Source organism: Seriola dumerili, unplaced genomic scaffold (genome assembly GCF_002260705.1).
Source record: "Seriola dumerili isolate Sdu_G_001 unplaced genomic scaffold, Sdu_1.0 BDQW01000149.1, whole genome shotgun sequence".
Classification (NCBI taxonomy): domain Eukaryota; kingdom Metazoa; phylum Chordata; class Actinopteri; order Carangiformes; family Carangidae; genus Seriola; species Seriola dumerili.
The window spans coordinates 16,304,547-16,376,635 of record NW_019174404.1 but is presented as its reverse complement, the minus strand read 5'-3'; the positions used below and the strand labels follow the sequence as shown (position 1 = coordinate 16,376,635).

The following is a 72,089-nucleotide window of genomic DNA, read 5'->3' as shown; positions in this document are numbered from 1 at the left end:
AGCTCAATAACAAAGAAGAATACGATATATCAGGACTTTGGCAAAGACAAGATTAGTTTGAAAAATAAAGAATATAACAAACTTCATCACCGGAGCCTTTATACTGTGGGTCTGTCTGTTGTGTCTGTGGCCACAGAGGTGGTGGAAATTACCATAGTCCAAAAAAGTTTTTTTTATCAGACGTCTTCATGCTGAAAGTCAGGAATACAGTGAGAGACATTTCTTGGCAATGTAAAGGGGGAAGTTTATGACGTTTAAGGAGCATGGTGGGACATTTCATGTAAATCACCACCATTGTGTAGTGGTGGTTTTGAATGTATGATGCAATCACGTTTTATAAATAACTTTTCTTGTTCTTCTTCTAGTACCATTAACAGTGAATTGGGCCCAGAGTTAATAGTGCATTTCCTCCTGTAAATAATACCACTCTTTACAAATGTCACTTCCATATCAAACCTCAGTCTGAGTAGGAGATTCATTACAGGCGGTCTCAAGGTGCTCTTTGACACTAAAGCTACTATGCAGCATACAGGTCTTTAGACTGGGGGAGAGTGGTGTGAGGGGCTGAGTGAAGCAGTACACCTACTCTGCTGGTCTGCACCCTTGAGCCCCACCAGTCATCCAGCCTGCCAGCCAGGGGGCCTGGGATGCATTAGACGCCAGGGGAGAGGCCGCCCTGAGTGGCCTTCATTAGGACCCCCCCACCTATCCACCCACACACACACACACACACACACACACACACACACACACACACACATACACTCTCCTTCCACAAAGGAAACACTGTATGTCTCCCTCAGAATAAAAGCCAGCCCTGGATCATAGATCAGACATGTGTAGCGCCTGCTGAGCCTGGTTTTTGACTAGTGAGGAGGGCCCGCCAGAGCTGAGGGATTCAGCTACACACACACACACATACACGGAGTCAGCGCAGGCATGCGTAGCAATGGATGACAAAGAGCAATGAGCTCTGATATTAAAGAGCACAGAGGATGAACGGGGAGGCCGAGAGAGACAGGGAGACTATAAAGTGTGTGTGTGTGTGTGTGTGTGTGTGTGTGTGGGGGGAGTCGAGACAGTGTAAGGAGCCGTCAAGAGTGCCCTGTGTCACCATCACCTCATAAAGCATCCTAATGGACGTCGCTCCTATTTGTCAAAGAGAGAGACAAATGAAAGAGAGGCAACGCGAGGGAGGGGAGAAAGAGAAAGTGAGAACGACATGTTGGAGAAAAATGGTGTGCGCTATTATGTTACTGGCTTTCAAAAGACTATAAAAGGCTTATGCACATATGCCTACATTTACAGTTACACGGACACACACAGACACAAGCACACACACAAACACAGACATTGGATTTCCCGAGCCCCCTTCCCTCATTCTAGGTCAGTAAAACCCACCGAGAAATGTGAAATGTGTGGGCTGTCATATGAAAGCAGGTCGCAGCTACACACACACACACACAGACACACACACACACACACACACACACACACACACACACACACACAGAAACTCAGGGGCAGAGTGATGCGAGGTATATGGTTTTGATGCTGCCCACTACACTGACTCTTTCAGACAAACATGCTCCATGTGCAGTTGTAACACTCTGATAATGAAGTGGATAAATATATTATTTATGCATAAATTAACTTGTTTACTTCACATAATGCATATACATTTTCATGTTGCCAAATCTAAAGGTTTCACTATAGTAGTCACTATAATGTGTAAGCTTTTTTTATAATATGACAAACATCACAAGTAGATTGAGTTATAACGGCTGTATGACCTTAAACAGATGCACATGAGAGTGATGATTAAAAATACATTTCTTTTTAATCATTACATTAAATTAAAAGATGATTAATTATGCTGATTAAGTCTTGGGCGTATCGCTTCATGTGAACCTCTTTGCCACAACGGAAAATTTCTCATGCTGTCTTTTCAAGAATAACTGGAAAATATAAATAAAATAAATATTCATGATAATTTGTTTTTAGTTTCAAATGAGAGCAAATAATAAACCACACCACTAAAACCAGCTGTATTTAGTAGTCTCTCACACAGAGTCAGGTGTCAACATGCTGCAAACTCTCACGTTATTTCTCACATGCTGGAACTGAAATCTAAAAAGCTGCAGCCACTGTGGTTTTACAAATTAATGCTTCACATATAAAACATATGATCAGCTTAGACAACCCAATACATTGTTATTGACTAAACCACCCCACAGTATGTTCAATAGTTAAAATTTGATTTGATCCACATTGACTAGCTACAATAATAAAATACTGCTTAGACATAAATGCATCAGTAATAACAATTACATTTTATTAGGCTACTTATAATAATTTAATGAAATTAGAAATCCTGCCAGCACAATGAAAACTTTTGTTTTGATACACTGAGTACATGTTGTTGATATAATCTCCGTATTGCACTGTATGGTACTGCAATTTTTAGTAAATGATCTAAATATGTCTCACAACTGTAACTATGCAACTGATCACTGCACATACAGTACACTTCTTACTGTGTCACTGTAATAAAGCTCTTTACATGTACCCTGGACATGTTTCCTTTGAACTTTTCCACAAGAACTTGTTGGACTGAAGTGGCTGTTTCATGCAGCAATGCAGCGACACGCTCACACGCACACGGCGCCTCAGTAAACCACTGTGCATCTGCTATAGAGGAACATCCTGCCCCACACAAACTAGCATATTTGCAAGCTTGTCTGTCACATCCAAAACCCATGTCTGGACCACAGGAAATGTGTATGCACACACATAGACACAAACACATGCATGAATGCACGCACAGGTAATAAAACATTGTGAGAGTGACACTCAGAGATTCCAACTGCATTGAAACACTCAGCTATGCAGAGGATACGCATTTTCCATTTGAGTTTCATTTCAGTGGCAAGATTAAATAGTGCAAAGAAAAGGAAAAAAGACGTTGCAACGCTGCAGCATTCCACCTGTGTTAGCTCAGAAGATCCTGGTGATGCACTGAGGTCAATGGGATCAGTTGGGTTTGTGGCAAGACCATGGTCTGCTCTATTCTGGTCTGGCTGGGGCTGAGCTGTGTGTGTGCTGAGCGTTGGGGCATTTGGGGTAACTGAGGTCTCGGGTTTACGGGTGCTTTTATATGAGGCTGCAGCACTTCACCCTCCAGCTGCTCTGTTGCCATGATGTGGTGCTTCTGCGTACCTCAAAGCCGAGTGTAAATTCACCACTCTGGTGAAGACAAGTGGTTCACAAAACACACAATGTGATAAGCATTGTGAACCAGAACATGATAAAATGTGAAGGCGCTCAGTGGAGTGCTCAGTTTGTTTTATTGCTCATCGTCTTAAATGGATTTAAAGTAAAACAGCCGCTGAATATGATCAACATTTGACAGTCAACAGTCACTTATGTTGTTTCTTATCACCAGCACTTGATAGCAGCATTATGTTATATCTAAAAACCAGATACAGGGATGTGGATGGAGGGTAAGTCCCACAGCTACTCAGTGGATCCAAGAGTCAATTTGACACCAAATTACAGAAATACCATTCTAAAAACAGACACACATTTCCTCTGTCTAATCTAAGAATAACTACATATGCTGTGTATGATGCTTTACTTATGTTTGAAGAAATTATAGCCAACATTTATAAATAAATATAGTGTCTATTAGGTTTGCTTGTAGTAAAGAGAAGGACTTAGATACAGGGGATATAATTGCAACTCAATTCTCCCTTAAAATTTTTCAGTTGAAACAACTTTTATTTTTATATTTTTGCACCTGTTTTCTCAGCTTCAGTTACGTCACCCTGACTTTTAAACACCACTAAATGGGATCAAATTGTAAAAAGTCATTCACACTTTTACAGCAATAGCTCATAGATGAAGCTAATGTAGCACATGACAAATGCAGGTATAGAAAGCTTCTTCTCTTTTAACAGGCATGACAGGAACTTACTTCATATGCACCACTGTTATGTACATAGAGAGGAGAATGGAGAAATATTCAGAGTATATCCATTTTTCAGCTAAAACTACATTTCTGTAAAATAGAAATTCTTTTCAAAAAAGCACAGATTGCAACTTCAAACTCCCCTTGTTCCTCTTTGAATATTTAAATCATTATGAATGAGGACTGATCGGTTGACTGATGTGACGTGATTGTGATAATAAAATATATTTATTTTGTACTGTAACTTCCCCAGGTACACAGAAGGAACTGTTTGACAGCCATAAATTGTCGGATTAGCTTAAACAGCTCGTTGCCAGTGGTCATGAGGGTTTTGAATCGACCTGCTGTGAAGGAAGCTGGATGCAGGGTCTTTGTGTTGGCACAGTTTCTGAGCAACAGGAAGAGCTTGAGTGAGGGGGGTTGGATGGGGGGAGGGGGGTGGGGGGGGGTTTACTACCTGTACACAGGGTGAATTCCTCTGCAGCAGGTGCCACAGGTACAAAGCTGCACTGAAAGAACACAGCTACATCGCTCACCTAGCAGACGTAATGATGTTGTGCATTTACTCATGATCTTCAATCTCATCTGTCCGCACACAGCTTATCTTTACGATCATCGCTCCTGACAGTGATCCCATGCCGTGTCGACTTTCTCCATAAATATCCGCGCAGCAGCGACAGTGCTCTCCTACTGTTACGGCCCATCGCAGCCTCTCTGTTGTCTCTCTGTTGTCTTAGTCCAGCCACAGGTTACTGTATACATGTAGCGCTTCTCAGGAACTGTGGGATACGGTCGGCTCAGTGTGTGGCGACATGGCGCCCCCACTCCCCTCCTCTCTGTGTGGTTACCAGAGTCTCCATGTCTGCTGGAGCCAATAAATAAATAATGGGCCCAGTGATCACTTCCAACTGTGATACTGCACGCTAAAACCACTGCATCTGGGAGTGCCTCGTTTACAATGACAACAACAACACAGACGCACACATGTAGACACACACACACACACACACACACACACACACACACACACACACACACAGATTAATGCTGAGCTGGTCACAGCGAACTAATTTCTCATACAGCTGCAACTTTCTAAGAACTCTGATCTCTTTAGAATAACACAATCGACTGTTAGGCTGCTGTTTATTTCAAATTTGACCAGTTGGGAATTTTTACTTTTTTGTTTCTTACACCGTCTTGTGCCTCTTTCCTCTGCGGAGGTCCCAGTGATTTGAAAAATACTTGAACTTAGCTTGAGAACTTGCAGAAGGACTCACTCTTCTTGTATCAGTGTGAGCTATGGATAAAAACTGCCATGTAGAGTGGGTGAGGACTTTGTACATCAAATCTGTGCATGTGTTAAAAATAGACTATGGGTATGCTGCACTGAAAGTGGACAGGAATATCAGTCAATGGAATGAGCAGTGTAATATAATTAGAAGGAAACGGCCAGGATGAGGTGTGAGTGAGCAGCCAGCACGTTGGACCTGTGTACTCGGCCCTAAAACGGGCTCCCATGGCCGATCCTAGAGGCAGGCAGGACCATGGTGTTTGATGCAATGACGGCCACTTCATTATAAAGGCCTCCTCAAGTCCCACGCTGCATTCCACGTTTATGGGGAACATATGGGGAAGCCTGCAATTTTTAGACCACAAAATAAGCCCCTTTGCAGCTGGACGCACGACCGCACTGGGTCCTTTTTGCCTCGCGAGCCACACCCGAGAGGCGTAGGACCACTGACAGTGATTAAACCACCACAGTTTTCTCAGCAAAACAGGAGTTATATTAAGCTTAAATACAGGGGCTTGATAAACAAGGCCTGGGCAGGGGAAAAAAAGAATTGAGTGAAAGATGGCCACAATGATCCTCAGACTATTTTCCCCTCACGGTCATGGGCAGTGCAAAGCCATGAGATAGATTTCAAAACATGAAGCAGATGTTTACCTAGACAAAGAAGAAAAAACAGAGCGGACTGAGGACTAAGGGAAAGGCCTTGACTCCAGAGCTTTCTTCAAATGTCAGTTTGGACTGCACTACAATAGAGCCAATTCCCGCTCTTGCACAATGCTGTGGGATGGTCCTATATTTGTTTTGCTTTTCTCTATTCCTCATTGAAAATCCAGATGCAATGTCTTTCTTTCCACAAGTGGACAAAACTAAGGAAATTGACAATAATCTGAAACAGTCCCCCCTTGTGAAAACAACTAGAGGAAAAATATATTTCTCACTTAAATGAAATCTGAAAAACAAAACAACATGAATTATTACCAGCAACAGGTCTCACTTGCACAAATACATGCACGTAAAATGATTATAAACTGAAACAACCACAAACCCCTGCGCTACGAAACCAGTACTCTGCACTCCCGAGCATCCCCTCTTCTAAACAAACACAGATGAGAGCAGAACTCTGCAGAGACCCTCCACCTCAAATGTACCAGACCTGAGGAAAGGCACAAAAAACAAAGCTGCAGATGTTTACAGCTTCCAGATTCTTTTCTTAAGCTAAAGAATCTAAAGAATAATTCAACACAAAGGTTCAGCCATCATGTGTTTGGCCTTGCAGAGAGGAGGGTTTCCCTGTGGGCCTGTGTGACAGCAGTACCTCACGTTCAGCAGAGACGCACACAACTGTAATCTGTCCCCGGCCTGGCAGGCCAGGGCCGAGGCCATGTCGGGAGGCAGCAGAGGTGTTAGAAGAGGAAGCCTTGCTGTGTGTGAGGTTAAGTCAGAGGCCCGTAGTGGCCGTGTGGACGGACTGATAAAAGCCCTGGGGCCGCGGCTGTGGCCTCAGCATTCGGCCACACTTGCCGACACGCCGTGTCATTTAGCCCGCGCTGCCGCCTAACTCAACGGCAACTGCTCATTTACAGGGCAGTGCGGGCTACCAGGAAGAGCGGCAAGCTCTCTCTCTCTCTCTCCCTCACACACACACACACACACACACACACACACACACACACACACACACTCAGTACATGGTACTGTATATACACATACAAACACATCCTGTGGTCCATGCAGCAGTTTTGTCCAGCAATTAGCAGAGGACAACGTGGGCTGACATTCATACACAAAACAGTGTGAAACAGAAACAGAACAGAAACATTCATGCAGCTACACACAATCTCACACTCAGACAGGTTTTCAAGGAAAGCAACTGGGTCACATGAATGACCAGACGGTGGTTTGGGTCTGTTGTCCCACGGCCAGACATGGTCAGTGTGTCACTGACAGACAGGAGAAAGGAGAGAGGAAGTGTGGATACCACAGGTTCACAAATGCCAATGATTTGTGCTCTCTCTCACACTCTCTCACACACACACACACACACACACACACACACACACACACACACACACGCACGCACACACACACACACACACACACGTAGAACTGCAAGATTGTCAGGTTAACAGTACAACAGCAAACAGCTAGTCTTTCTCTGTGACTGCATGTTTGTCTCTCTGCTCGTCACTTTGCTGTTTGAATCTGAGGCAATATGAATCATTTCCTGTTTTTCACATAACTGCAGAAGAAACTTCTAAATAAACAGCATAAAAAACTATAGAAATAGAAAAGATGATATTGGTCTCAAATCACATCTCAGGCTGATACTGTACAAATAGTACAAGTAGCCACATCAGTGAAAACTTTTCCGTTTTTAAATTCAACCTAGAAAATGAAAAAGTGTGAAAACCACAATCAGGTTAAATCGCTTTGCACTCTCAGAGGGGGAAAGACACTACACCACGCAACGAGCCCGCAAATACTTTTTTTTTCTTAGTGCAAAGGAAGCTCAGGTAAAAAAAATTGATCAGAAACACATAGTAAAGGTAAATGTTTAAATGTTTTCTCAAGCAAAGCAAAGTGAACCTGAACTGAAGTATATGCATTAGGTGTGTTCATGCTCGAGTGAGCTAAAATCTGAAAAAAAAGAGACAGACAACAAAAAAGAGAGAAACACTGAGTAAGAGATTGAAGATGAAAGATGAGAGTGAAGAGAGGACACAAGCAGAGCAGAGAAACTGGCAGCGCTGCTTCTAATAAGACTAAGATTATGATACTATCAAGTGGTAAGTGAGGGTGGAGGTTTTGCAGGCCCAAAACCACTGGTTCTTACAAACACAGATGTGATGTGAGTCAGACAAACATAAAACTAGCACAGGACATACATACACAGTCAAAAATAACACCCTCGGTGTTGTTCGTCAGTCAGACACAACACTTTCCTGTCTCCCAGCAGTGGCAAAGCCACAGCTATCTTTCATTTCTCTCTCTCTTCACCTCATTCGCTCGTGTCTCTTTCTCTCCTCCGTGTTTGCATTTGGACTTAATACATTTTAATGCCTCTCCAGTCCTTCTACAGCGGTTTCAGTGCTCTCTGTAAACCTCAGTGAGCCACAGTGGCGCAGGCCGCTGCCTGGTTTGAACTCAAAAGAAAATAGAATGTTTCCAAAACTTGGACGACCAATGAAAAGTGAGAGTGAAGACGGCGAGTCAGAGGAGGAGAAGCATGGAAAGTAAAAAACCAAAGCGGTGAAACCAGAGAAAAAGCAAAGACGATAGGAGAAGAGGGGAGGGAGGGTGTGAAGGTGGGAGGGAGAGGCCCGGTGACCTCACGTGACATGTGACGTGGGCTCCACCACTCACAGAGGGGAGTGTGTGTGTCTCTCTGTGGAGGATGGCGAGGAGGATGCAGATGTGGCTTTTAGCCTTTTACTAGCGCTGATGCTCCAGTCTGGCCACCACCATCGTCAGAGATAAAGAAAGACAGACCACGCTATCAAGCTAGCTGGCTAACCTCAGACCCTCAGCCCGCTGCGTGACAGAGGACCACAAACCCAGCCCTCCACACCAGCCTGCTTCCACCATCCGGGCTCTGTTAGGTGGGCCCCCTCTCATCTCCAGCCCTGGTGAGTCCACCTCAACACCTGGAGACACAAATTATCTCTTTGTAAACTGCTTCTCTCTCAACTCTTTCTGCTTTTTCTTCTCTTTCTCCCTCTGACCCTTCTCTCTCCTCTCCTCTCTCAAACGTCTTCTGGTGCTGCTGCTAACACATGCTGCTGCTCTCTCTGCAGGCTTGTGGCTTGAGATTCCTGCGGTAGTCACAAACCCTAGATTCTTGGTTGCAAACGGGCTCAGAGCTCCAGGAGTTTTGTCTTCTCGTGCTCTCCTTCCTTTGCTCTCTTCTCTCCCTCGCTCTCTTTGGTCTCTGCGTCTCAAATCCACCTTTCTGCCTCTGCAAAGGTCGGTGGAGATCGACTGCAGTGAGGGCTCCACACCGCTCTGGCTTCCCTGTCATGGCATCCAACAGCATCTTTGACTCCTTCTCCAACTACAGCAGCAGTCTGCTCAGAGGTGAGTGCTGATCCTCCCTTCACTCCCCCCATTTACACTCCACTCACCCCCCCCCCCCCCCCCCCCCCCCCCCCCCCCCTCCCTCCCTCCCACCACCATCCCACTTTCTGTCCAGTTGTTTTCAAGGTGCTGATTTGTCAGTTTGACAACTTGTTTCTTTTTGACAAAGAAAACAAACGTGAGCTCTGGGTGCTTCTTGTAGTGTGTGAATGCATTTATCTCTCTGTCCACACACACACTCAGACGTGTGCTGAGGGAGGTTTACAAAGGATCTGATTTGCACGGGAGCCCTCATCTAGTTGACTGATATGGCCCTTAAAGGCCTCTGCCTCTCCGCTCCTGTAGGCTTGATGGAGTGGCGCCATAATGGGATTCTCACCACAGACATTCATTATCAAGTGAAACTCGGCGCTCTCTCTGCGAGAATACGAGCTCGATGCTCCATGTGACTGGGCCCTTTACTGGAACATGGCAATACAATAAAAGAGCAAAGAAAAAAAAAAAAAACATATTAGGCTCTCTCACTCTGCCTTACTTCCAGGAGGTACTTTTGGTCTGTGTGGTGAGGTGAGTGCACTATACTTGGAGACGCTAAACGCTAGCCTCAATGAAGAAGCCATTTGTTGCCATGGTTATTCCAATCAGCCGGCTTTTACTTGCAATAGTGAAGCTCTTGAGTGAACGAGAAGCGGAGGAAGGTTGAAAGTTTTACCTGATTTTAAATTGAATACTTGTGTGTTTATTCCTGTAAGTGATGAGAAACACAAACACAGAGTGGTCGGTCTTCACAGAGCAGTTGTTAATCTGATGGACTCAGTTGTTCCCACTGTTTCTCACATAACCACTGAGACAGCCACCGACAGGCAGCAGGAAAAAAAAAAAAAAGAGCTCTCCTTCCCAATTAAGGCCTCGTTGCAGTGTTAATTAGAGACAGCCACAGGAGAAGCACTACCAGCTCCTAATTGTTTGCAGAGTATATCTTAAAATCTCTGGAGCCTCTCACACTCACACACACACACACACACACACACACACACACACACACACACACACACACAGTCAGACACAGACAGTCAAACACACACAGTCAGTACATCTGTGTCTCACATGAGAACAGTCCTCTGATATCCTCAGTGGAACCGCAGTGACAGGGGATGATGTTCCAGTGTTCTCACAGCTTCTACAGACACCCAGGCATTTATAATTTCCTCCTGACAAGGCTCAGGCTTTTCCCTCCTTTTCTTCTTATAACCGCTGGATCTGCATCCCTTTATCTCCTCACTGTTTACAGATCAGAGTGTCACTGACTTCAGGTTTCATGCATGCCATCTATCAGGCTTTGGAGACATTTTAACCTCCAACGTAATGTGATTTTGGGTGCCTGATTTTGATTTTGAGCCCCACTGGAGCAGCGAGAGACGGGATGTGAGACAGTGGGTCAAGAGGGGAAAAGAGAGACAAGCATTTAAAGCTGTAATCATCCATTGGAAATCATTAGTGAATATGCAATATCCTTTTACAATTCATTCTGTCAGGAGACTGAAACCGAACTGCGAGAGAACAAAGGCCAAGAGTCATTAAATCCTCCAGTTCAATCTGAAAGCATTTCAAATCGGGACTACCTCATGTAAGCAAAATACCCCAGCGGTTAGTTTAACAACTTGCATTACACAGGAAAAGCAATTTGGCCAAGGTTCTCTTTTTTAGACTCAAATCAAACTGAAATTAAGAGGAACGGTTACAGAAAATCAAGGAGACTGTTAAATGTCTGGCTTCCCGAGCTCTGACTTTAATACTGTGCGACATGAAGCTTATGGAAATAACGTATTCATCTCTTCAGAAGTCAGGAAATACTGCTGTAAGCAACATCTCATTCATTTGAGACATCACACAAAAGGAAACAACGCTCATTAGGTTTTTGAATTCTTAATAAGAAATAAGATTTAGCGCTGACACATTGTATCTATATTTGTGCAATACAAAACGCTATCAGTCAGTAGGTGTGATATCGGTACCTCTTATACATTTTCAGTCTCTCTCAAAGTGCAGACCGAGAACACATGTAAGCATGTGATGTGCAACATCAGATGCACTTCGCGTGAGAAGCGAGAGGACGCCTCACCTCAGAAACCTCAGTTCTGCGCTAAAGTTCAGGGAGACACACAGACACACTCACAAACACACACACACACACACGTAAAACATATGACACATGCACAACAAGTCACACAGAGAACAGACAGAGCAGCTGTCATTCTCATGGTGTCTATAACTCCGTTTACAGGACAAGAGAAGGCTAACTGTCTGACAGTTATTTGTGTTGTTGTGAGAGATAGCGAGATGGAGAGTTTTGCATCGACGAGGCATTAATCTGATGTAGACTACTGCTGCTGCACTTCACTGATAATAACCACAATGAGGCTACACCTGCTAACCTTCACACAGAAGCACTATTTAATCAGACAGATGCATTTCTGAGACACTTTTAAACTAAAAAAAAAAAAAAAAAAGAAAAAAAAAAGCAGCAAAAAAAAAAAAAGCACCGGACTTTCCCCCTGTGAAGCTGAGTTGTATAACCTTTACTGGGTTTTCCGATCCTGACATATTGGCAGTGTTTGCATCAGGTGGGGTACCTGGTTTATTGCAGCTGTGATTGGGGCTGTTTGGTGGGTCATATCCTTGGCTCGGTTTCTGTCACCGCATTTCCCTCCACTTGGAAGGGCCGCCATGTTGCCTGCAGGCTGTTTTATACTGGGGTCCGTTTTTTAGAGTGTTACGCTTTTGGGAGCCAGCTCCCTTTGTGGCAGAGAAAAAGGCCCTGGTTTATTAGGGTGGGAATGGTTTTATATGTTTGGCTTATTGCGCTGCATGAATGGAAGTGAGGGCTTGTGTGTGAGAAACGTGCCATGCCTCACCACAGTTGTAGCGAGGTTATTTTGGAGGATTCTGGGAGGTGGTCTGGTTTGTTCTACAAGTGTTGGGGAGGGAAAAGCCCTGAGAGACACATGCACAGTTTGAGAAAGAGACACTTTAAATGCATGCAGTGCTAAAATGAATCATTCACAGAGGATAAAACTCAAGACGAATTTTAAGCTCAATACCACTGACAAATAAAAAGGCGCTATACAGTAGCTCAAAAAAGAAAAAGACCATAAATTTAACAGAACACATGGCTGGCCTCTGGTGAATTTATTAATAACAAAGTCATATGGTGAAGATTTTTTTCCTCCTCTCTTAAATTAACATGCTTGATTGGATCCAATTCAAAATCCCGCTGAGTGTGAGGCCCCACAGTGACGCCAAAACATGAAGACTGGCTGAGCGGGCTGAAATCTGTAACCAGATATTAAGAGTTTCAATATTGTAAAGTGAAAGCAAATAATAGAAAACGCATGACAGCCACAGAGCGGCGAAATCCTGTCTCCAATTTAGCTGAGTATAATATCTATTTATAAAACTCTGAAGGCATATTGGATAGAAGAAACGCTCTGGACTTGATTAGGGCTGTAAACGTTTTTGGAGGTACTTATTTACTTTTTGGTCCGTCTCGCCGTTTTCACCGTCTGTCAACACGACTTTATGGGGAACACTTTCAGGGGTTGCCAGTAAAATGGCTTCCAGGTAGAGCATGCAGAGGGGTGTGCTGATTATGTGGTCGACTAATCCCAAACCTGCCTCCTCCCTTGTACACTTTGGGCTCAAACCACCGTGCTCGGCGTTGCGTTGGTCAAGGTTAAAGTCGTGCTAAGTGTAGTAGTAAATACAATTTTCTGGTGGTCGGCAAGCAACCACAGGGGCCAGATTCTTTTCAGCCAATCTGATAATATGGATTTATGCTGTAAAGGTTTCTCCGACTCGGAAAAAAAAAAAGTGTCTTGAAAGGTTGAGCAACTTGTATCAACAAATATTCCTGGAGGGGGTTTCTGTAATTCTTCTGGAAAGTGAACTGGAGGTGCGTCGCCTCTGAAGCAGCATCCAGTGAGGAGCGAATGTGATCTGAGTCTGGGGTCCAGCCAAGCAGGGAAGAGGCAGGAAGAATACTCGGCCTTGGTGTCTCAGCGCCCTTTAACACGGTTCATTCAGAGTTAGCCTGCATTTTAAACTCTGTGATCTGATTGTGCATGGCAGCTGTGAGGGCATTGGACTCAGTGGATGCATGCAGAACACATTCACTGAGGTCATCCTCACATGAAAAGGAGCGAATACGAACTATAGTCTTACATGATTATTAAAGAGTGGTGGTTAAATAATAACTGGTATGGGAGACACAAATGTCCAGATAGTGATGTCAAAGGAATTTATAATGTCTGGAGCAGCTTCTTCAACTGACGTGAAGAAGAAATCGAAACAAGAACAAACTGCATGTAGGCAGGAAAATATGCAGACTTTGAAAATGTTTGCATAATTGGATAATGAGGTGGAAATGGTCACAACATAAAATTCTTTAGCTTGATTTTTAAAAAGTAATGCGCATACCGGATGAGGCTCTTCTATGTCTATGACTCATTTCTTAACGGTTCATTTGTTTCACTTACGAGCTGATAATATTTCATATAAACCCTTACGTTAAAATGATTAAACCCACATCACTGTTATTAGACTCTTCATGATCTCATCCGTCCTGCATGGTGGACGACTAAATTAAGGAAAAGCCTTTCTCGCAATTTTCTGTTTCTTAATTTTGTTTTAAACCTACGCCCTAAACCACAGGCCAGCCCCACAGCTTATTACATGGTAAGGCTGGGGTTGTAGAATAAACACAAGAATTATTTTAAGCTAATTTATGGATTATTAACCTAAATTTATGCAGCAATTACACTGGTATATGGAATTTGGTAGCAAAGCTGGAAATAAGATGAAGAATTCAAAGTAAAACGTGAAATAAAACATTTGCTCCATCACAGGTTTGGTTTGTTTTCAGTGACTCCGGCTACAATTAGAGAGAGCTGTGACCTGAGTTTGACTCAGATAAAGAAGACTTATTGTTTGGACCCCTCCCTGTATCGTTAAACAGATGTTGTCAACAACATCCTTTTCTGTTGCAGTGAGAAGCAAAAGCCAAAAATCTGTGTGTGACTAAGCATAACGTCGATTGCTGTGCACTTTTGTTTTTAACATTACAGTTGCATTCGAACCCACAAATTACTTTAATGGGCGGGCATGGGTCTGGTCGGCAGCACATAAAATGACTCAAACTTATGGAGATCCCACATGTTCAGAAACATATCAGCAGACAGCAACTCTTTTTTTTTTCTTTTTTTTTTTTAAATACATAAGATGGAACACAGGAGGAAAGGAGGGTTTTATTTTATCATGTGTGAAAGTTTAGCAGAGATCTAAGGCCCAGAGGAACTCACTCTGTCACCATCAAAGGATTTAAAGGAATGTTTTTCACAGACAAAAAGATCCATCCTCCAGAATGAATCTTCACTTCATTATGAGCAACTTTAATCATGCTCAAAACATCCTTATAGCCTATCCCTCTTCCCATAAGCAATAAAGAAAAAACTTAATTACGGTGGAGGAAAAATGCAGATAATGATAGGATGTGAGAGGCTGCAGGCTATGAAATGTTTTCTGATTCTCTATTTTCCCAGAAATTTTTTTCTCAACTTGTTTACATACAGTTAGTTGTCGTTGCTGCAATAAAACATGTTTTCAAACACAACTTTAACCACAGGGAATTGATTTTTTGTGGAGGCAGCATTTCAAAAATGGGATTATAGTTTTCTTGGACTATTCATTGGGGGGTACAAATAACTGACAGTGCTGCTAACTGCATCGGTAATGGGCCACCTAATTGTGCTTTTCTACTCAGCTCTTCAGTGGGAGTTCAGCGCCATCATTTATGTTTTGACTAAAAGATAAGTGAAAGAATAGTTATATCATTTTGAGAAATAAAGAATTAGAGTTAGAGGAGATTCATATCACTCTCATACAGTATCTGTTGGTTAAATATGAACCAGCAAGCAGCCAGTTAGCTTAGGATAAAGACTGCAAACAGTGGTAAACAGCTAGCCTTGCTCTGTCCACCAGCACCCTTTAAAGCTAACTATTTAACACATTACATGTTGCTTGTTTAATCTGTACAAAAATTGCAGAGTAAAAATGACAATCTGCAGTTTTACAGGGGTTATGTGTCTGACTGTTTCATGGTTTGACTTCTTAACCACATGATGATGACAAGACTCCAGGAAATTACTGTGCCAGCCAAGAAATAATCCCACACACAACCCCCCATAAAACCAAAAATTGGTTGACACCTTAGTTTTGGTCCCAAATATAATAATTTCCCAAAATGCTGAACTGCTCCTTTGAATGAAATATTCAAAAAATACAATTATATTTTTTATTGCATAAATATGATCTATTATCCCTGTATTGCATCAGGTTTTGCCCTCAAGTAAACTTTAGCAAGCTTTCTCTGCAGCTGCTCACTTCTGTATTGGCTCAGTAGGAAACACTATGCCAGGGATTCCCCCTCAGCTGTGCAGCAGAAGTGTCCCTTCCATCTCCTCTCCACAGTCTGTCTGCTGGGAGGTCACTCTGTCTGCTGTAAGTACCGTTCTCACGGCCCAAAATGCTGCCGTCACGAGCTCAAACACACAGGGAACTTTATGGTATACATGCACAAACTGCTACTGGCACATACAGGCTGTCTCACACACACGCGCACACACACACACACACACACACACACACACACACACACACACACACACAGAAGTCCACCGCCTGAGTTTTTCCTCCTGCTGAGTCAGAGAGGAGCAGAGCATGTCAACATGATGACCGTGACGCTTTTTCCCTGTAAATGCTGTCTGACCTCACCGTAATAGCTGGTCAGGACTAACATATGGTCTCCTGATGCCTTAGTCCAGCAGAATTACACACATGGTGACTAAACAGCAGAGGACTTAACTGAAAAATATCACTGACTGCTTTCTTGATTTTATAAAGTGCCAAATTGTATCTTGTGCTTCAAAAAAATATATTTAACCAACTACTGTGTTCTGTGGTTAGTCTTGTACTGACAGGACTGAGAGTTTCTAACCAGTGAGCCTTTCCTCTGAGCTAAGACCTTGTTGAATTCTCTGTCCGCCGAGTGAAAAGTGTGACCTAGAAAGCATCCTCACGCATTCGGTCTTGTTAAAGTAAAATAACACTGGAATCAAGTTAGTCCTCAATTAAGTAGGGAGTCCCCCCAAGTCTCCACTTTATAGCATGACAGCTAGCTGTGCTAACACTGCCAACCTGGCAGAAAGACGTTTGTGTTAGAAGTGCCTGACAGACTTGAGCACAACTTTTCCCCTTTAATCAGCGTGATGACATAAGAGGCAGACAGCGAGCCAGTCATTCAGTCAGTATAGAGTTTGATTAACCTAATCACCAGGCAGCCAGACTCCAGGCTTCTGATTGGGTTTACAAACACTCCTTGTCATCGTTGTGTCATTAGCTCGTCGTTAGCCGCGGCCGCCTTGACGTGGAGCAGCGACGTGCCGGGCCTAAACACAGCAATCAGGGGATTAGTGTGCAGTTACAGCAAAGCCTCAATGAACGCCTCAGGCCCTGAGTCAAAGAGGGAAAAGTCCTGCCTTACTATGCTAGCTCCACGTGGCCAGGGTGCTAACTGTACATGGGCAACGCCACTACTGATTAGCGATGGAGATGATGAGAGGAAACATTCAGTCACTTCGGACACACGGGTGGTTTCCCGGACTTCAATTAAGCCAAGTCCTTGACTCAAGCAATGATTTCAATGGAGGAACTCCATTGAAAATATGTTTTAGCCTCCAATTAGGTTTTCTTAATCTAGAACTGGGAGTGGAGCCCAAAGACATCACAGAAACTGAGTTGCATGCAACACAGCGACTCTCGGCAGTTGCTGCAGAAAGTCTCAGCAACATATGGGGATGATTAATTTTCTTTTGATTTAATTTGAAATCAATTGGAATGATTGACAATAATCACTTACTGCGCAAAAGATTGGATTTATGAGGGATGACAATATTATGTGTCTAAGTACTCTCCTGAGCTCTTTGGCTTGCAGGCTGAGAGTCGCCACACCCTTGTTTCCTTACGATGAAAAGCCCCGAGGGCCAGCTGAGTACTTTCCAAGAGTTGTCTCACGTCTGCAGAGGAAAGTGGCACGGACACTTGTCAGGAAACCAGCGCCGGGTTCCTGCTCGAATCTGGTTGGATTTTGCGGTGAGTCAGATGGTGCTCGGGAGGCTGAACCCCTCTGAAGAGGGAAATAAATGCAAATTCAATATTTGGGGGCTCTTTGAAGTCCATTTGCACTTGAATGAGTGTGACAGAACCTGGAATGACCCCTGTTGAAAGAGTCCCTCAACAGTGATGAAAGGAGCGGAAAGGGACAAACACTGATGACAATAGTTGAAAAGTTTTCATTGTGTGTATTTGTGTGTATTCACATGAGGCTATTCTTGATTGTGTGTGTGCAGTAACATCATTCATGCACAAACAACAGGGAGGACTCTTTAAAACCATCTGAATATGAATGCATGATGCAGCTAGGAACAATACATCTGGCCCGGTGCCTGCTCCGCAGAGTCCTCTCTGACTTGTGCTTTGTTGGTTAACGTTCATGTCATTCATTTCATACGTTACATACCTCACCGTGTTCCTTCACAGTAACAGGGTCCTAGTCTCAAAAAATAAAAACATGTGGCTTTTGTTGCAGGGAGGAATGAACAACAGCATTCCATATGCAACCACATCAAAGGTCCCGCTCGCTATGGGGCTAAATGAGGGCAGACTGTCCTGCTTGCCCCTCCTGACACGACTGTCACTAATTAACCAGAGATCTAAAATTGACACTTCCTCTTCATCACTCATCCTCACTTCGTCACTGTAATCTTCACTGTGTTTAAACGTGCAGGGCTTCTCTCTGGGTTCCAGCGAGAGGGGACAGCCACACAACAAGCACAAAGGGGCATTGTCTGCTGGTGAAAATGTGGTTTACAGGCTCTGCTATAATGGCTTGGTGGTTGCTGGAAGCCATGCGCACTTCCTAATATTCGGCTCACATGCGATTTCATTTTGAGAAAAGACTGAGCTATGGGGCTTTGCTTTTGTGTGAGAGGGACGCCTCACAACTTATTTTCTGAGCCGACGGGCTCGGGCTCCCTTACCCCCTCCCTGCTCTTCACCCCCTCTTCCCCTCTCTGGTGGCGCTACTATATTTGTGTGGGATCTCTAGCGATGGAAGAGCAGACACAGACTGCGTTGCCAGTCAAACGTGTTCGGGCTGTCAGACTGAACGGCTTCCAGCGCTGCGATCTGTCTCCTCTCCTCGTCAGTGGGAGCTGTTTGATCTGACAGAGAGACTCCATTAGAGACACAGGGAAGTTCAACTGCTGGGAGGTTGGATGGCTTCAGCAGTCAGAGTAGCAGCCCAGAGAGGAAAAGGTTTGCACACACAGTCTGGTTGCAGTCTTGGTGTCTGTGCCGTGTATCTATAAATGTCTCTGAGCATTACTTGTCCTTATTCTAGGTGTGTGTGGTTACACGTAGACAAGTGCAACGTAAGAAAGCCCAACTGGGCTAACATAGTTTGGGGCTCTGTTGAGCATAGGGGTGTGATGACGCAGTGGGTAATGATATCATAAATGTGTGGCGCTGCTGAGCTGCAATGAGCTATGCAATGACAGAGAGCGAGAAAGAGAGAGAGAGAGAGAAAGTGTGTGAAAGAGAGAGAGAGAGAGAGAGAGAGACAGAGAGCTTATCTGCTGTGGCGGTGAGAAAGTAAAACGTAGTTTGCCCTCGGTCTCACGGTGGTGATGACCTCACAAACCTGCGCCGCAGTCCAACAGAGTAGATGCTGATGTCAGAGTGGTGAAATGCTTTGATAAATCGATGGTTCAGCCACAGACTGTCACTAGACTCCTTACAGCTAATGTGACTTTAACTTCCACTAATCAGGAGGAACTCTGACAAATCTCCATTCTCTGAGACAAATTTACAAGTATCATTAGGGAATTAGTATAAGACACGCTCTGGGTAATTTCATCACCTGCTTGCAATGTGAGATAGCTGTTAAAACGGAGCACAGAGAGTGAATTGATGTGGCTCCTGTGAAAGATTCGTGTCCTGATCTGTGTGTGGCAGCTGGGCTCTGGCAGGGCTCTGGCACCGTGGCTGCATGGCAGTTAAACTGTCACTGGCAGGAACTGTAAATCTTTTGCACAAGGTGAATGCAGCATGACAGCACCACAGGTGTGTGTACTGCTTAGTGGTTGCAAGTCTGTCACAGTACAACAGTTTGTCTCTGTCCCTCAGCCATCCTGAGGAGCAGTCTCCAGAATTTTTGCTGGACACATTTGGTAAAGTCAGAGTGAGTCAAGATACTCTGTGTATGTGTGCTTCTGTGTGTGTGTGTGTGTGTGTGTGTGTGTGTGTGTGTGTGTGTGTGTGTGTGTGTGTCTGTAGGGGGTGGGGGTGCTGTCACTTTGGCAACACAACTGCACATATTGCAGCGATTACCACAGCGGAAAAATGTTTTTCTGCAACATGCAATTACTACAGATTACAGATTGCCGTCCTTGCATCAGAAGCTCTCGCCAGAAAAAGAGAAACACTGTGCATTTGTGTGTGTGGATCTGTGTGTGTGTGTGTGTCGTTACACACAAATAGACAGTCAGACACAGAGACAAAGAAAGATGAGAAATGATTATAGCTCACACTAAAAACCACAACTGAAAAAAATGGGGGAGTTGACGTATTTATGGGACTCATTTAGATTTAAAAGTTATACTGACTTTCAGGGGTAAATAAAGACCCTGGAAAAAAATACAATCTGTCCTTCAGTAAAATGAAGAAAAAGGAGAGCAGGGTACATTTTGGAGGCCTTCGTCCATCATCGTCAACATTATGAAAAAACATACACTGATGTCCTCACGAAGTACACAACCCTAAACTCCACAAGTCATATCGATTTTCGATTTTGCTCCTGGTTACAAATCACCCTGAATATCAGAAAGCTTCCTTCAGGTCACACTAAACAATATAGCCCAAAAGTGGTGCTCCGCAGCAAGGCAGGGCCCTATTTACAATCCCACCAGATCAAAACTCAACCCAAAGTGCTCCTATAATAGCACTGAGGCCTTTTGGTAAGCTTACCATCCAATGCTACTTTTAGTGGGTTTCCAAAGAATAAACAGGCCTGCGAACCACATCACAGGCTGCTGACTGTCATCGTCGGGTGAGTGTACCCGACGGATGATGTGAGGGCGGAGCGACCGTGACACTGGGGTTTACGGCGAGTTCCCCCCTGCCTGACTCGGGTGTGGTGTGTGCCATTGAACTGCCACTGAAAGGCCAGGGAGGGGGGCCTGACCACATTCAACTCCCAATCACAGTGAAGCCATCGTGTGTCTTACCGTGCCTCTCATGACTTTTGGGGACGTTGTTAACAAGACAGAAGTGGGTCCTGATTTTTTCTATGGTATTAAAACTGAGGTGTGTTTGGTCATGCCACCGCAAGATGCTCATGCACCAAATCTGATCTGCAGCAGCCCCCTCTTTAGCAGATGTGAAAGAAGTATTCAGATCCTTTTCTTAGGTGAAAGTACCCATACTGCAATGTAAAAGTACTCCATTACAAGTTAAAGTCCTGAATTTAAAACTGTACCTAAGTGAAAGTATGAAAATATTATCAGCAAACTTAAACTGAGTAACTTTTGTTGAACTATAAGCACAAGTGGTGATGATTACAAGATAACAGTACACACTAAACCATAGTATAACAAGCACCAATAGGGAAGAGTCAAAAAAATTCAGCAGACTGATTCAGTAAAACGTTTGCTAATGTTCGCTACTATGCTACTGGTCACACCAGACCAAATGAGGCTGTAGCAGTAAAATTCCTGAGTGTTCTGATTAAAGGAACGGTGCATTTTATTCGTGGTGAATTCAACTTTTCAATTGCAGGGGGGAAGAATGTGTTCATTTTTCTTTCAAAAATTAAATAGTGGGGCCTTAAAGTACCATAAGCAGGCTACTCTTTCTGCAGAAAAGCTGCCCCTGTCGCTGATAAACAACAGATGATAGTATTAGATTGTTAATATTTAAACATCCATGTGTAAATTAGTATTTTACGGTGGTTGTTTTGGACTATTCTGAAATCTTTGTTTTTTTAAATATTGGATAATTTTACTTCTTTGGACCTTGCATGGTTGTCTAAATGAAACTGAGAGGTTCAGAGGGGAACTGCATGCCTTTTTAGTGGAATCAATAATAAGACACTTGAACTTGAAGCCAAAAAGATTGGGAAGCACCGGTTTCATCTTTAATAATCCATTGTATTTTATAGGCTTATCATGTTTTTTATCATGTGTAAAATCTTAATTCAAAAAATAACTAGTAGTAATGGCTGTCAAATTAGTGTAGTAAGGTAAAAAGTACTATGTTATGTTTCCTTCTTAAATTTAGTGTAAAACTGCATAAAAAGAGGTTACTGAAGTGAAGTACATTTAAAATTGTACTCTAGCAGGCTGGGAAACATCGAGTGGTACCAGTACCAAACTCATCCCAGAATGTATTCAGTATGAAATGAAGTGTCAAACAGACATATCCACGCTTGGCATGTTTGATAATGAATGTAGTCTTTAAGAAGCCCATTTACATTCAGCAGACAGAAATAAAAACATAGTTGGAGTCGTCCCCCAACAGCCATTATGGTGCTCAATTGATTCAGAGGGCTTTAATAAGCCCTTGGCTCCGCTCTGCACCTTTTATAAAATGAAAGCAGAGTATTAAAGATGCATGAAATGAATGTGCTCATTGTCTCCTCTGGTGACTGCCGCATCTCAGCTCATCATGCTCACATAGTAATTAGCTGCTTGGTTTGGAAATGTCACCATCCTCTTCATCACTTTTAGGATAATGTATACTCTAAACGCCTTCAAGGATCTGAAATTGGGACCTGACACTCTCATGAGTTACTGGATCTCTAAAGTCCTAAACTATAGAAGTAAACCACAGAAATTAAAATAAAAATGGAGTGTTTTAGGGTCATTAAGAGCTAAAACAAAGCTCGAATGCTCAAATGAATTCCAGTGATCATTAAAACTAACACAGACAGCCTTGGTGGAGAAAAAATAACACAAGAATTTATGTGATCAAAATTGTTCAATGTGTTTCCTATTTTCTTGTCTGAACATCAAAATGGACAAAAATGACCACCAATTGTGATGTGCTGACACATTTTGTAATCAAAATTTGAGAAAGAATCAGCCATCAGAGCAGCGAGAGCCCAAAACCCAAACAGTCTGTACCCACTCACTGTTGTTTAAAAGTTTCTCCATATACTTGTGTATATAAACACTCCGACGCTAGAATATGATTTGGCTTTGAGGGGACTGGCACAAATGGCTTTGGTGACTTACATCATGCTTGGAAGTCTAATCACAGACACTCTTGTCATATCAAGCAGAAAAAGTCCATTTCATAGTGAGCTATGTTTCAAAAAAAGGGAGGGAACGGTAAACAAGCCCGGCGTTCCACAGCCACCGCAGAATTCATCAGTCATACAAAAAAATACCCCAAGCCCCAAAGTAGAGCTAATTTAATCCGAGAGGAATAAAACTCCATTTCATAGAAGTCGTCCATTCAGAACACTCATATTTCCACTGAGCAGAAACCCCCGGCTGAAATTTGAGCAGACACTTTTCGGAAGGAATGCATTCGGTGGGTTGAGGGCCAAAGCTTGCCCTGTAATTTGTGAATGTACAGAAATGTGTGACCGCCACAGCTCCTCTAAAGATAGAAATCTTTGTCTTATGTCATCGCTGAACCTCAAACTATTTCTAATTGCCCCCATAGCCCCCTTTTCCAAATGAATAGCTACCCATCCAAGGGCTTATGTGTGCATGTCTGAAAATAGCCCGGGAGTTTACACAGGCTAATAGATCATATTCAGTAAAAAAAAAAAAAAAAATGAAGAACTTTAAAGGGATCTCCACGTATCTGAGACTGTCCCCATCTTCAAAGTGGCTTTTAAGTGGCACTGAAAGCAGCGTGGGTGGCACTTAGAGTCAGGTATACGTTTACGGACCCCAAAGGCTTCCTCTGGTTTCTCTGCTAATCGGGATCACGCTCTTAGTCTCAGTCTTCTCAGTCTGAATCATTATACATGACTCTGAAAGTAAACAGGGATTCCTTTGGCTTTGTACATGCAGAAGAGGAAGGTTCGTTACTGTCCTTTGGTCAGGACTCCAGCTAATCTTCACTTTGTGAATTCATTGAGGTTTCTCCTGTGTCATAGTTGAATCAGATGTGTTTGACCGTGGTGCTGTAGAAGGACTTCGTGGTTTCTATATGGCCAACAACCATTTTCTTGAATTCATATTTTGTTATGAGCTTACATTAAGATTCAGATCAGGAATACAGTGATGAAGACAACCACTCAGTCACAAGTTTTAACCCATCAGCAAACAACAAGCTGATTTCTTGATTCATATCCAAAGGATCCATTTTCTTTTCATTCTTGAATGCTAAGAATCATATATGTGAAGGCCTATTTGAAGTGGGTCCGGGGGTTTCACATATCCTCCAGGAGTTCTGTCTTGATTTCAGGCTCAACCCACCCGGATCATTAAAAATCGTTCAGGGGCACGACGGGCTCTGTCCTCACTGCCTGTGCGGCTGAAACTGTAGAAACTGCATGTTGAAATGCGGAGGTCTAAATGTGACAGGCGCCCGGAGCGCACATTACAGCTGGGCAGGGTATAGCTGGGGCGTGTGGTCACATATTAATAATGAACTAGGGCAGGAGGATGACTAAAATATCACTGGCATTGTCATTGTCCCAGTTGAGCATTTCTCAAAATAGAGGCCGCATGATAGGTGATCTGATCAGAGATGATTTTTTTTTCTTCTTGTACTGGGGATTGTGGAGATTGAGCTGCTGCTGTTACATGGAGTGATCGGACTGTGAAATAAGATTCTTTGATTCACATTTTCAAGTGAGAAACACCAGAACTGACGCATGTTAGATGATCTCTCCCTGGGAACCTTGTTGTTGTCAGCTGTGAGTTCACAGGATGGTGGTGATGGCTTTTCTATCAGGACTCAAATATGCTTTACTGGACAATAAAATAGTGAGTTTTTTTTTTATTTTTATTTTACTGTTAACCCCCTTGAGACCCCACACCTCACTGAACAACTGTCCTAGATCACCAAACACAAAAGCAAACACAAAGAGGGAGTCAGAGTGTTTAACAAGCTTATTGGTTAGCTTCTGTGATCTCAAGAGAGGCACGCCCAAAAAAACAAAAGTAAAAAAAATAAAGATGAAACTAAAAAAATGAAAAGAGGTAAACAGATGTTTCATGTATATTTGATTTATAGAACTATTTTCTAGCAGCACTTTCTGAGGACAGATCCTTCAGACACGTGTGGTAGCTGCTGTATAGAAAGATTTTTTTTCTGCTTGTGTTAATGCTGCACTGACACTGACACAGTGATTTCTGTGACCAGGTTTGATCCCACATCAACAGCTAACCTCTAATATTCACACTTTATTTGGACATTTGCACATAAAGGAATCCTCTATTTTTTTTTTTTTAATTATTATTATTATTTTTGAGCGTGTTTAAATCTTCCACCTGCAGCTTCCTCTGTCTCTCTGACTTGGATCAGTGCGTTAGGAGGGAAATTGTGGGAAAGTCTGAAGCCACTCCGATGACTCCTCGCGCCACTTAACTGCACTGAATTTATTCTCATGCAAGTAAACAACTTAAAAACCGCCACACACGCGCACACTGAAATAAAATGTATTATTATTCAAAGGAGGCATCTATTGATTGAATGCATTTTAAAAATGCGCTTCAATGAAAATCCACGACTTGTTCATCATTTATTTATTGCCAGTTAGAATGATACCGAGTCATTGATTACGATTTTTTTCGTCATTTTATTTATTTTTGTTTTCTTTTAAATCAAAGTTGACAGAATTTTTTTTTTCATTTTCTGCACCAGTCAAGTCGCAAATCATTGTAAAAATAATGATAACTCTAATAATAAATAAATAATAAACTATATCAGTGCTCATCAGACCCGACCAGGTTAACTGATATAAAGATGTTTAAGAAATAACATTTGCATTTACAGTAAAAGACAGAAAACGGTGAATAAATTAAATCTGTAAATGTTGTATTTAGAGAAGGAAATATTAACTCTAACCCATCACGTGGTTTCAGTGTGCGACTATTAAACGAATTTCTCTCACTGCTTTTTATAATAATTTAATTTCTCAATAATAATTAAGTTGTGATTCAGGCAGAAACTCAAATGACAGATGTGAAAAAAATATCTTTCAACGACCAAAAAAAAGCCTCACAAACGTGTATTTCATTTAACTGATTGAACTGAAGTCGAAATTGATTCAGATTTCCGACTGTGTGAGAGACAGATTAAAGTTTCCTTTTCTGTGCAGATGTGAAATGTCTGCCTGAGACTGTCTGAGCTGACATCGATTGAAAAGGCAAATGCGCCAACTAGTGTCAGAAAGCAGCACGGCGGAGGGTGTGCAGGGTGTGTGTCGACGTAACCCTCAACATCTCAGGCTGCTAATGAATTCAGCCGCTGGCACACGCACTTACTGCTCCATTGTGTCGTTTGATGTGGAAAAGAAAACTTTAATTTTCTTATTTAATTCAGTTCTCTCAATTAAAGTGATACGAATCTGTCTTAAACCCATAATTTCCCTTTATGAAAAATGCATTGACCTGGAGAGAAGGTGTGAAGCCGCCACATGTAATAGCTTTTGAAAATGAATAAATGAGGGTAAAACCACAGGCCTGCGCTGCCGAAATCCTCCTGTAGATAAATCATAAACAGCTCAAATAAAAATAGGTCAGAGGAGGTGATGTGATAAACCAACGTGACTGAGGTAAAGATGCACAGCTTTCATCTTATACAGTATTATCACATGATTTAATATCGTTCCCTGTGAGACTAATAATTCATCATCACCACACAAACCAGGATTAGGATCAGGATCTTTTTTTCACCTTAAAGTCCATCAGATTTAATGTCTAATACATTTATAGTTGCTTCATCTGTGCTTTGATTACTGGTTGTAATGCAAAATCAATTTATATCCAAATCATTCATTTCTATGCAGTTCTATTAAACCCGCTGCCCCTTCTACAAAAACATTTTTCCTTACATATCATAATGCCTCCTCACTTCTCTCTCTCATGTCTATTTAATATATTAAAACTCCAGCAGAGAGAGAAGCACAGATCTGTATTAATAATTCAGCTGGTGTGTGACAACAGCACAGGGCTGCAGAAGGAGCACCGGAGAGTTTGATTGGCCTGGTGAAAGCCCAACCCAGCAGATTCATTGGTGGAAATCATCTCCACACTCCCAACCACTAAACACTAAAATGACTCGGGTAAAATAATATCGCGGCACTCTGCACTCCGTTCAGCCTCACGGCTCCTTCTTTGCGCCCTGTATTCCTGCGATAAAGGATAACCTGAGAGGAAATCCAACTGGAGCGACAGGACAATCCCTTTTATCCCAGAATAACTTTGGGTTTTTTTTTGTGTGGGAAGAACCAACGAGGATAAAGTTGCAAGAAGTTCGCACGAAAAGGACACTGATATTCTTCAGCTGCAGTTTGACTGTAGATTTTCGGGGTTGAGAAATTTAGTTTTACGGTTTTGTTCAGCGGAGTCTGGTGAGGTCTGAAGAGGCGTCTGGCAAACTGACTGTTTAGTCGCGATCACCTTTTTTCTAAACTTTAGCGGGGAGAGGCAGTGAGCAGGATTGCCTAACTTTTTTTTTTTTTTTTACACCACGTCTGGATTATCTGATCACTGCCAACAGATCAGGTCACCGTTTAGAGGATTCACTGACTGATTTGCGATTTCAAAGTGAAAGCCGAGTGGTTTGTGGTGTTGATATATTGTACACACGCGGCTGGTTGTTGTCCATCAAGTGTACGGCAGATAAGGTGTGCGATAAAAGACTGATTCAGCACTGAGAGACTTCGGAGGTCTATTGTTTTGTGCGCTTTCTTCTGAAGTTAGTGAAAAACAGAGCGACCCTGATGTTCGTCAGGCTGACACATCCTGTGCAGATGATTTAGCACACAGTCATCAGTTCACTGTCTGTGTTAAGGTAGCGAGGCTCTCTTCACTCAGACTTCTAGTGCGCTCTCGCCTCCATCCTTGGCGCTCACACACTGGACTCCTGAGACCATCCGCGTGCGGAGGAAAAGAACAAAAACCCTGTTTTTCTCCCAAAGAGTCCTTCTCCTCTGACACAAGCCAGTCAGGTGGCACTGACCCAAGCTGTTGTGATGCATATTCCCGTAGAGCCGCCCACCACCAGACGGTTCACGCCGCCCTCCACGTCCTTCCCCTGCAGTAAGATTGGAGACGGCAACGGGGCCATGGCCACCCCGGGGCCCCTCAGGTCAAGACCGGACACCAGGAACGTGGTGGACGTCTTGGCGGACCACGCCGGTGAGCTGGTCCGGACCGACAGCCCCAACTTTCTCTGCTCTGTCCTCCCTTCTCACTGGAGGTGCAACAAGACGCTGCCCGTGGCTTTCAAGGCAAGACACATGGCTTCTAATTATCATTTATTATATTTTCTTTTTAATTACCCACACTGCGGTTTTCTTACTGTAGGAAATGCACGAGAAAAAAAAACTTAAAAAAAAAAAAGATTTAAGAACACTGAGACACACTTTAAGAAGGTAGTTTAATTGCATATATTTATAAATGAGAGTGGGCTTTGGAAGTTGTGCTTATATTGAATTTGTGTAGAATGCTAAATTATTAAAAACGCACAGATAAGCTTTGCTTTAAATAGCTTTAAACTGCACTTTCCAGAATTATAACATCCTAAATCGGGGCAGAAATTGTTCGGCTACAGAACAGAGGTCTGAAATTACAAGATAGAGCTGATCTGTTTTTTTATTATTAGATTTTTCTGAACTATATTTTATTTGGATGCTTTATAGGTAAATATTTGTGGCCTTTGTCAATATTAGGCCTTGTTTTGCGTAAATCATGTGTTTGGCTCAGATCCGATAAGAACACAGGGGGAATAAACAACAGTAACACAGGAGGAAATGAAATGCATGTCATACAGATGTTTGTAAAATTTAGATTTAGATGTAAAACAGGCTTCGTTGGAGGTGTCTAATTTAGGAAATCTCTCAGCTGTACAATTATCTTTATTGTTGACATTGTGGTGAAACTGACGATATTCGTGTTTAATATTATGGCAGCAGGATGCGGTTTTACGCGCGCAGTTGTGTACATTTTGGTTTGGTGACCTGGAGTGACCGCTCGCTGTCTCCTGTGCACAGGTCGTGGCTCTCGGTGATGTTCCCGACGGGACTCTGGTCACCGTGATGGCCGGGAACGACGAGAACTACTCGGCCGAGCTGAGGAACGCCTCTGCGGTAATGAAGAACCAGGTTGCCCGCTTCAACGACCTGCGCTTCGTGGGCAGGAGCGGACGAGGTGAGCTGAGCTGCAAGTCTCTGCCTCTTTCTCACCGCATACACTCATACACACGCGCACACACGCGTACACACACACACACACACACACACACACACGCACACACACACACACACACACACACACACTTAGAGAATGGTAGTCTCTGCTTGTATTGTCATTTGCAGCAACATTTGGAAACGCGCTTATATTAATAATAATAATGGATCATATTTCTGGGTCTCACTGACAGCTGACAGCGTATTATTATTTTTTAGTGAATGTGAATTATTGTTAAAACGTCTTGGTCACTAGATATGTTGCACAGACGCACACATAAGAAAGTGGTATCCATTATGCTCCTTAAAATATAGCTTTCAAATGACTTTCTGTCAGTTTCGGCCTGATCTCTGTTGCATGTTACAAAGATAAAAACCGCAAATGTGGAATCATTTAGGTGTGGGTACGGCGAGTGCCCACACTCTGCCAACTGACGTCCATGGGTGTCATCCGAAACATCTGGCTTGCGTCACGGTGCACTGTTGCGATGTGACTATAGTCTAACTTTCCTAATCCAAGGAAATAAGTCTACAAATAATTATGCACGTGATGTCAATCTGTGGGATGGATGAAAAACCACCTTCTACAATTCATGCCCCGGAGGCAAATCTGCCAGAAACGATCCCCGCCACCAGAAAGCTCGAAGCCTAAAACGCACTAGATTTTCATTGGTATTGCGTTTAATTGCTCTAAGTAATAATGATTTTAAAGAAAATCACATAGCGACAGGCCTGTTTGCAGGATGCTGTGGTTAATGCATGGGCCTGCTGCAGCATTTTTGTACTATATTGAGAAAAATCAAAACCTCTCAATTTTCAAAGCTAAATAACCAAATATCCTGAACTGAAAATAACTTTAAACGCCTGATCGCTCACAAACACCTTCATCTGGAAGAGACCTTCATATCAACCCTCTCAGAGCCTTTTTTGGCCTTCCCCCGGCCTCTTCTTATTTCCCTTTAAGGTTAAAATAAGCTTTGATTTGATGAATGGAAAATGGGTCTCGTCTTGGAATTAAAAAGTCGCCCATACCTTTCATTTCTGTAGTCAATTACCCCACCCGAGGATTCCTCCTCTTTTTTTTCTTTTCTTCCCACGCAGTCTCTTTTTAACAAGAGATGCCTTTCTCAGAGCTGCTGGGGACGAGCACCGGACCCGCTGCGTGATGCAGCCCTCCTCCCCTCCTGCACGGACTTTGATGCAGATGGGAGCGAGATCCTGTCTTGTTGAACAATAAACTATTGCTGTAAGCTCTTTCGAATAATCTGGAACACATTCTCTCAATAATCTAAATCATACCCGCAGTCAGGCCATCAAAAGAGGTGGTCTCCGGCCTCTTTTCTTTTTCTTTTCTTTTTTTTTTTTTTTTTTTTAATCAAAAGGCTGGAGCGGGACAAAAGCCGGTGATGATTTGAGTTTGAACAAGTGAGGTATTGTTACAAACAAAAAGGACAAAAAATGTTTTACAGATAATTGGAAAAGGCCCGTTCATAAAGTGAAACGTAGTCCACAAATCTCATAGTCATGTTGCTGTGCTGCAGGAAAGAGCTTCACTCTGACCATCACCGTCTTCACCGGACCGCCACAAGTGGCCACCTACCACCGCGCCATCAAAGTCACCGTGGATGGACCCCGGGAACCGCGCAGTAAGTAGATACACACACTCTTTCCCTCTCTCTCTCTCTCTCTCTCTCTCTCACTCACTCACACACACACACACACACACACACACACACAAACACACCAACACTTCTCTTGTTTTTGCTCAAATACATTGTGGTGTGATGTGAGCGCTGCAGAGCCACCCAGTCAGAGCAGCTACTGCTGATTGTGAAAGCGGGGGTGTCAGTATTTCTACATGCTACAACAACTGCACTGTGAGAAAGTTTGATAGAGTGTGAGTGTGTGCGTGAGTGTTTGTGTGTGTGTGTGTGTGTGTGTGTGTGTGTGTGCGCGCGCGCGCGCGATTATCCATCACGTTGTAGAGGTAAAAATCTGTTCACAAGGTCATGTGCAAAAATACGGTTTCCACTAGATTTATTTCGAGGTTAAGACTTGGTTTTGGGGTTAAGATTAGAATTAAGACTAGGTGGAGGCTGGGGTTAGGCATGCAGTGGTTATGGTAAGCCTCTAGAGATTGAATGGAGCGTAGTATATTGTCCTCATATGTATAGTAGTGCAGGTTTCTGTGTATGTGTGCGTGTGTGCAGCATGGGCACAGAGACGGGCCTAGTCAGAGGAAACTGTAAAGCATATTAAGGCATAACCCAAGACCACTAAGAGGAGCTGAGTGAGTCTCCAAGCCGCAGGTGGCTCAGCTCAGTGGAGTCCTCCTCCTCACCCACTCCTCACCCCTACCTTCCCCAGTGCTGGTCAGAGGGGTCCTACCTGCCCGACCACATAAGTGGCTCGTTGATTTAACACAGGGCAGACTCTGGCCACTGTTAGCCCTGGCGGGAAGGCTCGTCCACTGAAGCTGTTAGTGCCACCATCCAGCCGCAGCTCCATTCTCATGTGGTTTAAAGGTGCTGGTGTGAGGGAAGGTGGAGAGCAGTGTTACTCAGATGAGTCAGTCGCTGAGGGCTGCGCGCATGCATGAATTTTTTTGTGAGCTCAAGGTGGAATAGATGAGATGGATAGGATTTCATGAGCTGCCTATGGAGGGATGGTGTTTAAAATGGTGCTAGAGTGCAGGGTTTTAGAGGTCTCTGAACGGATAGGGACAGGGAGGATTTAGCCCAGTCAAAACAGACCACAGCAGGGAAAGAGAGAGCGGTAGCAAGTGCCACATGAGGAGGGAAATGGTTGGCAGAGAGGGAGCCGAGGGGCACACCCCCCCCCCTCAGGCTATTTGCAGAGGTATAAAAGAGAACAGTGACTGCAAAGGAGGGAGGGACAAGATAATAATAAACACTGTGTCTGTCTCTGTACGTGCATAGTTTCAATTTGATTGTCTTTTGCTTAAAGGAAAGAAAAAAGAAAAAAAAAAAAGCTAAAAGTGTGTGCCTGTGCATAAATGCATTCTCTCAAGCATCTGCGAGTGTCTCGGCTGGAAATAACTGTGTACATTAAGATTGTCTCCTGTCTGTCTGTCAACATGTTACGGCTTCAGCTGAGGCGTCAGAGTGGCCGTGCTACTTTTACACTGGCGCGGGGTGCTATAAAGTGACAGTTTAATATAGGGCAAGAGGAATTTAGGGCTCCATTAAACTCTATTGCATGGTGCTGAGAGGAAATTCATAGAATGACAAAATAAAATAAACTTCTGCAAAGCCTGAATTTAAAGAGTAGCTCTGAATATGATTTCACTTCCTTCAGATTAACTCCCTTTTAATGTTATTATGGCTGAAATACTGAATCAAAGCTTCTCTGAAATATAAACGATACATCCAGTTACTCTTCAGTGAAAACACATCCAGCACCAACCAGGACGTTCAAACAGATAATTACAATTAATTGAATGAAGCATTTAGAAACATGGCATGTTTATATTGTTCATTAAATTGGTTTGAATGAGCTGTCAGATCTGAGACAGAGATTAGTTTTCAGGCCAATTTAGTGTTTTCAAGAAACTCAAAATAGAAATCACTCGAGATATAAGCCTACTTGAGATGAGATAAAGAACCTCTCATATTTAAACAAGAGGCACATTCTAAGAGTATAATATCAGTCATGACGCTGCACAGTCAAAGCACAGGAACACACACTACCACATTCAGACATTATTAGGACCATAAAAATAATCAGATTCTTCTCTAACCACAAGGCACCACATTATATCGGCTGTAGGTTTGGAGCCAAAGCAGAGAGGCGCTGTTGCCAACACATAAAACTAACAGCATTTTTTCATTAGCAATCTCATCCTCAGAGACAGTTATATATTCCAAAACTGCTTTGATCCCCTCCTATTCTTCATTAACAATGCCACACAATGTTGCCTGTACATCTCAGCTTTAGCATTCATAGAGTGCAGACAGCCTGAAGCCAGACTTGGCTGTGCTGTGTTCACCTGTCCGCAGGCTGGCAGGCTGCGGGGCTGGCCTGCACGGGGCTTTACAGGCTGTTTGTGCAGGGCCTGCATTTGCATGGCTGCCAGCCGAGCAGCGGCAGGAGCTGGCACCGACGGGGAGGAGGTTTTATTAATGTTTACTGATCCAGTCAGGAGAACCTGATGGACAGGACTGCGGCGGTGGCTCGCCTTCGGCAATGTAACAAAGGACACCGTGCTTTCTTAAAACATCTGAGTCGTAGAAAAGATATAGATGAGCAAGCACATGTACACACACACACACTTACACACATACATGGACATAAACACACACATAGAGAGCATTCTGTCCCTGAACAGAAACTAGGCTAAATGTTCAGCTAAGTATTTTTGTCTTCCTTGCTGCTGATTTCCTCATCACACATCCGGCATTCGTCACCATACCCCTTCCACCCCCACCCCCCGTTCTGTCTTTCATTCTTTATTATTAAACTTCTGTCAAGGCCAAACTGGAAACAACTGTTGCCACTGTTAATGAAAAATCTCCCACCACTTCTGTCTTAACAACACGCCAGATCAAACAGCAAGAGAGAGCATGCCAAGCTAGAAATATAAAAGTAAAAAAAAAAAAAAAAAAAAAAAAAAAAAAAAAAGGAGAGCAGATGACTTAAGTGTCAAGACCCTCCCTGCTTGTTGCCGGTATCAGATGCCTCTGCAACACCGCTCACACACTTGATGCACCCTGCAGGGTTATTCTCAATTAATCTCACAACTTTATTTTTGGTGCCCTTCTCACTCTCTCACTTATAAATGACATCAGCCACTGCCTATTTACCCATGAGGGAGGGGCCGTTTGTATTTCGGTATCTCTTGACCTGAAACAAATCAGTCCCCAGGAAGAAAAGATGAACTCACTACAGGTCAGATGGATCGAAAAAGGGTTGGAAATATTTTAAGCTTGTGAAATACTGTTCGGAAATAATATGTACAGCATGGGGAGGTATGCACCCCCCGCCCCTCCCCCCCTCCCCGCCGCTCTCCCTCGCACACACCCTATCCCCCCCCCCACACTCTATCCGCGCCTACCACCCCGTCCACATCACGCCCCCCTCCCCCGCCCAGAGCCGCCCACCCCTACCGCACCCCATCACTCCCCCCCCGCGCCGCCCCCTCGACCCCCACCCAACCCACCACCCCCCACACCGCCCGTCCCCTCCAACTCTTGTATTTCTTGGCCCTCCCCCGCCCCCCCCTGCCCCCTACACCACCCCAACCTCACCCCCCACCCCCCACACGCCCCCCCCCCGCCCCCCACACCCTCCCCCCCCCCCGTCGGGCTCCCTGTGTGGGTGCGGCCGCCGGTGGGGCCGGGGGGAGCGATGTCACCTTTTTTTTGAGCCTGAAGAAATTATTAGCATGACAGTGTTCCAATGCGTCAACATGTAAATAAAACATTTTCACTGAAAGTCAATTCTGTGAATGTGTGGAAAAAAAAAAAAAAAAAAAAAACACTGTGCAGACCTGCAGAAAAGATATGAAGGTTAATAAAACGATTAAGAATGTGGAAATAAAACTTGTGCATGAATGATTTTGAAATTGAGGTAAAAAATTTATTTTTGTGAATATCTGAGGACAGATTGAGCGGCCAATCAGAAAACTACATTTTTAGAGTGTACATCTAATAACTGCATACATTCAGATAGAGCTCACACACTCACACCCGCAGGCCCACGCATCCACCAAAATCACACAAGTGCTGTCGTGTTTTGCTGCCTCTATTTGCTCGGCTGGGTGTGTTCACACTGCTCCAGGAGGAGAATGGCAGGCGTGGAGGTGGGGTGGGGGTGGGGTCACAGCAATGGGGGTGCTTGTTGGAGTTGGCGGGTTGATTCTATTTGCATTTGGCACACAGACTGTACAAAGTATGCAAATAGACAAACAATGACATTTGCTGTGTTATTTTCCCTGCGATATTGCAGTCTCTCTGTAAAGTAAACAAAGAGATAGCATGCACGTTGTTGTGTATATATTTGCGTGTGTGGGTGCTCGGCTCATGCACCTGCCAGGTGCGTCCATCTCTTTAAGTCGGCCCCACGGGCCACGCCCCTGCTCCACAAATCACATGAAAGGCTCACCCTCGGTGCGAATTGCTCTTCTCAAAGGCAACTTTGATGTTTGAAAATGGAGATGGGTGTCTTTGAAAGAAAGGCCTACAGGTGTATCAGTGCCAGGGGAGGGGAAAAACAGTGGCATGTCTGACGATGGGTGCTTTCCTGACTGCTAATGGCTCACCATGACTCCCAGATGTATGACCTGGAGACATAGTGGCCTACGCACATAATCTCTCTCACACACACACTCACACTCACACTCTCTCTCTCTCTCTCACACACACACACTCACAGACACACACACACACACACACACACACACACACCCACACACACACACACACACACACACACACACCCACACACACACACACACACACACACACACACCCACACACACACACACACACACACACACACACAGCGGCTAGCCTCAACAATCAAACTCATGACCACCTACTTTATGATTTAGAAGAGAAGACCGTCGCCTCCGTACCACTCACAGACAGATGGGAACAGATAAAGCGGAGATTTTATGTCTTCTCCAGAGAAATGACAGTCTTTGGCGTCTGCAGTGAGTTGAGGCTGCCGACTGTGGCGTTCCTCCTCCCTGGGGACACTTCAGACGCGTCACATTTGGCTTCAGTGATTAGAAGTAGAGCAAATATTGGTCAACTGATAAATCCACTGGAATGCAGCAGTGCAAATTGAATAGGACTGGACTGATTTCAGAGAGGAACTTGTGTGTTGGGACAAAACATTCGCAACATTCTGAGGTCTGAGGCTTGTGATTGGTGACGGACGAGGACAGTATCCTCCAGTGCTGATGCCCGATGTCTGCGCATTGCAGACAGCCACACACACACTCCATTGTGGACTATTTTGTGAGACTTTTTCATGTTGGATATGAGTGATCGCAGGACTGTTGTTGTCAGAGTCATTAAAGTGTGATAGCACAGACATGAAAGCATCTGTAATATAATCAAATTTTGTCGTGGGAGGTAAATAAAGGACTGAGATGGAAGCTCTTTGACCACTGTTGCCACCTTAACCACATCTAGAAGCTTTGAGGCAAACTCCCTTTGAGAGACCCCCCCCACACACACACACACACACACACACACACACACACACACACACGCACACAGCTGTTGGTAATCCTACTTAGGCTTTTTTTTTTTTACTTAAGCTTCCCTGTGAAAGCAGAGCTAATTAGTCTAAATACCTCAACTAAACTGAGATATAAACAAAGAAAATATAGCCATTAGTTTAATACAGGCACTTTTTCTCTCTTCTCGCTGCCTCCGTTTGCTCTTCGGCATGTTGCTGCAGCGTCACTGCACAAGTTTCTGCTAAAAACAGGAAAAAAGAAGAACATTGTCTAACATTTTCAAACAGTGTAATGTCGTCTCCTCGGGCCAGTTGACTGTCAGAGACAGACACACAATAGCCTCGGGGTGAAATACCCTTTCTTTTTCCGCTCAGACAAAAATTTCCACCCAGTATTTGCTGACGCCAAATAGAACAGCAGGACACAGTAGGAATTACCGAATTATTTACAGACGCCCCAGACAGCGCTTTTAATTCACTCTGATGATACAAGTAGAAAACATTTTCTAAGAATCAACTAAGAGGCTCGGCCAACGTCACTATTCAGCTCTATCCCGCTCTGTCTCTCCACCTACTGCCTACCCACTCCCCTCTAAACTCACCAGCCAAGCGTCTTTCCTGTTTACCTACCTATGAAGGGAAGTAAAATGCCCACTCTGTATGTGCTCACTCTTCCTTATTTACACTGACCCATACAGGAGGGAGCCATTACGACCTTTCAGCCGTAATTCAATAAAAGTTCCGATCTGCATTTAGAAAAATAAATGGCCCATGAGTGGAGGAATATTTTCTCCCCCACTGCATTATGACAATAAACCGTTTTCTGTGTTAGGGCAGTGGGGACAGGGGTGGAGTGGGGGGTGGTTTGTGGGAAGAAGGCACCTGCTGGTTACTGGAAAAGACGCTGTGTACCACCACCCTGCGGTTTGGCTATTTATTTCTTCAGGCCTTAATGGTTAGGAACAGTGAGCAAATAATAGGTGTAGCAAGATCTTTCTTTTGCTTCCAGAAGCGGAGAAGGTTGTAATCCTGTGGGTAAACACAGAGGGAAGCCTTGGCTCTTCAAAATAGGCTGGAAACATCACAGAGAAGAAGAGGTCAATCTTTATAACCCTCAACATTACTACATGAGTCCACTAACAGCATGATAACCTTAGAGAAAGTACTGAGAGTGAAATATTTGCTTGTCTACACAGTGGAAAATTCGCACATTTGACATTTCACACATTTATTATGACCCACCTGGAATATCAATTGCTATTCTGTGGAACTGTGTGTGTGTGTGTGTGTGTGTTTAGGGGCAAATGTATGCTTGTTGCACATTATTGTGAGTGAGCTAGTATGCACCGAGGTGTGAACGCGAAGACGTTTGACACATCTGCTGGCGTTGCATTGATGTATGTCATAGCAGCAGCTTGCTTTCCTTTCCCACAGCTTTGCAAGGCCCCCACCTTTCCCCTGTATCTCGCTGCTTAGAACAACCCGATTACCACGTACACACACACACTCACACACACACACACACACACACACACACACACACACACACACACACACACACACGCACAACAACCCCATTCAGCATTAGAGCTAAAATAACACACTCAAAGCAGCTTATTGCTTTAATATGATCTGTCACCGCAGCCAAATAGGCCTTCTGTCCTCAACAAGGCCAAAGCAGCAGCAGCACTGGGAAATCTACAAAGTCTGCAGGCAAGCAGCCAAAAACGCCTGAAAACAGCCCCGCTCATATCACCCCCAACATGCCTCAACTCCCGACTTACAGTTACACACACACACACACACACACACACACACACACACACACACACACACACACACACACACACACACACTGAGTATAGAAATGGTGGGACAAAAGAGAGATGATTGCTCTGAACGTGCTACGGGCCTTGATGTATTGTTAGAGAATCCGGGTGCATTGGGCCTCATTTTGGCACCCCTTCCCTTTCCTTGCCTGCCTCAACCTGTCTGTCTGGCTGTAGGGCTGCCCTTGTGTGGCCCTGCTTCTGGCCCCCCCCCCCCACACACACACACGCAAACAGACACGCAAATAGCTTTATCCCCTTATCAGAAAAGGAAGGCTGTGCTCTTTGCTCAAACAGTCTCATGTAGCAACTTCCGCTGTGAGCAGCTTGTTTTCAGGCCTGCGAGGGGGATTTTCACACTGATGATGTCCCCAGAGAGGCTGATGCATGAGCCTAAGGGACCAGATGATCCCGCAGCTGTTGCCACAGAGGGTGAACTACAGATAAAGTGTGCCAAAACTTTTGGTGACCTCCTCCTGAAAGCTTAGATGGAAATAATGTTTCCACAAAAAAACAAAAAACAAACAAAAAAAAACAAAAAAAAAAACTTGCCACTGTATTCAGTGCTGTCATATTGATGAATAACACTTTAACTCACACATAGTTTATGTCCAAACAGTTTGTGCATCCAATCCATGGCAATGATATAGTCGTAAAACTGAATGCATTCATACTGAAAGTATTACAAGGGTGTTATGTAAATGAGCATAAAGTAGTGTAATGTCTGTGTGTGGCTAGCATCGACTCATGGAGGCCCAGACGAGACAGCCACAATCACCAGCCAAGGGTAAAACCCACATCCTTCAGGGTCAGCCTCAAAACAAGAACTTTGATTTGCCCCACTGTAAATACCCAACTGCGTGATTGGTGGCCATGGGGATCACCGTGCCAAATACATTTGCTGCAGGGATGCTTTCTGAGCCGTGCGGTGATGCTCGTAATAGAATGAAAAGGGAAGTATAAGAGAACGTGGTGGAAAGAATCAGGGTGGGAACGAGAACATAGGGGGTTCAGGTCCGCTAGAGAGGAGGAAGAGGAAGACAGGTGTACAAGGCTTTGCTCAACAGATGTTGAAACGTCTCCAGTGTCTGTTGAGGGCAAACGGAAGTTTGCATGTAGGCAAGTAGGCCTCGCTGCAACATATGCTCAACTGTCGCTCCACATCGCACTGTGTTTTCTGAGGATGCCACTCTTTAGTTCACATCTTTGCAACACTCAACTTTCATTACATGAACACATGCAGCATGGGCTTCCCTGAGCAAAAGGGAGAGCTAGATGCATTTTTAGTTGTGGTAACTGAATTTAAAACAAACACAGTAAAGAAGCTAAAAAGCTAAATATCACAATCAGCTGCTGTTTTGTAGCCCTCATATTAGAATCAGAAATGCACCTTACACTACCCAGACATTTTTCTATGTAATCCTATACCATACTTACATAGACTTTACAGTCCAGACATAGTTTTCAGTGTTAAGTGTGATACATGCTCTCCAAATCAATTCTAGTCTGTTATCAGGGGCCTATCAAGTCCATTTATACGTCAAATACAAATATTTACACTTCAAATATATTCAGAGCAGACTTGGGCAGCAGCCAAAGCACGTATTGCCCTTTGCCATCCAGATAGAGTTTCACTTTGCCCCTGAAAAAGCACCCAGCCCTTCACTAAAAAGAGCTTGTGTCTAATGTGTCTCCCTTTGGACGGGAACATATGTTTCTTCCTTTCAATGGGGACAGAGACAAACAGACAGAGAGCGAGAGAAGTGGAGAAAAAGTGAGGGGTGAAGGAAGGAAACAGGTCATGCTGGGTGATCATTTAGCTGTGGCGTCTGTGTTTAAGGCCTGGCTGTCACCTTACTGAGCAAACACTGTCTCTGTGTTGACCTGATACGGGCTTTGTGGATGGAAGGCTGGGCAAGGCTCAGTGTAGTTTGCCGTTTATGTGGTCAGGTCTCACAGCACCGGGTGCAATCTCGTGGAAGAAGAAAAAAAAAAAAAGAAAAGAAAAAAAAAATTCATGCTTTCCAAATAACTTACACTTGAACCTATTTCAATGTGCCTCAAAGCATTGGGGCAAAAGAGCAAAGCAACATCTCAAGTTATTCTGCAGAGAAGATAAAACACTCTCAGGAAATAAAGAGAGACACACACACACACACACACACACACACACACACACACACACACACACACACACGCAGAAAACAAAGCGGGGCTGAGAACGGCACACCCATTTCTTCAAAACACAGCCATCGCCTTTCAGTACATCGTTAATACCAGACATTTTATATCAAGCATTTTATTCGTTCTTCATAGACTTCCATAATGCTTTCAGATGATGCGACCGCTACTCTGAGAGGAGGCTAGTAAATCTACAACCTTTAGCATCCATTTCGGGTCTGGGTGCGTATTGAGCGCTGCTGTTTAGGCCTCATGTGTGCATTGGCCCCCATCTCCCAGCTCTATCTTGTGGTTATGATATCATAGAGAGAAAAACAAGGGCATTCTCTCCTAAGTGCACCCTGACACATTAAATATTCATCCGACCACAGAAACCCCTCTGAAAAGGGGCTGGTGTGGAGCGCTCGCACCCCTCTGGCCCCCTGCCCTGTAGAGTAGATAGAAGTCAAATGTTGGCGGTCGGAGTGGACACACTGCGGCTACAGTCAGGGTCAACTGGCCAAAGACAGCGTACTAACACGAGGTTTAACTGGAGGATGCAGGTTCTGTTTCCTTGGCTCTGACTGTGATGATTTAGACAGTCATTAAAACTTTTCTACAGTGTTTCCTTTCAGTAAGACTCAATGTGCAGGGAAGAAGTAAAGTTTAAAATAGGGTTGTCACATGATTTAAAACCACATACAGGCAGATAAATATACACATTAATGATAAACAAACAGTTTAACACAAAGTCCGAGTGCAATTTAGACTAAACAGGAATCAATTTTTTTTAAATGAAAAAAAACAATGATTAAGTAGTTCCTCTTTCATTCGGTATTATCATAACAAGCTTCTTAATGTTTCGCAGAGTCTTAGCCCCATTCATATGGTAGCCACAAAGGTGACTTGCAAAATTCACGCAGATGCAATTAAAAGAAAAAAAGTTGACTTTTTTAGTAGCTACATTTATAAATCAAAACAAAATGTCTTAAATAAGATGAGAGAGATTAAAGTGCGAGGGTGCTGCCCTCCTGATAGCCTTATAAGTAAGTACAAGAGATAAAGGCAGAGGGACAAAGAGAGGAGAAGGGGAAAAGAAAGGTTTGAGCTGCCTCCCAGTTGATTAGTGGTGTTAACAGCGACTGTGTGGCCCTGGGTTAATGAGCTCCAGGCCTTGCTTGTTCTAATGAAGCCTCTGCTCCGCTAAAAAAAAAAAAAAAAAAAAAAAAAAAAAAAATCACCTTCTCACAGCCCACTAAACCCCCTACTGGACGCTATGAACAGTGTGTCGCCAAATGTGGGGTGTCCTTGCCAGCTGGAACCGGGCCACAGGATCCACAGCTAGGTGTGTGTGTGTGTGTGTGTGTGTGTGTTTGTGGGCAGTTGAATGATCACTTTCATCCCTAAAGAGCCAGCCAATTCATCTTAGACCACCACTGGCCACAGAAAAACTGACCAATTATCATTTTTTTCCTGCCTGTCTGTCTTTTTTTCCAACCAGAGAGCAGTGGGATGTATCATTTCCCTGACCTCAGCCGTTTGAGGTGGTGTAAATCTCTTAATAACTACACAAGGACACATATAGGGGCTATATTTGGAGGGCTGCTTCCCCTGGCCGCCCCTGCTCTGGCCTGGAACAGACAGTAGCCACAGTGTCTATGTGGCTGATGGAGCCTGGACCTGGCGCTCTGTGTGTGTGTGTGTGTGTGTGTGTGTGTGTGTGTGTGTGTGTGTGTGTGTGTGTGAGTGAGTGAGTGAGTGAGTGAGTGAGGGAGTGAGTGAGAGAGTAAAACGCTGGCCTTCATTCCTTCCATCACAGTTTAAAGAGAAGGCACACTGGCCGCATGCATGTGAGCGTGAATAAAAAAGATATTACAGAGTGTGTCAGGGGGTGTGTGTCCGCCCAGGATATGTTCCTGAGTAACGGCACGGAGCAAACTAGTAGGCCAGTGGATGGAATCGCACACACACACACATACACACACTCTCACACACACTTTGGCGTCCCAAGTCCTAATGCTCGGGAAAACAAACAGCTGGAGAGTGGCAATAGAACTGCTGTCTCTGCTCAGACATATTAGTCATGACTGAGTCTCTTTCTCTCTCTCACACAAGCAAAGTGCAACACAACGGTTGATCAGTGAGTGTGAATTTAAAAAAAGGACCTGAGTATTCAGTGCTGCACTCTGAACACAGACAGACACTGAAAACAAACTCTCTGCTGTCCGAAGTCAGACATGGTCTGTGTGCGCCTGCGTACCCTGTTTGTATCTGTATGCATGTGTGTTGGGGGTGGGGGTAGGGGGTGTGTGTGTGTGTGTGTGTGTGTGGGGGGGGGTGACGACGAAGATAGATATTTCTATGTAGTTCGTAAAGAGTGGATGGAGGGGAGGTGGTGGGCACAAACAAATGGACAGAGCGGTAAACGAGAGGAAACTTTACCCATGGGTCAGCCTCTGAGGGAAGATATATTGCCCATGGGTCAGTGGAGAGAAAGGACGGGCAAAATCCATATTGGTCCGTCTGCTTGCCCCCTTTATATAGTGATAAAATATTCAAATCCAGCCATTACTTCACATTAGGCTACTCTGTAGAGATGCCAGGGAGAAAACCACAGAATGTATACATGCTGGTTCACACACAGTTTTGGTGCATTGATAGTTACATTAAAATCTCTTCCTCCCATTAGAGGCAAAGCCCTCATCCGGACTCACGTCTGACATTTAAGGTGTGTTCACATGTGGAGCGTGGGCGCGTATGTGTGCATGTGAACATGTGTATCCGTACATGTAAGCGTACATGTGAGTGTCTACGCAAAAGGCATGATCAGAGGTTGTTTTTTTTTTTCTTACCATCTCCCTGAAGGGGACGTCAAAGTGATAAGGGCACTAAGTTCGTTGGTTAGTTTTCCGAGTCTAGATAAAAGAGATGCAGCAGATCTGCTTCAGTTAATTCTCACCCCCTGCACGCACACGCACGCACGCACGCACGCACACCTACAAAACTCCTTTCAGTCTTTCGCTTTCTGTCTGTTATGTTTAAGGCTGATGACTACATGGTTTGGTAGCCTTGTCTGGGTGTTTCCTTCTGACTAAGTGCTCCGTCAGTCAGACCTGTGTGTGTGTGTGTGTGTGTGTGTGTGTGTGTGTGTGTGTGTGTGTGTGTGTGTGTGTGTGTGTGTGTCTACGCACTACTTCTTGGTTTTTAAGCAAGATAACATCACTTACCTTCATCAGTTCACAGAAACACCTAATGTAACAACTTATAGTTTATTATTTCTTAGACTTTAGGTTCAGGGAAAACAACATTCCTCAAGCAATTATTTTCACCCACTTACGCTGTCGTTATCTGCTGATGACGCGGCAACAGGTGCAGCTTGGGTAACACTTAGTGTCTAGCCAATGTATTTCAAGGTCTGCTGACATTCTAATAATATTTTTGTATTTGGAAGCTGAAAACATGGTGACAGTGTCTCTCTCTCTTCCCTTATATAATTTCATCCTGTGTGAGTGTGTGTGAATTACAATGGAGGATATTGATGGTCTTCACAGTCCAAGTCAATTTCACATTAATTACAGTTTAGACAGGCAAAGAGAGGTTGTTTTGCCAGGACATGTCGAACTGCCCGGCTCCATTAATTAAAATAGGGAGAAGGAGAAGTTTTCCAAAAGGACTCCTGTTGTTGTTTTTGCTGTTTTTGTACAACTCTGGAAATATAAAGTGCCGTTTTGTGCCATTTTCCTGGTTGTGTAGGTGGCAAAATTGGCAAGTCCTGGATTCCTCTCTTACCCGTCCTCCTCATGTCACTTGTTTCAGGGCACAGAGTGAAGATAGAAGACCCCCAGAAGATGCAGTTCTCGGACAGGCTGTCAGAGATCGAGCGCTACCAGCGGACTATGCGAATAGGCCCAGTGAACAATAATCCCCGCCCCATCCACCAAACCCACCTCAGCACCACACAAGGTGAGGACCACTGATCTACACAACCACAAAACACATCCTCACCGTCACCACAACACTATAAATACAACTCATTTTAACTACCATCACTTAGAAATAAATACCTACTTTAACAAAACAAACATATTTAGTTTTATTTGGCCAGTGGGTAAGTAATCTGTAAGACAAATCTGTTACACATCAACTCAGTACATGCCATTTGCCCAGCATTAAACTAAGCCAAGTGCCCTTCATGTGCGTTTCCTCTACGGGGGGCTTTGAGTTCTGTTCCACTAATCTGCGAGCTGTTATATATGTTGGCCGTCCGAAGGGAAGCTCATGTCAGCTCTGTCCCCGGATGCCCTGCCTTGGTGGGTCCAGGCCCCACAGAGTGCAGGGTTGAGTCTGTGGCCAGGTGGCATGGCGGGTGCTGCCAGCCGAGCTTGGCCTGGGTGCTGAGGCTGGCCTCCGCACACCGCACACTACAGCCTCAGGAATGTAACAGCCGCCCGCTACCTTGGCAATCACGTCACTCTCAGACTGAGACTCAGACTGAGGTGGTGCGATGGAGGGGAGGGGGTTGTTTCAAGCATATGTGTGTGCTGTGGACATCTGCGTGGGTGATGGTCGGAGTGAGGATGAGTGTTCACTCTCCATCATATGTCAGAGCCACTTTAACAGGATGCCAGACATGAAAGCATGCACACTATATACACACACACACACACACACACACACACACACACAGCTTTCCTCTCTCCCGCCTACTCTCCAGTTCTCATGCTAGCTAATGAACCTCATTACCTTTGTATCAGCATGTTGCTGTGTACAGGAGGGCTTGTTTGGGAGCGCTGGGCCGTGTGTGGGTGGAACTCTATCAGTGTGTATCACAGTCATACAGCAGTGTTTGGCCTTGCGCTTAGCTTAGCCAGCGCTGAGTCACCAGTATGGTCCTATCTAACAGCTGACTGTGGAGAACACAGGGTCTTTTGCCCTGCTCCCCCCATGTCCTTACTTACTGTTGACGTTGATTTTGTTCCCTCGCACAGCCTGTGCTGAGCAGAAAACATGTCAGCCATTTTAGAAACACCATCGACCGGTTACGCTGAAAATAAACAGTGTGGAGCTTCAACACAATACAGCCACTGTGATGATAATTTTCTGATGGTTTAGAGTTTGGCATGAGCTCTGTACGTTGTCTGCCAATAAAAAGCCCCCTGCAGCTAAGCTTTTACTGGGAGATTTAGGTTTCTGAGGGCTGACTTGAAAATGAAGGGGGGGGGGGCTCCAGTCGGCAAGGAGAGGTGTACAGACATGGTCCAGACAGCAGACGAAGAGCAGCTCTTTGCTGTGCTCTCGTCTGCCTTGCACAGGATTAGGGCAGGAATTAGAGCGTCATAGGCTTGTCAGGCTTCAAAGGGCTGCGATGTTGCAACTCACACATGTACAGTATATGCACTGTGAGCAGACACAACATATTAACATCAGTTGGAACTGTCAGCGACTGTGAAGGCCTTGAGCTTCACGTTACAGCTGCCAGTGACTGGAGGCCGTCTATAAGAAGTGTGTGCGAGTGAGAAAGAGGAGGGGAAGGGCTGTAAAAATCACACACCTTAATCTGTGGTATTACCATCATGACGGCATACCGCAGGGCAAGAGTGGTAAAATAATTAAATAACAGAGCAGAGGGCCCTTCTCCCTCCCACCACGTCTATCTGTTGGAGTGCCCGAGCGGCAGACTGGAGATGTATGTCACTGTGCGAATCTCACAGAGCGCTCCTGTATGTGTAGGAATCACGCACAGACAACAACACTACAGTATTACAAGCAAAGCCCCAACAAAAATAGACTTTGTTGTAATAAATCCCATTCAAAGATACAGCGAGATGTTTACATATCAACAGCACACACGTCTCTGCTTCTGGCAGCCCTGCCAGACACTGTTGTATTTTGCAGATACTTTAAATCCCGGGGCCTGTTTGTTTGGGAATTGCTGGGTGATAGATCGCCCATCAACACGTTATAATTAAGTGGATTCCCGTCTCGCTGTTACAAAAGATGTTTTCCATTATCCAGGGCTGGGACCTTGCATTTCCCGTTGAAGACGACCAAATAAGAAAATACAGTGTCATCTCCTCCTAAAGCCGCCTTGCTTCATTTTGTTTGTCTGAGCCATGAAACACTGTCTCAGTTTCATTGTCAACAGGACATGTCTTAAGACATCTGCTCAACGCTACCCTGGATTCTTAAATCACTCGCACAGACGATTGCAACACAGGCACAGTGAAAACACAAAACATACACACACACACACAGACACATACACAATTCCATGCTGGCGTTGCAAGTTCTCCGTTAGTGGCCCAGACAGACAGGGTAATTAAGAGCTCATTACAGTGCATGCAGTGACAGGATCCCTGCACGCTGGCAGACGCTGCATTTGCTGCTTGTTTTTGTTCTTCAGTGGCCACAGGTAAGCCTGCTAGACATGTGGAATGATTCTCAGAGAGGGCGGAGGGAGACAGTGTGTGTGTGTGTGTGTGGTTTAAAATGCGTGGTTCAACTAGTGCAGTCAAGCAAATCTGACACTCAGACAATCAAGTACTAAATTGTTATTCTGGTTTTCAAAACCTCAAGTGAGGTACATGTGTATACTATATGTGTCTGTGGGTGGCAGTTTTTTTTTTTCCCCCCTTTCTCTGATACAGAATGTAGTTCGTCCTCTAGCATCTAACCGTGCCACTGCACTTATAATCTATACACAGCTCTTTCCAGCCTTAAGAAAAGCAAACAGCTGATAGAAAATTTGATTTCCCTCAAAGTGTAAAGCGGAAAACAGATCCCAGTTTTACCTTGTTCCATTTTAAATGCAGACAAAACTCAACAAGCCCCTGGCACGGCCTCTAACAGACAGCCGAGACGAAAGCGGCTCTTTTAACTTAAATGTGTTTTAACAGTGAGAGAGAGGGGGAAAAAGAAATACAGCAGCAATTTAATCATCCAAAAAGAAAGTCCTGGCACTTTTGAGGTGGTATCATTTAACATGTTATTTGTTCCAACACCTGTGTGTTCCTCTCTGAAGATGAATATCAGATACTAGCATAACGTTCCGCCATCAAGTCAAGTGCTCGACGCTTTGATGAGGGACCAAAAGAGTGTGTGTGTGTGAGTCTTTGTGAATGTGCACATGTGCCTGTCTGTCTGAATGTGTGTGTGTGTGTGTGTGTGTGTGTGTGTGTGTGTGTGTGTGTGTGTGTGTGTGTGACCCGTGTGGTGATCTTATTAGAAACGTCAGTAGATTCTTGCAGAAATAATAAATTACACATTTCATTTTTAAATGTACTCAGCATTTTATCTTGCAAATTCTACTTAAAAAAAAAAAAGGAGCATTTTTTTTCTATTAATGACACCAACACAAATGTTGGTACCTCCAGCTTCCTCCTGCACAACTGGCACACATCTGCTGCAGCTGTGCCCCTCTTGTTCAGTATGTTCAGGCTGTGGCCTCTGGACTGGACTTTAACGTGAGAAAGTCCTGTTTGATGGAGGACCAGCCCAACACAGCCGTGCCCCTCCTGCCTCGTCCACAGTGACCACACTGTTTACTCCACATAAACAAGCTGGCCGGCCCCCCAGGTTCGAGGCAGCGCTCTGCTACTGCCGCTCACACTAATTCACACATCCAGGATGACATGATCAGCCAATTAGAAGCAAGAGCGAGACAGGAAATTAGCACCGTCAGGTAGCTGTGGTGCGGACTTTTGAGTATAGCCGTCACGCTAGTTGGGTTTCAGGCTGATTTCTGCCAAACCCAAGCAGGAAGCTGGCCCTCTGAGGCCAATACAACCAAATCGAGCAGGAATCTGGACCAGTCCTTTAGACACTCTGTTTTACTTCTTCACTCCACTATTTACATAATATGTCAATGGCTGCCACAGAGTTTATTTGTTATGGTGCCTGAAAGCTTCACTTGTGGTTACTCTCTTTTTGTGACCCTGAGATGAATAATTCAAACTGAAAATGTTTCTGTTCTCCAACAAAAAAAAAGAATCTTTTTGAAGCCACCTCCTTGGTGGAAAAAAAAAGAAGAAAAAAAGAGAAGTGAGAGCAAGTTGTTTTTTACCAGACTCAACTGTTTGTGTAAGTTATAATTTCACATCAGAGTCAGGCTGAGTTTTACATTTCAGCAATTACAGAAACTACATGTGTGCCATGAACAGTCTCTATTGAGTCTGGAGAGAGGGGAAGGGCGGGAGGACGACGAGCTCTCAAAGAGAACATAGGATTTTTCAGCCCATGTGTTTGTTTTTGCTCACGTTATAAGTGAGGGCTCAAAAGACATATCAAATGTCCCACATAGCTGAGCCAAGGCCGTGTTCCTCCCCTCTCTAACACGCTCTCTTTCTCTCTCCTTCCTTTGCTGGCGTCTTTCTTTCTCTCTTGCTTGCTCTCTCACATTCTCTCCCCGTTGCGACGCCTAAGGCCTAAGCGGCGCAGGAAGCCAGCACAAGGACCGGCATTCACTGTGTCTCAATGACACGCTTCATTACGGCAGGCGCATTACATGTCTCAGAGGCGTTGCTGGATCCGGAGTCACGAGGATGGACGCCATTTTGGCTCAAACATCTTCTCAGCCATCCCTTTCATCTACACATGCACTTTAAGAGCAGTGCATGTGTTTATTTGTGTCCTCCCCAAAACTGCACTGGCACCACCCCAAAGCTACTTATTAGTGACGCAGTCGCCACTTCTTCCCATCTCAGCCCCTTCCTTCCCCACTCCTCAGCTCCACCCAGGGGGTTGGTCCTCTTATTAACAGGGGTAATCTGTGCCTCTGGTATTGACGTTGTCTGCTGGCCAATCAAAATATTTGAAGGAGATGTTTATTTTCTTGAGCGAATCGTACCAGCTGCTTGCAAGCCTTTCTGAATAAGGCCATTTATGTGTAAGAATTTGCCATTGTGAGGCATAGTGCGGGACCTCTCGTTGACTGAGTGCTGATTTGGGCCTTTGCAAAGGAAGTGGAGGAGCTCCAGGGGAAGCAAAGATGTTACACATGCTGAGACCAGTTCGGCTATAGGTGAACAGCCCAGCTCCGCCCCCCCTCCCTGCTTCTGGCATCCTTCTCCATCCTAATTGCCACTACAGGAGGTTAGGAGTTTACTATATTGCGGTATCTCAGCGGCGGAAGGCAGAGTCACAGCGACAACACATGGTTGACTGCTGCTGTCAGTAGAGCAACATGAGAAAAAATGTGATTATACACTGCAAGTTTCTTGTTACGATGAAAATATTAACGTGCATTTGAGGAAAAAAACTTTTAAGAATATGTTACAGTGTACAACCCATGTTCTGAGACTGCCTGTGTCCACAGAGCTCCGTGCGAGTTGTCTTGTAACAACTGCACCGTCTCAGACCCAGAGCAAACAGGCCCTGTTTGTGTCAGGCCTCCTGCGGTGTGGCCGTCGAGTGTGAAGCAGGGTCCCACGCGTTGGGCCAGTAGGTCCTTGACCCTCCTTCACTTCCTGACAGCTTGGCTGGACAGGCTAGTGAGTGTCCTGCGCTTCACAGGTCTCCGCTGCCTCTCCAGTGTCTCGCCTGAAAGACCCAAAAATATCTCCCATGCACCCATCAAGCATGTTTTTCCAAGCCTGGTCTCACTCTGGTGAGAAAACCACCCCTCCTCTTCCCAGTCTTCACTGCTCAGTCAGCAGAGGCCAACCTGTGACAGGAAGACACATCTCCAAACCGCCAGATGTCAAGACAGTTTTGACAAGTCTGTCATGGAGGGGTTTTTGGAACAGTCTTTAGATTTGTATGGCGTAGGCAGCGACTTCCTCACCCACACAACCCACACATTTCACTGCATTTAACAAGTTTTTGCATTCCTGCACAAATAAAATATCTCCACTGACTTCTTTATGATAGAAATCCTAGTGTTCACCTGCTGTTCATATTTTGTTACAGCCCTGTGGCAGGAGCAAATGGACACCCCGGCTCTGAAGACATGCAAGGTAGAGGAGGACCTGAGACCATGGCCAGGTGAGACATTTCAAAGACCTTCCTGACTTCACCGTGCCACAGCATTCTGTGTAACTAAACTTCACCTTTCATAAAGCTCGACTCTTGATTTGATGCCAAAATTTGATGTGAATTGAATTGATGTCCATGCCTATGCTTTTGTGTGAGAAAATTGTTTCTAAGGGTGTTCGTTAATTGTCAAGATGTACTCATGATGTGAGGCCCAATCAACATGAAGCATTATAGGCGAGGTCACTAAGCAATGGCCTTAATTACAGGCATGAAAAATACAGAGGAGATAATTGAGATACTTTGGACTGCCAAGATAGTTCACACCTCTCAAATGTCACATCTTTAAAGGACATCTCGGAACAAACTGAAGATATCCAAGCTCATTTATCTTAATTAAGAGACATGCTGAGAGCCTTTGAAACAAACAGTACTGAAGCGGAGAAGCTGGAAAAGCAGGCATAACTCAGGGTGTGCCATTCGCTGTGACAATTTTGGAGTCTGTTTCGTTTTGCCCGTAGGGCCCTACTACATCCCAGAACATTCCTAGGACGCCACCACTCTGCCTCTTCTTCTTCCTCTTCTTCTTCTTCCCCCCCCCCTCCCACTTTCTTTCATTTATTTCTTGGTGATTTCGATCTTTTATGCTGTCTAACAGCCCCCATAGTCTCCTATCCATCCCCTACCCAGAAACCACCACCAACCACACCAGACACGCTGAGTCATCCACTCACACTGTGATGAGGACAGACATTAAGACACACACACATAGAAGAAAAGAGAAAAAGACTTAGATCTGGCTCACTGATCTTGCTCTCTTTTCTACGATTTATCAGATAGGATACGATGCCTGAAGCTGAAGAATATAAATTTGACTGAGTAGTGAGTAAGGCCTGTTCTAGCGCGAGATTCAGCGCAGCACAAGACAGTCATGACGGTGTGAGTGGCAGTGATGCTTGGTAAAAATATGTTATGAGATATGTTTGAGATCCAAGCATAAACTTGAAATTTCAGAAAGAAAATGTGACATAATGAATGATACTTGTATTCATATATATACACACCTTTATCCCCACATTAACAATAACATGCTCTATGGTCAGCAAAACACATCACATCAGTGGCTTTGCAGGGAAGTGCAATGCCTCTCATAGACAAAGATTTACTTAACAAACAAACTTATTATTATTATCATGTCACCTTGGTTGTTGATGCATTAGGAAAATCTCAGGTTTTTTGTAATAACAAACCTCCTTCAGCCTTGCTTGTATTGCACGTCACAAGTTGGGGACATGCAAAATCCTCCGCACTCACATGATAAAGTGCCGAACATGGATGAGGCTTTGGGGCTGTTGACCATGGTGTCACAGTAGAGAGGTGATTATCATTTGCATTCAACATGATGTTTCGGCCCCAAAGCCTTGGTGCTTAAATAAACACCTGGAGATCATTTGTGTTCATTTGGGTCTCTAGTTCTTAGGCCTGTGCAGCAGCAGCTCTGCCCTGGCATTATGCTGCCTTGTCATCATCACCCTGTTATCAACAGTGACAACTCATCCTCATGGCATCCCATGACATCCGTTCAAACCACCCAAACCAGTCAGTAAATCAAACGCTCTCTACCTCTGACAGGAGTTATAACATCCATACCGAAGCACAGCAGAGTCTGTTTGGGGAGGATATGAGGGAGAAGATTAGAAAACAATCTCAACACACAGCACAGTGTGACTTTACATGTAGCTGGACGAGCCCGGGGCTTTCTCTCTCCCTTTTCCCTTCCTCCACTTATTTGCCTGAGACACCATTCCCTGAGCACTGGCCGTCACAGTTTGCATCAAGCCTGAGTAAACATTTCACAGGTGAGCGCCTGGATTTGCATCTCCCCATTGCCAGCCACCACATGCGGACACACACGCATAAACACGCATACACACACATAACCCTGCGCACAATTATACACACAGACGTGGCCGCCTCAAACTTGCCCTTATGTTAACAACCAAAATCAGTTTCTCCTATAAGCAAATGAGGCAAACCTCCCGTCATATCTGGGTTACACGCTTGACTGTGGACTAGTGGACTTCTTGAGCTAAGCAAAAAGGAGGAGGACGACTCCGCCCATGGTGCCGCAGAATTAAGTGTGTGGCGCTCAGCTTCAGAGCTAGAGGAGAAAAGAGAAAGAGAGAGCACTGGAACACTATGTTCTCTATAAAAACCCTGATTCCCAGCTACCCGCTTCATAGACTGGGAACATCACAGACGGCAGACTGTGCCAGCTAGCCCTCTGGGGTCCATCCCCTCTCCTGTCCCTGCAATTTAGCCAACACGTTTCAGATGAGCCTAATGGAGATCATGTGTGGTTTAGGCCGCAGAGGTTACAGGCAGCTACTACTAGGCTCAGTTAGGAAGACCCTCTCTGCCAAAGATACACCACTGTTACCACAGCCACAACAGTGAAGCCTGTAGTTATACTGGGTGGGGGAGGGTGGGGATGCAGTAAGGTATGCAACATGGTTAAGAGGGAGAAAAAGCAGACTGTAAAACTTTGCTTCTCAATTACAGAACAGTTTGTTTAGCCCTCTCCTCCAGAGGGAGCTACTGTACTGTAGAGAGTGTGTGGTGGTAGCAGGCTTCCTCTGGCTCACAGCCAAGAGGTTGGTACTGCACAAGCCCATTAAGGTGTTGTGATAAGTGTCCAGTCCAGTTTCCGCTGACAGAACACAGGAGTCGATCCCCACCGCAGTTTAGCCAACACGTTTCCACCGACTCCAATTAAATGGAGATCATGAGCGGGGTGGGCCGCAGCAGCCAGAGACATCAAGTGCCCACGCCACACATCCCCTCCCCAGCTTCACCCTGAGGCCTAAATTTAGCATAGACAGAGAGAGAGATGAAGGGAGAGAGGGGGAGAGGGAGAGGGAGAGAGAAAGAGAGAGAGAGGGGGAGAGGGAGCGGGAGAGAGAGAGAGAGAGAGAGAGAGAGAGAGAGAGGGAGTGAGTGAGAGCAAAGGCTTTTTGGGAGTCCGGTAGGAATTAGTGGGCCGACTCCACTTCACCCGAATCAACAGCAGCTGAAGGCTTGGATTTTCCTCGCGTGAAATCAGATATGGAGCCTGACTCCAGTGCCTGGTAGACTCTGGAAAAAGAAACAGCCCCCCCACCACCACCAAACTCCCTCATCCCAAAAAGAAGAGGAAATTCAACTGCAGAAGTGCGTTGTTGAAAAAAAGAGAGAGAGAGTCTTGCAGGGGCCATGGAAATTGCAAAGGAACAGATTTTTCAACTGAAAATGGACCCGGTTCTCAGACATAGGGAAAAGACATTTGAACAAGACTGTGGCACGCAAGTTTGGCATTCTCCCCCCTCAGGGCTGTGGCGTGCAACCGCTTGCTATTTCACAAATACAAGCTCTCTTTTCTCTGCCATCCAAATCCACATTTTACACTTGCAGTCATGTGGGCACATTGGACCCATGAAAGCCACATGCGGACAAACAAATAACCATGGACTGAGGTGTGTGTGTGGGTGTAGGAGTGTGTGTACAAGTGGCAGGTGTGGATGGAGCGTACTGTATGCTGACACCAGCTATGAGGACGGTATGAGGAAGTCTCCCTAGTCACTGAGTACAACCAGATTAAGGGCGTTTACATTTGGAGAATATTTCAGCCTGGCCGTTAGCCACCTTAGCGTCTTCCAAAATATCTGAGTGTCATGAGTGCAAAGACTCAACATGCTTAACAAGTCAGCCAAGGCTCCTACCTGAGCATTATAATGCAATGTTTGTGGAGCCAAAGTGTGTGATCACCCTGACTGTTGCTTTCAGTGACATATATATATATGTATAAGATACAAACTGACATGAGAAATCAATAGGGAGGGTAAATACTGTGCAGGTTTACTAAGCATGGCCTATGTGGCTTAAAACTGATATGAGACCATCTACAAATTCCAACCTCTACTGTATAACGCAGCAGAAACATGAGATGTAACTGTCCCTGCACCACGGTCCAAACTCAAATGCTGTAGTAGGTGGCAGCAGGCAGTGTTCAGAAGTCCTACATGACTGCAGGACTGTGAACGTGTTCATATCCAACGCTCAGGATGTGAGATCGGCCAATACTACTCTTCAGCTAAGTGAGAGGGGCAATATGGTGTTTGACTTAAGGAACTAAGTTGGTGACAGTAGCGGCCCCAAATCTCAGAGAAGCAAACTGCCAAGTCAAACCTTCGAGCAATATTTCTATTTCCCTTTTGTCAGCTGAATAAATTAGAGAGTGTGCAGTGAAACTGAAGTCCTAACAGCTGGGTCCAACTGTACTCTGTTACCGGTGAGATTACACTTAGCAGTTAATTCTGACAGGTCCTGGACTGTGATACACATTAGACGATATTCACACAGAAACACACTTTCCTCTCGCCTCCTTTCCAACCCTCTTTCCTTTCATTGTCCTTCTCCGTCTGTGATTGTGACAGTCCGTCTCTGTCGCCCAAGTATGATTTATGATGAGTTGCACAACAGCGCAACAAGCCATCGGTGTTTATACAAAGCACTCCTCACCACTGACAATGCCTCTTTTCATTGCTCAGAGAGAGACAGAATACTGTGCGTTGCTCTCTTTTTTGAAGGAGTGGTAGGAGGGCTGTGGCGAGGGGGCCTTCTCATAACTTCAGTCTTGTGCACGGGGCTGTGGGATGATGTGCTGTCAGTGCTTGATGACTGTTATTAAGCAAAAAAATGTCTCAGTTCATTACTTTGAGCAAACATTTCCATGGACAGGCGTATCGCAAGAAATCTGAGCTCAGAATTGGGCTTTTGGAGAGATTTGCTTTTGTTGAGATGTGGGTTGTTTTTTAGAGTAATAGAAAATGAGAAATCTCTGAACCCCTTGTTTCATAATCACAACAGCAGTTTTCATTCATGGCTGAATGTTTGTTGACTTTCTCCAACCTTTTGTTTCTTTGTTTCTTCCGACAGGGACTACAGATCTCTTCCAACAGAGGACCACCTTCCCATCTCTGTCGCCGCTGACTGACCCTCGCTTCTCAGACCCCCGCATGCATTACCCCGGGGCCTTCCCTTACTCCGCCAACACCTCCAGCACTGGCATCAGCGGCCTCAGCATGTCAGCCTCCTCTAGATACCACACCTACCTGCCGCCACCCTACTCAAACAACCAGACCCAGAACTTCCAGTCCAACTCCTACCTGTATTACGGCACAGGCTCTGGATCCTACCAGTTCTCCATGGTGGCGCCGGGGAACACCGGGGGCGAGCGCTCCCCCACCCGTCTGCTGTCCTGCTCGGGGGCCGGGGGCACCGGAGGGACCAACAGCCTGATGAACCCGGGCCTGAACACCCAGAGCGAGGGCGTGGAGGCCGACGGCAGCCACAGCAACTCCCCAACGGCCATGAGCGCTTCGGGCCGCTTGGATGAGTCCGTCTGGAGGCCTTATTGACTGACTGACAGCTAGACAATTAGAGGGTGCGGGAGAAGTGAGGGAGGAAGAGAAAAGAGGACGATGAGAAAAAAAAAGAAAAAGAAAAAAAAAGCTGAACACTGAAAGAAAGAAAAAAAAAACAAACAAAAAAAAAGAGAAATGCTGCATGTTTGTCTTTTATTTCTCCGGCACTCGCTTTCAAGACTTTTGTGTTTTACCAACTCTCCCAAGATTTCCATGTATTTTGTAAATTTTGAGTCAACTCCTGCACTGTGCTACAACATGTACTCTTACGGGACTATTAAAGCCATATAAATAAAGTGAGAAGATGTTCAGCTGAGACTGTAAATAGAAGTGAGAGCAAAAACCAGAGAAGCCATAGTAACATTTCAGGATCATTTGTCTGGTGTAAACAGGTACTCATCAGAGACGAAAGAACAAAAGACAATGGAGGTACAATCCATCAGTGCAGCTGATGAACTGAAACCACAGCAGACACTCATCAAGCAGACTGTTCGGACTGATCCAACTCACTTGGTGGGTGGAGAAGAGCAGTCGGGCTGTGACTCCGACATCCTTCCAACGCATGGCTGCACTGCTGTAGCATATCGGTTCCTTTAAGCTTTAATTTCTGTAAGAGATTTGAATATTGCAAAAAAAAAAATATTGTCAGTTGTGAAAACATCCTCAGATGCACCGAGAGCTGTTTCATGTGCTCACAGTACTTATTTACAACCTTATTGCCTAATTTATTATCCAAATGAACAGAATAGCCTTTGGTGCTACGGTATGCGGCGGATGTTTCAACACAACCCCTGCATATTTGAAAGAAAAGCATTTTATCTGTCAGGACTCACGTGTTTAAGAAATGAATTCTCCTCTGCTGCATCATCAGTGTATCGAGTTTCAACAGGACAATGGTTCGATGTTTTGAGGAATGTAAAAGATTTAACACAGAGGAGTGTTTATCAGTTTCTTTTACTCCAGGAATATTTACGTCCTGTTGTTGTTGACTTTTTGCTTTTTCCTTAAATTTCTTATTGAAGCCCTTTTCTGAAAAAAGGAGTCCTAGTCTGGTATTTTTCAACTGGATGACAGTTTACTTTTGATATTTATTTGAGCCAAATTGTGAGAAAATGTACGCATATACCCAAAATCTTTGAGCATTTCTTGCTACCTTTCCTTTTTATATATAAATATATATATACAGTATATATATATATATACCATGTTTTGTTGTTAAGTATAAATTTGGAATTTGTGTAATATATTGTTACTAAATTATAAAAAACAAAACCTTTAATGTAATTATTTTGTCTTCCAATGTAGCTTTGATGCACTAAAAACTTTTATTCCTTATGAACCACGCCCAACAGATTCTGTTAGTCAGATGGTGTATCTAGAGCCGTAACCTTTTAAACTATTTCCAAATTGCCTTCCTGCGCTAAATGAGTCATTTGCTTAATTTTTGCACTATGTTCGACTTCTTTTACTCTTTTATGGTTTGCATTTACAAATATCTCAAAGTCTGCAGAGCTAAATATTAAAAAAAAATTCCTACATATACATTTGCTGAAGACACTTAACGTGTCTTTTTTTTTTTTTTTTAATCCTTCACCAAATAAGTAATGATGTCATAATTACACACACACACACACACACACACACACACACGCACACACACACACACACACACACACACACACGCACACACACACACACACACACACACACACACGCACACACACACACACACACACACACACACACATTCCTGCACCACAGGTGTGTGTGCACATTCCCCCTGTCCTTAGGGCGTTTCCCCCCTGCAGTTACACATGTGATCCCTCTATCCCTGGAGGGGGGAGTGAGAGGATGAAGGGACAGAAGGAGGCAGTGGAGCAGTATCTTCTTACCAACCGCTAGCACAGTTATGCAAAAAAAAAAAAAAAAAAAAAGAAGGCCTTTCCTTTGTTGTGCACAGGTCCCTTTGTTCTGAATAATCAGTGAGTGCTTTGAAGCCTTTCTGGCCCTGATTCTGTCTTTGCTGGTCTAATTCACTGATCATCTGTGAATCACATCAGGGGCGCGTGGCTCTGCCCATAATTCATACACCTGTGCAGATTATCTTGGTATGAGCCACACTAAGATATTCATAGCAGGTATCAGGTACCTAACATTGACCTAGAAAGTCTTCCATAAGAAGGAAGATGACTAAGCATTCATGACTCTGTGAGATGGGTATTCAGGTTGCTACACATGTGAGATTTCATTTCAAGGTGAATAGTGATCCAAAGCTAGCATTTGCAGCTCAGGTAAAAACAAGTTATGCAAGGCGTTTTGCTGATCCACCATAGAGACCCTCTGCCTTATTCCTATTTTTTATAACAATCAGTAACAATGTCTCATTCCTATTTCCCTTTGATTTGGAGGAAAACATATTTCCTGCTCTCTCCTCTGGAGCCTTTATATGGTAGAAGACCTTACTTTACTGTGGGCAGAAATCATGCAGCTAGAGAAACCACATATGTATTTATATTTGTGTGGTTTCTTCAAAAAGAAAAAAACCAAAGATCTTCACAACTGTCTGTAATGCAGCTGGGTTGTTGATGATGGGAAAGATGTGTGGTAAAATGAATCATGTCTTGATATCATTCTTTATGCAAAACTAGAAAGCCAAAAATGTACAACCGAATTGTATTTGACTGTATATTGGATTAAAGAGCACAATGTTACATTTTCTTATATTTCTTTTTTAAAAGAATCCCCTTTTTCCTTTTCATATATCAAAATGTAAAGTCCTCTTGCTGTCTTCATTTCTCTTTATGCTCAAAGCATGTACATCTGAAACTGATATGTTAATTTAAGAATCTCATCTATGTATGTATTAATATCATTAATGTTTCCATATTGAGTGCTTGTACAATTTGCGGATAATGTAGTTTTTAACCATTTTAATTAAAAAACATGTGTCTCACTTTTGCCTTCACAACTACTGTTCATTTCATTAAAAATGCCATTATTATTAAAAAATAAATTTTAATTAAAGGAACTCCAGGATATCACTATGGCAACACATCATTTTCTTTAAACTTAAAGGTCCCACTTGCCCCTTTGAGAACATCACACCCACATTAGATTTAGCTTCAATATTTACAGTCACATTCTTCAACATTATTCGCCTTACTATGAAAACACTTCCTCACTATAAAGAGTTCTCTAATTTTGAAACTCAATGCTGAAAAGTCTGGCTTGTGAGGTCTTTTATGGTTTAAAAGGGGGAGGTGTTGAGAGTGAAAACGTTAAACATGGAGGCACAGGTTATAATTCATCTCCAGAAACCTTCACATCAGCTGACAAACGAGCGGGGGGAGAAAACAAAACACCATAAATGTTCATGGGACCTAATTTCATGCCAGCACAGTCTGATCCAACAAATTCTGTTCTTCTGACTTCTTCTTTCGCCTCATACAGTAAATACCGCACATGCCACCGCCTCCACCTCATAGCCCTGCCCGTTCATTCCCAATAACCCCCTTTAATAATTACACTCTTCTTTCCCATTAGAGAGACTCTCACTGACAATTACCCACGCTTCTCCTCAGCTATCAACACGGTGGTACCCAGAGTGTAAATACAGCGCTGCTCAGGAATCCAGCTCCGCCCTGGCAGCCTCCATGTTAGCGCATGTCGGCAAGTTGTCACTTGTTAAAAACAATACAGGAGAAGTTTGGAATGTCAACCCTCTTTTTTTTTTTTTTTTTACCAGCTATGTGGATGTTAATTTATGCAGTGCCGATTTCAAGATTAAACACTTGAGATGCTACCTTGTGGGGTGGTCTGATTTTAGATGTCTCATGTGGTTAACCTGAAATACAATACCCACAATTCCTCACTCTTAAACTAATGCCACCTGTTGATGTGTCATGAAAGGGCTTTCACTTCTAAATGCTTTGTTTTTCTCCTTCAGTTTTTCACTTTTATTCTCCCTGTTTATACTCTCCTTTATCTATGCCCTTTCCTTTCTCTTTTATCCTTTCTTCTCATTCAATTCTCTCCTTTCTTTCCTCCTTTCTGTATGGTTTCTACTGTGCGTCAGGCCTTCTATGGGGGCAGTGTTGGCAGAACAACAAAGCCTTAGGACGCACACACGCAGCCTTGATACACACTGTATTCAATTAACTCTGCACACTCAAAGCATTTCCACGCACGCACAAGAAACTCATACACACAATCCCCTGCTGACAGATCTCACACCAGCCTCCACCCAGACAGTCTGAGCTCCACTTCACAGTGTGAGCGTATGACAGATCTGCACCATTTTAAACATTCCCAACTATTTTCTCCAGGTCTCATCACAGAGTGGCTCTCTGCGTCGCTCCTCGCTGAACGCTCAGGAAGCAGAAAGAGAAGATGATAAGCTTTCAATTAGACCGGGCTCGAGGGAATTTTCTAGCTGTCTTCACACACTCTGTGAGACCCGACTCGCTCGGCCACATGTGGGGAGCAGAGGAGCTCTCATCTGGCTCGGTCTTTGTCATGGATGTACATGAGCTGAACTGCCTTTTTCATCTTCTCTCTGTTGCCGCTATGCTGTTCTTCCGAAAATTGTAACTCTCCAGGAAAAGAGGGAAAACGTTTGCCTGGATGAGGCTGCTTGTCTGGATGTAATTGTAGTCAAAGGCACGATGAACTGCTTTATAAGATGAAATAGAAAATTGCTTTTTAAGGGGATGAAATATAAAAGACAACTGGAGGCATGACTGTGAATGTCACAGAAAAGAAAAAACAATGAGAATCACTTAGAAAATACTTTGTCAAGTCAATCACTTCCTCTGATGAATAGCACAACGTCTTTTGAGTTCTCTTGAAACAGAACAAACAACATCAAGCCTCGTCCCTCACACAACTTCCAATTAATCAGAAAGATGAGAGCGAAAGCGCTATTTATAGATTCAAAATGAAAGACAGACACAGAGAGAGAGAGATGCAGAGAAAAACAGAAGGAGGCAAGGGAGAGAGGGAGTGTTTTGGAAAAAGCACAGAATCGTTAAAGCCCTCTCATTTCTCATGAACACAGTATCCCGTGTCGCTTCTGTGGTACCTGCATGCGAAACCCATTAGGGCCTCTTCTGCAGCCGGTGACCTCTCCTCCCGCGAACCCGTGAGAAGGAGCGGGCTAGAACCGGCTTGGTTTGGGTGCCTGGTACATGACCAGAAGTCTATTTTCTAACCAGACTGGTGGTGGGAACAGAGGCTGCCGTCCAAAATCAGGGTTCCCACAGATTGACCGAGAAACACAGGGGCCAGGGGCTAAGAAACCACGAGAGCTGTGATGCAACCGTTCTCACACTGATGACTAGCGCTGCCTGGCTGACAGAGAGCGGGATACAGAGGGAGAAATGAAGAAAGAGAGAAAAAGAGGGCTCTCCCAGTTCAGAGGGATCCCAGTGAAGGTAGTTTCTCATCCATGCTGGGTCTACAGAGACCGCTCTGTGTTACGATAGACCAGGCGGCTCCCAGTTCCCACAGTGGAGCACCTCTCTGTGGGGCTAGAACTCAGTTCCCGCTCAGACCCAGAGGATCGCTGAAAGCTTACGAGAGGCACTTGCAGAAACAGTCTCACTATCAGATCAATCTCCAGAGCTGCCACCATAAATTTAAGGTCATCATCGTGTGACTGAGACACAACTGCCTGTGCAACCCCCTAAATGATCAGATGTCAGACCATCTCAAAGCACCAAATGCAGAACTAAAACAGGGCCCTTTGTTTTCAGCAGCACTGCAAGATACACCACTCTAAGATGTCTGTTATTAACAGAGCTGAAACAACTGGTCAATTAATTTATTGGCAACTATTTTGATCATTTGCTGGCTGTTTTTCTTTGTCTTATGCGATAGTAAACTAAATCTCTGGGTGTTTTTTTGCACGATTAATCAAACAATCAAAATTGTGGGAGGTTAACTGATAAAAATAATGTATGAACTAAATATATTTTTTGTGTGTGTGAAGGGGAAATTATATGAAAATTATGCAAGACTGTGACAATTATTTCCAATGCACTTTCAACTATTTCAGTCTAACATTTCTTTGTTACTGTGAATATATTACATCAGAAGGAAACTGATAGTAGTAGTAGTTAACTTTCATTTAAAGTCCCCCTGCATTCAAAAATATGCTTTTTTATTTATTTTTTACTATTGTAGTTTCACCTGGGTGTTTGACCTTCACTGAATGACATGTGCAGGTTTTCACATTTATCTCTCACCTAAAGCCTAAAGTTTTACGGCCATGGCCATTTAGAAGCAGATTGTGGTCCAATAGTGTAATATAGAAACTTCTTATACATCGACATGTCCAGTAGTTAAATGTTTGAAATGAAGAATACTTACATATTCATACAAGGACATTTTGTAACTTTGATTATAAATTTTAATATTTTTTTAATGAGGTAATTGAACTTTGAATTATAACTTGTATCTGCAATGTTTCCCACAGTTTTTTTTTGTCTTAAAAGATGTCTGAGAGGAATATCTAAGATTATTAAACTATGTGGCTTAGAAGTGTTTTTTCTTTTAGTTTCGTTTTTTTTTCTTTGCAGCAGCAATTCAAAGAATTTCACAAGAGCTGTCACTTAGTAATACAAAGAAGTGTCCTGATAGTGGTGATAAGAAGAGGCAATGCTCTAAACAATCTACTGAACTCTGAGTCGTGTTTCCTCACAGGAAACCAAGACATGTAAATGAGTCAAAACCAGAAGAAGGCCTTTATGGAAACCCAACAGACCACTGCATGGTGGACCTGTGGCCCAGACCATGGTTAGAGGATATTCTGGCTGAGACCACAGCAGCTAACTTTCATTTGGATGTCCTAATGGCTTAGATTTAAATTTTTGACATTACATAATGACCACAGTTTTCTGTGTCTAACCAATCTGCCCTAATGCGATTAGTTAGTTAGGGAAAAAAAGTAGAACATATGATATGAGAGGATAATGGCTTGTAGTGTTTTAGGGTTTTTCATCACTGGAGTAATGAAATGACATGCTTTTCAAAGCTTGATTTAGACATTGAATTTGCACTTTACCAGTGAACCAAAATATGTTTTTACTAAGAGAGTAGGACAGCTTCCCAGAAACAATGCTAGTTGTTTCCCATACAGATTCATGAGAATTGACACAATTTTTTTTTCTTTTCTTTTTTCTCACAGTGAAAATCTGAATAACGATCTGTACATGTGAACAGTGCTTCCTCTATAAAACAGGAAATTAACATACACACACACACACACACACGTACACACGTACACACACACACACACACACACACACACACAAACACACAGCTGAGCTTTGCTGCCAGCCTCTCCCCATCCGGTGGGTTCCTAGTGGGGGGGGGGCAGAAGGCGAGAAAGGGAAAGAGGGATCCCTGTGGACCAGGTCTCTGTTCACTTCCTGCTCGAGCAGGGGAACACACTAAATTGGCAGTTCACATACACACACTGTCTATCTTTTTATCTCCCTTACTTTTTTCATCCATGTGCGCAAGCAGTAAGTAAAATGAGGATGATTGCTCAAGTCTGTTTTGAATCATGTGGGAACGTGGACAGTCATTAAAAACTCGCATCGTCCAGTTCTTTTTGTTCCCACTATCTACTCTGGAAGCAGCAAAGTCGGATACATTCATGCATTCAATTGTTGGTAGGCAGTTTCTTTGTCTCCTCATACTCTGTCCCTCTAAAAGCAAATGTCATTCTGGGACTAACCATCTAAATAGATGAGTAATACCCTCTCACCAGTGAGGGTTCATAAAGAAATCAGTGAGAACCGCTGAAGCACCACAGACCTACAGCCTCCTCTGACCCATAAACTGACAGCCACACACCATTAAAAACATCTTTCCCCTCAACCTCACAAGTGTCACTGGAGCTTTACAAAAGTCGTCATCTTTCTTATATTATCACTCTTTCCACAACAGTCACTTTTATTTTTGTTGGTATTTTGGCACTTACAACATCAAACACTGCCATCAACACAATCAAAGCCAGGTCTGAATTAATCAAGACAACACTGACACCCAATAAAGTGTCAGCTATTGTTGCTGTTAAGACAGGTGAGGTGACTAAAAGCCATTACTTTGGTCTTTGACTCCAGTCTGCAGTGTGTTTGTGTCAGTATTACACACCCCCGTGTCTGGTCATGGTTGCCCCGCAGGCCTATCCTAAATAGTTCCCATGGTTCCACAGTTCCACTATTGCGACTGAGGACTTCCTCAGGGGACACCTCCCACACACTGGTTTGTTTTCATCCTTAATGGGAGATCATTTTACACTCTTTACGGTGTGTGCGTGTGAAGTAAACAGTTTGTATGTGGGTGTGTGTTTTTCTCTCGTTTTCTGTGCATGCACCTGTACAGACAAAAGCATATCATCAGGTATGAGTGAGAATGTGTGTGTGTGTGTGTGTGTGTGTGTGTGTGTGTGTGTGTGTGTGTGTGTGTGTGTGTGTGTGTGTTGACTTCAGACACCTTGATTTCTTCTCCTTTCGTTTTTCCTCATGAGGCAGAGAGGAAGATGAAGGAAGAAAAATATCTTTTGAGTGTCTGGAGACGTCTGTTAGGGAGAATTCATATTTAGGAATAATTACTTTTAAGTGCTGAGATATAACAGCCAAATGGGCCATGGAACAAAGAGGGTTTGTGGGGGGATGGAAAATGAAGGCCGGGTAATGAGGGGGTTTTCCTGAGAGATGACAGTGAGGAAGAGGATCAGAGGGAGAGAGAGGTAAAACAGAGAGAACACATCAGACCAGGGGGTGGCAACTGCAACACGGATCCCAGACAAACTTTTTGGCTATAAAGATGGCCTCAGACTGTGACACACTCTGGCTTGCACATACATATACATACTTTACCCCCCCCACCCCCCCAGTTTGAAGCCTACAGGTGTTTGTGCTTTATGAGAGGCCCGATACTGTACCTCAGCAGGGGCTGCAGCAGCAGAGTGAGCCAAGGAGGATTTAGGCTCTGGGACGTCTTGGCGGATTCAGGCATATTATGAGGTGCTGCATTCTGGCAGGCCGCTCGCAGCAGGGCACAGCAGACCTGAACATAAACACAGTCAGTTCTTAAAAACCATCCATCAAACAGGTCCAACAGGGAGCAGAATCCATCAATCTCTCTCACTGAAATGGACACAGAAAGAGATTGAGGAGAGGATTTATAGTTTTTTTGGTAGGGGTTTAGTTGGTAAGGTATATGACTGCCACTAAATGTGGTATTTAGATAAAAGAAATCATATCTTATACATTAAATAAAACAATAGATTTCTCCTTGTGCTTTCTGAGAAGTGCCATTCCACTCTGCTCCACAGTCCCCCTGTATTTTGCCAAAGAGTGGCCCTGCAGTTTTCTTTTTGTGGTTTTTGGAAATGCCCCCACTTTTCCGGCCCTGCTCCAATTTTCTTTAAATACAACCGTAATTGGTTTGATTTCCTACCTCCGGCCTGGTGGTGAAGGGGGGGTAACAAGCGGTGGTGGGAGCTAGTGAGGGCCAGGCAAAGGGGACCCAGCCCACAGCAGGCGAGCCGCACGCTTGGGTGGCAATACAGTTTGGACTTCAGTGCCAGCACTACTATTCCTTCGTTTTAAAGGCTGTTTATGGACAGACCCTGGAAGCCCATCAGTGGAAACTGACATAAATTAACAGAAAAAAAACACACCAACACACACAACCACACAATATTCAGAAATTCCTGATAACTGAATGTGTCTGAATCATGAAAATACACACATCATACCAACGGTTCTCTTTTGTCTCGCACACACACACACACACATCACACCCCTGCCAACAAATCTTGCGACAATATCACAAAGGCATTCCAGCCTCCAAATCAAAACCAGTCTCCTACAAAAAGTCTATTCTTTGCGATTTCTCTCACGGGCAGGCAGACAGAGAGGAGTGTGAGTGTGCCGCTCATCAGGCAGGCGTGAGTAATCAAAAAGGAAATAAGACGTAGCGTCTGGGAGAGGCCAAGCAGGCTCCTACTGATCTGCAGCCAGCTCATTGTTCTGGCCCTCTATTGTTTCTTGCTTGGTTGGCAGATCAGAGAGCAGCCAGCCAATAAGAAGCCAGCCTAACGCAGCCCCTGCACGTTTAGGATATACCTCAGGTGGCATCCTGAAAAATCACTGCCAACAAATGCATTGGTATAACGATGCAGTATAGATTAAAGGAGAGAATGTGAGGAAGCTTAGCAGGTATAAAAATATAATTTAATTTACTAATACTGCAGAATGTCAAATTACATTCAGTCTGCCAGCAAGGCCACTGAGATTGAAGCTTTGAAGATTTCAAGCTAATTAACTACCCTTAGAGGCTACAGTTAGAGGCCCTCACAGGCGAGGGAGAGTTTAGCTATACACACACACACACACACACACACACACACACACACACACACACACACACACACCGCTCCTGATGGCTGAGCAGGCCAAGTGTGCATGGGGAGAAACTGGATCTGCACGTTGAAAAGTGTCAGTCTGGGGTAGAAGAGGTGTTGATTTTTACTGTAACCAGCAGCAACCCAGAGAGGACCTGTTATGGTGGAGTCCAGGGCCAAACACAGCCTGTTAATATAGGATGGGGAGACAGTAGAGGAGTTTGTCTTCCTTATGATGGCTGGAAAAAACAACAGACACATTTCCAACCAAAGCAGGATTCTGGGGTATGTGGTCCAGCCACAGAAGAAATGGACCCAGGAGGCTTCCGTAGCTCGAGCGCTGGTGCAGAGAGAACACAGGGACTCTTCCAAAAATGGCACAAAAGTGGCACGCACATACACAGAGAGTGCAGCCTTCCCGGCAAGCGACAGTCATCTCGTTGGAAAAATACGGTAACCGATGCATTAAAGCCCAGGACTTTGAGGGATTGCAGGGACACAGTGGCTTTAAAGACAGACAGACCAGGGGGAAACACACCACACAATATCCAGAAAGCAGAGGAGTTTGTTGGGCAAAATGGGTCAGTGCAGGAGAACACACCCACAGACTGGTTAAGAGGAATCAAATTAATGTGATTTGGGATCATATATGAAATATATGTGTATATGTGCTTGTATTACAGTGTATCTGAGGATAGATGTCCACCCACACACATATTAGATATGTGAATGCTCTCTGCATATAAGAACGCCAGTGTCTACACCATCAAAGCCAGACCTACCCAATAATTACAGTGATTTGAAACAGTGTAGGCCACAGCGCCTTTCTCCGCACAAGAGAGGGACCTTGCTCCTAATAAACAACTTTTATAAAAACAAGATGACTTTAGAAGCAGAACCAGAAAGCAGCTCAGCAACACAAAAAAAAACCTCCCCAAAACCCATCAGACTCTCAAGTGAGGCCTGTGGTTCTGTTGCCATATAACAACCAAGACGATGCACTGCTAACCCCATTCCTACTGAGCTCCTTTCCCAGTATCGAGCCACAGGTCTCTCCTCGTTAAGTGAACTGTAAAAATGCTCATAGGCGCTGGCACTTCTTCACATGTTTGTCAATGTGAGACAGGACCTTTCCTGTACACAAGTCCAGGGACACTGCAAGTTTACGGGGTGAGTGAGCCACAGCTTTCAGTGCTCAAATCAAACAAATTCCCAAAAGTCTAAAAAGCTAATTCGGCTCAGGGCTCACCAACAGTGTAGCCAAAGAAACGCTCGAGATGACGACAGTAAACCAGCCTTTTGGCTATGTGATCTCGACTTGTGCGTTCCTGATGAGCTGACAGGCTGGAGAAGTAACAGTGTCTGTCTTATTAATGCTTAAAGCATTCTGACAGAGCCTTTTGTTACTTACTTAAACCACGCTGTCTGCAACAACCTAATGGAAGTCTAAAAGCAATTAGGCTAGTGGGCTTATCCAACACAAACCATGCACACAGGCTATGAAGGAGCAGCTAAGGGCAATCAATATATCTCCCTTCATTATCCTCCTCCTGCTGCTGCTGCTTTCCTCCTCCAGTGTTAAACCTAAGTGTCATAGCATCCACTATGGCTGCTGGCGAGTAAAGGAGAGACTTTGGTTTACATCAGAGAGAAACCAGGGACGGAGGGCCAGCACCTGCAGCGTGGGCAGATCAGATACGTCCATTAACGTCGAGTGCAAGTTAATTGCCTTTTGCTCTAGGCCTCTCTGCTCACTTCTTTCTACTGTGCTCTAATGTCTGGCGGCTTGGTTGTGCGTTTCGGCGGTGTCTGACAACTGTTAGTCTGTTTTAAGACAGCGCAGATGGAACAAAAGCAAAAATCAAAACAGAGCAGCTTCACTGTCAGTAAGGAGTGTAGTCTGTTGTCATTTACCATGGCGACATGGTAGGGAGGAGCCAGCTGGGGCATTTCTCTTTAACAGGCCTGGCCTCTGCAGTGGCTGGCATGAAAAGAAAGCCAGCGAGCTGGAGATGGATGGCAGAACCAAAACTTCAAAGACCTCCTCTCTCTCCCCCTAGAAGTGCTATATGGCTCTGAAAGGGAACCTGCTAGTTCACTTTAGCACAAAGACGTGCACACACATTGTCTCTCACACACAGACACCTGGGATTACCAGCACACCCAACAAATATTTCCTGATTCCTTTTTTTCAAAAGAACAACAAGAGCATGGTTTGCTTATGAAAACACACACACATATAGACACATAGTGTTACACACAAGCACAACGGCACAGACGCAGCAATAATTCACCACATACCAGACAGATACTGGCCGCAGGCTTTGACACACTAACGTAACATAAACTGCAAGGTAAACCTTCCCCTGCGTGGAGATAAGGTCGTGGGGTGTGGCTGCTGACAGAGCAAAGTCTTTTATGTCTAATAGTTTTTCCATCACAGACAAAATAAAACAGGCCACTATTGTAGTCTTATAAAGAGACTAAACAACCTGGACAAAGACTCCTGGAGGCATGAAATACCTGACGTCACAAAGTGTCTTTCAAGTACACAGCTGATGTTTTCTATGTAAAAGTACTCATTTTAAGACACACATCTCTCTTTATCCCCGACTCACACACACACACGCACACACACACAGACACACAGACACACACACACACACACCACCTCTCTCATGCTTCCTGTGAAAAAGTGCTGACCATGTAAAGGAGATAAGAACAAAACCCCTTGAGAATAGTGTCTGCCAGCTCCCGAAGTTCCCTCTCTTTTAGCTTACTGTGGCTGAGCACCCTCTAGTGGTGATTATAGGGAACGGCACCTCCTCTACTTGAGTTTGTATCCCTGAACCCTCACTGTGCCTCTTTACCAACCAACAGCGGCAGTTAACCGCAGCTCTGCCACAGGGTGTGACTCCAGGACCCAGATGGGGTGAGCGGCAAGCAGGGGAAGGGGGTGAGGCAGCTTTTTGTGGGCCGCCCAAGGGGGTCCACCACAGTCCCCTATCTCCCCACCACAGTAGCCACTGAGCCCCGGAGAGAGACAGCCACCACACCACATTTTAATGAGGGCTAAAATAAACAATGCGAGCACACAAAACCCACCCTGACTGGTTGACTGCAGGCACTGGAGCACAGCAGATAAGCTGAGCTGTTACTCGGTGGTCTGGGAGTTGATGGAGTGGCTGATGCCACAATGAACTCCACTTGTATAGCAATGTTAGACCCTCACAGGGCTCAAAATAATGAGTGACAGTGTGGGTCGCAGAGACGTCCTGCACCCCATGGAAGGATTAAAGGAAGAGACGGTAGCCTTTCTTTTAATTGAAGCTGACCACCTTTGAAACTGTGCTCAACTTCAACTGAAGGGTGAGTTCATGAGTTCATAAACTATTACCTGAGGTGGTATCTAGCCATGCAGATGGTTGGGTTCCTTTTGCCCATTTTTATCATTTTAATATGATGCTTACCAACAAATTTAATTTAAATGAGAAACAATGTCCCTGTTTTTCTGGATAATCCAAGAAACGTGCCGTCAACAGTTTTCATGACTAATACTTTTTAAATCGAAGAAATTACTCCTATAAAAACTTTCACTGGTAGTGGAATCTAACTAAAAGCATTTACCCAAGTCCTGTATTTTCATTGCATGCTACTTTATACTTCTAGTTAACTAGATTTCCCACATATCATACTTTTTATTCTGTGACATTTTTTTGACAGCTGGACTCACTAGTAACTTCCCAAATTAGGATTTTACAAACAAAATATATGATGAAATTATAAAAACCTGACGCATTATACATGAAACTACCAAATAGGACATAACAAATTAAACAAATTAATTCTACTACAACAATAAAATGCAATGTAATAATATGACACAGGGGTCATTTTCTGCATTATGAGTGCTTACTTTTAACAATTTAGGCACATTTTGCTAATAATAATAATAGTACTTTAACTTAAATAACATTTTAAATGCTGAGACTTTAATTTGTACTAGTTTGTACTGATTACTTGTTATAAGTAACACCGTCTCTGGAAAGATTGGCAGTTTTTAATGCATTTTTCTTCACTGATATGAAAAGTCACCTGCATTGTTTTGGAGTGGCAGCAGAAATCTATAGGCTGATTGAGAGAATACAGTTTCTTCTAATTTAAGTGAAATGAACCTTTAAAATACACCTCCTGACACCAGGTATATCGCCAAACTATTGATATTCATTGCATTTGAAACCTGTTTAAACAAACCAAATATATAAAAATATCGAGTTTCCTACTTTCCTTCAGGGTGCCACTCTCCATCACTCTTAGCATATTGATGTGTTTTTCAGAGCTATCACAGTATATAGGCCTATTTATGAGTAACTATATGCCGCCACACAAAAACTCTCTGTTGCAGCCAAGAAAGACACACAAGCTGATGGGTCAATGACAGCTTGTACGACTTGAAGAAGCTTGGCAAGAAAAACACACCTTGCTGGAGGATCAACATACCCTCGGCGCTAACCAGTCGCAGACTACGAGTAGGCCTATTTTGGAGCACGCGAGCTGATGCCAGCATATTTTCTGAATAAAGGCCAACATTTCTCAAGATGTAAGCAGAAGATAAAGGCCATGGGAAGCATTATGAGTTCTGCTGCTGTACCTTAGTATGACGGGAATGGCTGCACTTCAACGTTGTCCTCCTCCTCCTCGTCTTCGTCCTCCAACTCCAACAACAACAACAACAACAACAACAATCAAAACAACATGCTGCGTGGCCTGTACCAGGCCCCAGCAACTGCTGTCTTTTCACTTCTCCTGCTCGGCTCTGATTGGCTCATTAGCTGTCCTTCACACCTGTGGCTAATTTTTAATACTAACGAGCTACTGTTCAATAGCTATGCTGTGTAATCATTGTATTTAGTTGTTATGGTGTCAAATTAGTCACTTTAAAATCTTTTATGATGAACACGATGACCTCTCAGAGCAGGGGAAGCACAGGTGGAACTAATAACATTAATTATGGTTCTGTGCCATTCAGGTGTGCCAGTAAGTCCAGCCACTGAGCCAGTGGGTACAATACCAAAACTCTTAGACTGGCACACCTGAGTGGAATACAGCCATTATTAATGTTATTAGTTCATTTACATGTCACACAAGCTTGGCTTCTGCAAACATGTTTCCTCATTTTCATTTGAATTGGCTGAATGTTATAGCTGAAAAATAGGAAATGCATAGTTTTATGACCACTTAATTATCATTATGGTAATCACCATGTAGTAACAGTGCCTTAGTTTCCATTTTAGGCAATTGGTTCCAAACCATCTGAGTGGTAAGAATACAAAAGCAGATTTAAATGTTTTTGTTTTTCCCTCTCCCTCCCCCTTTTTCAGTCAGTTCCTAGATAAATTTACATTTTACGGTTTAAAATTAAACAGAGGAAAAAAATCCCTGTTTTGGTTCATAATCCAGACATACAGTAAAATATGCAACTGGTGACAATGGATCTCAAGTTGCTTTGTGTAAGCAGCAAAAATAGTCAGAAGCCACTGCCTTAGGCTGATTCTTGTGGTCGTCAAGAACTATGTTGCTTGAAAATGAAAATATTTATGATTTGAAAATTAAATATTTATATATTTTTACTTCTACTTCAAAATACAGTTTGTAGCTCTTCTAAAACCACTTCAAAGTCTGGCCTTGAGGTTCAATTGTGGCTTATATCTTAAATAGACAATGACAGGCCTTGCCTGTCGGCCCTAGTGAACTTTGAATACTGGCACACTGGCTATGAAAATGACACTCATCCTTCTTTTAATCTAAAGCTGTCATAACAGAGGCAGGGTAATGCGTTTAAGTAGAAAATTGTGGTCAAATTAAAAATGAAAAGATATTTCACAACATATTATTTTTATATTCAGAAAAAAACATCTGTGTAAAATCCTAATGCTCTCATAGCCATGGATTTTCTACATATTGGCCTTTGTGCTGTCAATCAACAGTAAATCAAATACGATGTGACCTATAGCCACATCAAATGTCAGGTGCACAGAGTTCATATGCAAAGAAGGGTTTTCACACATTGTAGGTCTAAAACCCAGTTGGGATATCACTATGTACCCTTGAGTGAGCTACTTTACCAGTGTAAATATTTAGCCAGCTGTATAAATG

At 43.9% G+C, this 72,089-nt stretch overlaps 1 protein-coding gene across 2 annotated transcripts; it reads left to right on the top strand.

The window, feature by feature from the left end:
- The first annotated feature begins 26,793 nt into the window (after positions 1–26,793).
- LOC111225344 (runt-related transcription factor 3-like) lies at positions 26,794–55,607 on the top strand. Of its 2 annotated transcripts, XM_022750152.1 has the most exons (6): positions 26,794–27,927; positions 28,690–28,846; positions 30,426–30,530; positions 43,899–44,045; positions 49,989–50,063; positions 55,026–55,606. In XM_022750152.1, the coding sequence occupies exons 1-6, from the start codon at positions 27,670–27,672 to the stop codon at positions 55,505–55,507; spliced, it is 1,224 nt and encodes a 407-aa protein (XP_022605873.1). In that variant the 5' UTR covers positions 26,794–27,669; the 3' UTR covers positions 55,508–55,606. The 2 variants fall into 2 exon arrangements, with proteins under 2 accessions (XP_022605873.1, XP_022605874.1); XM_022750153.1 differs by lacking the exon at positions 43,899–44,045 and having other exon boundaries at positions 55,026–55,607.
- The last annotated feature ends 16,482 nt before the right edge of the window (positions 55,608–72,089 follow it).

What these genes read in the sequence shown, in the direction of transcription:
- LOC111225344 (XM_022750152.1), top strand. Translation starts at nt 27,670, where the DNA reads ATGCATATTCCCGTAGAGCCGCCCACCACCAGACGGTTCACGCCGCCC. An exon ending in CCACCTCAGCACCACACAAG is followed by an intron (nt 44,046 to 49,988) that starts GTGAGGACCACT and finishes ATTTTGTTACAG; the next exon opens with CCCTGTGGCAGGAGCAAATG. An exon ending in GGACCTGAGACCATGGCCAG is followed by an intron (nt 50,064 to 55,025) that starts GTGAGACATTTC and finishes TTCTTCCGACAG; the next exon opens with GGACTACAGATCTCTTCCAA.